At 36.0% G+C, this 71,857-nt stretch overlaps 3 protein-coding genes across 7 annotated transcripts; 1 reads left to right on the top strand and 2 right to left on the bottom strand.

Annotated features, from left to right (window-relative positions):
- Positions 1-14,618: 14,618 nt before the first annotated feature.
- On the bottom strand, positions 14,619-42,049 carry arhgef37 (Rho guanine nucleotide exchange factor 37). 4 transcript variants are annotated; one of them, XM_023328844.1, is made up of 17 exons: positions 41,961-42,049; positions 38,173-38,374; positions 37,774-37,867; positions 36,735-36,786; positions 34,940-35,430; positions 31,352-31,481; positions 30,686-30,833; positions 30,401-30,600; positions 29,695-29,825; positions 27,654-27,758; positions 26,575-26,688; positions 26,237-26,406; positions 24,806-24,953; positions 24,587-24,715; positions 23,128-23,323; positions 22,136-22,305; positions 14,619-17,688 (listed from the first exon to the last, which is right to left on the bottom strand). In XM_023328844.1, exons 5-17 carry the CDS (start codon positions 35,417-35,419, stop codon positions 17,479-17,481), a joined length of 2,331 nt encoding a protein of 776 aa, XP_023184612.1. In that variant the 5' UTR covers positions 35,420-35,430; positions 36,735-36,786; positions 37,774-37,867; positions 38,173-38,374; positions 41,961-42,049; the 3' UTR covers positions 14,619-17,478. The 4 variants fall into 4 exon arrangements, with proteins under 4 accessions (XP_023184612.1, XP_023184611.1, XP_014327839.1 ...); XM_023328843.1 differs by lacking the exon at positions 36,735-36,786; XM_014472353.2 differs by lacking the exon at positions 36,735-36,786 and having other exon boundaries at positions 38,173-38,256.
- Positions 42,050-42,786: 737 nt separating this feature from the next.
- Positions 42,787-58,300, top strand: elp1 (elongator complex protein 1). The gene is made up of 36 exons (XM_005808624.3): positions 42,787-42,880; positions 43,771-43,936; positions 44,026-44,178; positions 44,280-44,361; positions 44,780-44,860; positions 45,070-45,155; positions 45,251-45,441; positions 45,557-45,680; positions 45,777-45,870; positions 46,492-46,722; positions 46,801-46,971; positions 47,422-47,500; positions 47,600-47,755; positions 47,858-47,964; positions 48,183-48,286; positions 48,882-48,935; positions 49,024-49,129; positions 49,241-49,356; positions 49,485-49,558; positions 49,843-49,921; positions 50,265-50,344; positions 50,431-50,568; positions 50,847-50,932; positions 51,039-51,187; positions 51,899-52,022; positions 52,120-52,217; positions 52,325-52,526; positions 54,406-54,467; positions 55,274-55,336; positions 55,426-55,486; positions 55,590-55,703; positions 55,799-55,898; positions 55,991-56,118; positions 56,832-56,983; positions 57,444-57,528; positions 58,127-58,300. The coding sequence occupies exons 2-36, from the start codon at positions 43,787-43,789 to the stop codon at positions 58,192-58,194; spliced, it is 3,948 nt and encodes a 1,315-aa protein (XP_005808681.2). The 5' UTR covers positions 42,787-42,880; positions 43,771-43,786; the 3' UTR covers positions 58,195-58,300.
- A 10-nt stretch (positions 58,301-58,310) lies between these two features.
- Positions 58,311-71,469, bottom strand: LOC102226077 (probable carboxypeptidase X1). Of its 2 annotated transcripts, XM_014472351.2 has the most exons (15): positions 71,126-71,469; positions 70,127-70,285; positions 66,547-66,656; positions 66,338-66,477; positions 65,558-65,642; positions 65,304-65,463; positions 64,402-64,493; positions 63,222-63,345; positions 62,206-62,402; positions 61,941-62,120; positions 61,131-61,328; positions 60,958-61,054; positions 60,656-60,795; positions 59,455-59,557; positions 58,311-58,818 (listed from the first exon to the last, which is right to left on the bottom strand). In XM_014472351.2, exons 1-15 carry the CDS (start codon positions 71,439-71,441, stop codon positions 58,511-58,513), a joined length of 2,409 nt encoding a protein of 802 aa, XP_014327837.1. In that variant the 5' UTR covers positions 71,442-71,469; the 3' UTR covers positions 58,311-58,510. The 2 variants fall into 2 exon arrangements, with proteins under 2 accessions (XP_014327837.1, XP_023184731.1); XM_023328963.1 differs by lacking the exon at positions 70,127-70,285.
- Positions 71,470-71,857: the final 388 nt, after the last annotated feature.

Genomic DNA, 71,857 nt, shown 5'->3' with positions numbered 1-71,857 from the left:
TCCTCAGCTGTCAGCAGCTTGCTAGGCAGAGCCTCACACGTATGTTTATCTTTCAAGAAGAGCAGCAGGATTTCAGTTGTACATGAGAGCTGTCAGCAAACACGCATGTTGACACATAAAACCATATGCTCTGATGGCATCTTATTGACTTTGGTATAAATTGGTAAACCAGGAGTTGTCCACACATACGAGATGCTTTGAAGAAAAACAAACACATTAAGACATACGAAAGCATCTTTTCTTGAACATAACATTTGGTTATGCATTAATTTAATTGGAGCAGTTTTATTCTGTCATCAAATATTATTTATTTTGTAGTCACAACAGTCCAGTCGCCCATAGACTTCTGAACTTCTGCTGCGGTATCTGACACCACGCTGTAAAGGACAGATCCTTCAGTTCCTGATATCTGAGATGTGGTGCCTGCAGAAATCTGGAACTGTTTGCAAAGCACATCCCACAAATGCCATTAGCGTGCTCCTAAAACATTATTTTTGGTGTGGATCAGGGTGTAATATTTTACAAAAAGGTAATTTAATGTGCACTGATGGTATGACGGCATCATCGTTCAGGCAGGTATTGCATGTCTGACAACTACAACCCTGTCCAGAGAAAGCAATGATCAGTTTTAAGATAGATAAAGTGCTGCATGCTGGTTTATCTGTTTCATAACTTTCACTGATTGTTTAACTAACCAGTCAACCAATGATAGAGATTTGTAAGTGTAAATTAACCCACTCTTTTATAAATATTTATGGGCTCATCAACACAATGGTCACTCTGAAATATATTTTCTAAACTTTTCAAAGAGGAATTTACCTTTATTCTGTGAGTGAGGCATTCTTTACAGGCATATGTGAGAGTTGTAACAACCGATCAGAAAATACTTATTAGAAGTCCATGTCAGGAGATTGGAACATCACACACTATTTCAGTTTCTCACATTCTTGACTGACAGTAAGTACAACATTCAGTGGCATGTGTCAATCTGCTGAGGACAGAAATACATAACTATACTCAACTCCCAAAATGGTGACAACTGGGCAAAACCAATAGAAAGAACAAACTTTAAAACACATACTTCCATCAAAATTGTAAAGACTTGCTTTTTTCTCAAGCTCCCAAGGTATGTGTAGCCCCAAACAGCCTCATCAGTCTTTGTCAGTGCCCGGCACGCACACTCACTCACAACTACACAAAGAAAGAGTAGAGAGAGGACACAGCAGCTCAGCTTGCCTGTGTAGAAGACCTACCAGGCAAGGAAATGTTTGTCTTGACTCTTTCTACCATAAAAGACTGGAGAGTAGTGTAAAATATTCCTGCTGTGTTGTTTTTTAAGAACACAAATACCTCCTGGAACACAAAGCCACACATTTGACTCTGACTAAATAAAATGATATTTGCAGTAACAAAAGTAACTCTGAATGCATTTGAATTGAGATGTTCTGGTATATTTCAGTATGGTACGTCACATCAGAACAGTAAGGTCGACTTAATTGCCTTTTAAAAGTATTTCCCTTTTTCCATTAAACACATAATTCCTTGTTGCATTAAACACCTGGACTGCTTATTAAAATCTCCATCAAAGCTAAATTCCACTTAAGAGCTGTTCAACGTCTTGTTCAAAGCTACAAAAACTAGTAGCATTAAGAAATACGATTTCATGCACATGTCGTTACACTAATTGCCTGACTTATTGCCTATGCAAAGTATATGATTTTCTTGAAATAAAAAAACAGAAAGAAAACCTTTACTGAACATTATGATTTCTTAATGATTCAGCATTCAGTAGGTGAAATGATGTGGGTATATAAATGTGTCCTCTTTTAAACCTGTAATGTTGAAACTAAGAATTGAAGAGTGAGAGACTATACTTGAAGTCAGGACATGAGAAACCATCTTGTTCATTTGACGATGGTAAAAACAGCAATTACAAAGAGCGTGTCTTTGAAAAAAATTACTGAGCCATAAAGTTTTTTTAATTAATTGCCAAATGGAAAACAATAAAACGCTTTCCTTGCTGTGTTGCATTAATTACCTCTTTTGAAAAACAGATTGCACTTTGTTCCGTGTATTTTTGTTTGTGATAATAATTATATATATATATATAATATATATATAGATATATTATATATGTTATATATATATATATAGATCTATATATATATATATATATATATATAATAATATATATATATATATATATATATATATATATATATATATATATATATATATATATATATATATATATATATATATATTATATAGATATATATCTATATATATATATATATATATATATATATGTATGTATATATATATATATATATATCTATATATCTATATATATAATATATAATATATATATATATATATATATATATATATATATATATATATATATATGTATGTATATATAATCAACTTTAATAACAGGCGTTGTGCACCATGCTCAAGCTATTATTCAAACACTGGCTATTTGTTATTCTGACTTTAAAACGTAATGTTATAATAAGTCTATTCTTCTATGTACACTTTTTGTGTAATTTGTGTTCTTGCTATTGAACATTATACACATTATACACATGTAAGAATACATCAATACCCCAACAAAACACCTACTTTTCAACCTTTTTTGATATTTCATAGACTGTTTCCTGTACATCCTAGCATCCTGTATGAATGAGGCTGACGATAAGGGTTGCATATAATTCTAAGGATCATTCAAAGGACTCTGTATGTACACATCACCTCCTGTAAAATAACAAAAGGAACATGGTTGTAAGATATAAAACACATGTGGACTGTATGGATACCCAAACTCTGATGGCCTCCCATTGTAGTTGTGCATGGATAAAGATCTGGTCCACAGGACAAAACCCACTCTGATCCTCCTGGATCTAATATTCAACATCACACCCTATGGTGCTGGATTCAACATCCAGCACCATAGGGTGAACTTTCCCAGAGAGGCTGAGAAGTGTGATCTCTCAACAGTTGAAACACTATTTATAAAATAAATATTGGTTCAACATCACACTTCACTATTTTGGGAAATTGATAATCTGTGAACATTTTTCCTTTGTAAACAAGAGAAGCAAACTGTTCTAACAACATGAGATGTGTCAGTTAGTGTCACAATAAATCACTTTTTCCACTCCCATGTTTCAATGTAAACAATGAAGATGCAACATTAGTTAACATGACGTTAACCAGCTACCTTATGTGCACTTTAAGGAGCATTTCTGGGCTAACACACAATTTGTATTTTAGGTGTGAGAGAAAAATAAATGATTCAAGAACTATAAAAAGTTTGTACTTAAAAAAAAAAAAAAAACAGCGTTCTCTCATGCAGCATGAGAAAGTGGAGAACAGTATCACTTGTAGTGTTTTACGTAATTTACAACAGGTAATAATATTATTTCTAAACATTTGCTTTACACTTTCTCAAACAGCCTGCTACAAAAACTGTAAGCTGATTTATGTCCCCAATCAGTTTCAACCTGTTTTTTTCAGACATGCAATTAAGAAGAAGGGAAACACAAAGCAACACATAAAAGAAATAGGACATGAGTGTGTTGTCTCGCACAACTATGCTGCAGAACAAGAACCCGCTTTGTGCTTCGTTCAAGTGTTTAAATCAATACAAAACAGTAATCCAAAGCTAGGAGACACATTGTATTAAACTTAAAATTTTTATATTTTTCAAAAAACATTCTAATTTCAGTGAAATGTGACATTTATGTAAGTTATTTCACCTTTTTTTTTTGCAAAACTCCTACAGAAGAAAATATATTGTTCTGTGGTCTCTAAATCAAACTCACCCTTCATGCTGGGATTCAGCATTTATATTTTTAGGACATTTTTGTAGCTCAAAAAGCAAAGCTTGGCAAGTTTCCAGGGGCTTTGTTACTGATTTTGCTGATGCCAACATAAACAGACTTAGTCAGTACAACCGGGAGACGGGCTTATAAAAGGGTAAGAAGTGATGTGGAGTTCATGTTGGAGGGGTGAAGTCACAGATTTAACCGAGAGTAAAAAGAAAATCAGTTTCTCTGAAGAGGATGTTCAAGCAGAAGATAACTGCAGTACCACAAAGGCATTAAAATTAGGAAATAAACAGCTGGCTGCTAAGAATCAACTTTTTCTTCATTAAGACACCTGATGTTAGCAAGCAACACAATGTGATATGTATTTGTTTTGAACAGGTGTGTCAAAAAAAACTCAGTAGTAAAAGGTTGAGTCAGTTTCATGGTGCTGCTTCCCATGCACTCTGATTAGATCACTGTTTCCCCTACCATGCTCTGCACTGTTTGGGTTTAGGTTCAAATCCTTTATGTTGGCTGCTTACACTGTCAACATGTTTAAATGTTTGTTGATGAAGAACAACTCTGTATCACTGTTGATATGTAAGCCTTATTATAACAGAGTATAAACAATGACTAAACAGAATATGTGTGTCATCACACATCCAGGAAGTTTAATTTTGAGGAATTCTTTCTGTCATACTTCCGCAGAGTTATTATTTCTGTTTGTATATGTGTCAAAATGCCTTAAAGTCCTTGGATAAGTACTTGTGTCAACAGTCAACATTGTAGTATTGTCTGCTAGGGGTTGTACAGACAAATAGAAAAACCGGAACAATATAGCACACATGAAAAGTTAATTTAATTCAACCAGCTAAATTAGGAATATTTACTGCACAACAAGGATATACTATACTGTATATATATATATATATATATATATATATATATATATATATATATATATATATATATATATATATATAGTTTTACAGTTAATGGGGAGTGCAGAAGAACAATATTCTAGCTGTATTTCAGAGTTCTTCCACAGTCTTTAGAGTCTAAAAAAGTCTTTAAAAGTTTGGAATTTTATAGATCTTGACAAGTACTGGAAAAGCAAATAAAGTTTGAAAAATAAATAGTATTTCCAGACTTTTTATTTCCTTTCTCTTTCCATACCTAATGAATATCTGAATTTCTGAAATCAAGTGTGATTTTTCTGATTGATTTGATATAAAACTGCACATCGATGTGTTGTATCCATATTCTGACATGTTTAAATTTTAACCCAATCCTTTCCATAATGTTTTGGTTACTGTCATAAAAGCATATGGAATACAAAGTATATGGAATACCTAAAGCTCCAGTATTAATACAAAAATATATTGATCATCCATTTCTACTGTGTAAATAAATATCTTGGGTCCTCAATCTTCAAAAGCCAGAAAGTAACAAGAAAAGGCTTTTACTTTAATTCTATAAGCCACTATTTTTTTTCTATGGTTTATAAATGAGTTTAGCTTAAATGGGTAGCCTGAAACATTATATCACTGAATAAGTGCCCAATCTATTGTTCAGCAGTCTGAAACCGATCTTTTAGAGTCTCACTTATATTATGATGAAATTAAGGTTTTATTAACAGAGACCACAGCATAAGAAAGTGCTACATAAAAATATAATTTTGCTCAGCTAAGCAGCTCCTCCTGACTTGCTTCCTTTTTATTGTCAATAGTGTTGAATCAAACATTCATGTTTCTCCTTCTACGTCTGGGGCTTTTTTACTACCTAAAACCTGCACAAACATACATTTTAAACCAAAGAAAGTTATCCTGAGCTGTTAGCAGTTTTTTAGTGTCTAGTTGTTGGCCATCCTAACAATAGATGGTGAGAAGGGAAGGAAACGTAAATCACTTCTGACCTTGGTGGTCCACCCAATAAACTCGCAATCATAAAAGTATTTCCTGATCTAGGAAGAAAAGAAGGATGTTCTAAGATAACCTGATGTTGGATCACAAAGACCTCACAAGAACAATCAGGGATTTCGTGACTAATCTGCAAAAAAGAGCCCCAATAAAACAAACAATGAGGAAGAAGTCATAAACAGCACAGGGATCCAAAGCATGATATGAATGCAGATGCAGTTCCTTTGGTTCCTTCTTCCCTACATGTACTTGTATTTTACCAGCAGAGGTCAATATATGCAAAGTGTTTCATCCCCTGTGATCTTTACCTGTTTTTGTGCCATTTGCATTCTCAGTGTCTCAACTGTGTTACAAACAGAACCTTTATTTATTTATTTATTTATTTATTTATTTATTTATTTATTTTTGCTCATCTGGAAATTATTTAGATCATTTTACCCCTAAAAACTTCCATATGTAATTCACAGACTAAAACTTAGCAAACAGTGTTTCCAAAGTTTGGATCGGAAGCTGCAGCTTGCAGGATGTTAGGCCCCTGATGTGAATGACTCACTGATTCTGTTGACAATTGGCTGTTTTTAGCTGCTTCTCCGTGTCTTGTTCCTTTAGGGATGGCAGCTATTTGTGCTTGACAGTAAGCTGGCTAATTGCTACATATATGTGATGGGCTGCTTTTCTAGGAAATGTGTTTGTCAACAAGATGTTAGCAGAGGTCTGCAGTTGGGGCTCATTTTCATGTTCTTCAAGCATGGCATCGTGGTGACTGATGTTTCTGCTGACCAGTTTCTATTCCTGTATGCATTGGATTGCATACAAGATTTGTAAAATAAAAAATTAATTCCTTTGAACTTTTCACATTTTATCATATTAGAACCACAAACTTTAATGAACAGTTGAATCCAGAAGTTTACATACATTTCAAAAGGCATATTCACCTTTTTCTCAGTTTGAAGTTAAATCAAACCAAACTTCTCTTGTTTTAAGTTAGTTTGAATTCCCTTTTTCTATTTGCTAAATGACAAAACTATATGAGAGATTAATTTATCGATTTATTCAAAATCAAGTTAACATTCAGGAAGAATACTATCTGTTTAAGGAATCTGATAAAGCACAGATGATTACGTCATCGCTTTTGAATCTTCTAATAGCTTAACGGAAATATTTGAGTTATTTTGAACCACACCTGTGGATGTATTTAATGCCACACCTTGAACTTGGCTTTCTTGTTTGACACAATGGGAAAGTCATAAGAAATCAGGAAGAGTGTTGTGGAGCCGCACCAGTGTGATTCATTCTTGAGAACAATTTCCAGATGTTTGAAAGAGCCACATTCATTTCTGAGGCAAGGGGGAGAAATTCCTAAAAATGATTTTAACTTTTTAAAAGAGCAAGAGAAAAAAAGCAGAAGGCTTACATTTGGGGTAGATGTTTACCTTCCTGCAAGACAAAGACCCTAAATATACAGCCAGAGGTGTACAAAGAATCATTTAGATCAGTGGTGCCCAAAGTTGGTCCTCAAGGCCCTGTATCCTGCATGTTTTGATCTCTCTCTGGTGGAAATAACAACCTTTTCAACATGTCAGTATTCTTCTTAGGCCTTCTAATGAGCCATAATTTGATCCTGGTGCGTTAAACCAGGGAGAGAACTAAAACATGCAGGAATCCGGCCTACAAGGTCCAACTTTCGGCACCACTGATGTAGATAAAAGCATATTCGAGGCATAGAACATCACCTTAGACGTCCAGATCTAAATCCAATTGAGAATCTGTGGCAAGAGTTGAAAAGCATCATCTACATACTGTATGCTCACCATCCAATTTGACTGATCTTGAGTTATTTTGCAAATATGAATAAGCAAAAATGTCAGTCTTTAGATGTGTAAAGTTAGTGGAGACATTCTTGCACAAAATCATGATTCTAAAAGAATGACTACAAATGCAAGCCACACTTTTCAGGTAAATCATTTTCTTCCCACTTCACAATTATGAGCTATTTGCTGGTCTATCAACTAAAACCCCCAATAAAATTAATTAATAAATTTGCTGTCATTTTCCAAGAAAAAAAATTATTTGGACAGAAGTCCAGTGCAGATAACTGGAATGTTGGAATTTACCTGAATTTATGGTGGCTGTTCTTACTTTTACAGCTCTGACAGGTTAATGGTGCATCCAGCTCATTATTAGCTTCATGGTATCTTAGTTACTGATTGTACTCCTTTGAACTGAACGTTACAAGAAATCCCTCCCGGCTGGCTAAGCGGTTAATGACTGGAAGTGAAATTTGATGAGGTTGTAGTTGGTTTGAAACAGGTTGGTTGGATAAGCCTGGTAAGTTTATAATTGAAAGCTTTGGGCTGTCTGTCAGATGTTTGGGCAGTTTCTCATTGACCAGATGCTTGGTTTAATGGCTGCAGGACTCAACAGCTGGTTATGGTGCTGGAGTTACTCAGAGAAGTGATTAGTGACAGAGTGGAAGGTCATGATTCTTGGTATGTAGGTCTAGACATGTGGACACTGAAGATTACAGATGCACTGTATTCATCTGTAATTTGGAAAAACCTCCATAAATATATACCTTAAACTGCAAACAAATAACATGTTTCTGACACATTTAAAAGATGGATAACCCACATTTAGAGTTGAAATAGATTAGATTTATTGCAATTTCTGACAAAACATGTTGATTAAATTTTAACAATAAATAAAAAAGAATTTGTTTTTAACATTTATGAGTTACTGTTTCAAATTCAAATTTCAATTAATATAATTGGGTTCATGGGTATTTTGGAGGATATTAGTGATGCAGATATTGTGGAGTCTTAATTCTGTAAGAAATGGTTTACCTGCAACTTCCTGGTAAAATGCATTGCTCTGTCTGTGATTGGCTAGAAGATGAAGGTCAGTCTTGGCTGTTGTGTCTCCAAACACTGTGTGAATTGTGTCCTTTAAATAGAAACAGATACTTGCTACTCTATTTTTTGTTCTTATCCTTCAATCTGTTTTCGCCAATCCAGCAAAAATTGTAAACATTTTCACACAGAAGACAACTTTTAAGGTTAAGTGGCACATGTGACCTTTTCTTTCTCCTCTGTGATCTTGTTTTTATCTTCATCTGTTTATTTTGTTCTTCATCCAGTGAAGATCTGACTTATCTGCTTTCACACTTTCTCACTAATTCATTTTTCTCCTCCAGTTAATATACATTTTCCTCTCTTCTTAAAATTTTCTTGCTCATCTTCTTGTTAAATGTCTTCGCCTTCTCCTGTTTTACAGAAACTACTTTAATGATAATTTGATGATTAAATACGTTGGTAATCCTGTCGTAATTTATTTAAAATGTGTAGTTCTGAGAAACACACAAAACTGACCTTTGACATCCTAATTCATGCTCCCAGGAAAACACTTTACTCTGGACACAACTAGAAACATGTCTGTAGGTGACATTGTATTGAATAAAATATTTTAACTCATAGATTGTGCTTTTGAGAGTATCCAAATAACAATAACAATGAAGATTTAATAATGTTTTAAAGCTTTCTAAAAAAAATTAAAAGCAAGTGAATAAATGTCAAAAGCAATTATCATTAAGCTAATTGTGTTTTTTGTACTAAGAAAATACTGCTTCAGATGATAAAATTCTTACAGATTCTCCACATGTGAAAAGGCAAACAAAAGTTTTTCAGAAAATAAAATTGAAGAGTAAGTTTCCTTAAAAAGGTAATAAAATCAAGTACTATTAATTTTGAGACAGTTTTGTGGTTCACATTTTTTTAAGATTATGCTTGAGGGCTTTCAAAATATCAGGATGACTCAAGTTAATTATTGCAATGTTCCTAAACTAAGATACTATTTAGACTCTGTCATATATTCACTCGGCTGTCTTCCCTTTCTGAGGAATGTGAGATGCAGTGAGGCAGCTAATGAAGAACGACAGGTCAGGCTGTAAGTTGATAAGCGCATATGTTTGTAGATGAAAAGGAAACTGTATATATAAATCTGTGCAGATGCTTGCGTGAGTTAGGGAGAGTGTATCCGTTTGCTGTTGGGAGACTTCAGATCTAATGGCAACAATCACATGATATGTGTGAGAACATGAGGGTCTTCTGTCTGAATATGGCCTGCACCGCATCATCATGCCAGCAGGAATGTGTCAGGAGTGTCTGCACAAAATGTATTGTGAATCAGTTTAATGAGAACGTAAGTGAGCTATTATTTGCTGATGTTTATTTATCATGATAGCAACAGTGTTATTATGAAACAAACATCATCTGATCTGCCCAGCACGCATTTTGAAATGGAAATTCATCTGTGAGGCTGCTGTGCAGGCAATTTACTGAGCCACAAAGAGGGAGCAGTTTTAACATGCAAAATAAAAGGGAATAAGTGATAGCACTTAAACAGTCATAAAGAAAGCAGAAACCATATTTTGGAGATCAGTTTTATGAGATGACTTTGAAGGAGCATGGCATCATTACGGAAACAGATTGTAAGAAACAAGACCCCGGCAATGACCACAAACGCTTTCAGAAAGCTTTCAGAGAGATTGTCACACATTCACACACAGACTTAATTAGACCAAATTGGCACCTCAGTGGCACCCAATGCTAAGAAGATGATAGCTGTTCAGCATTTATTTTCAGCACTGAAGAGACACCACATTTGAATGAAGCTTCAACGATAAAATCCCAGGAGTGACTTTGTGTTTGTTTCTATTTTGGATTGTTTTCATGTGTATTCTTAAAGGAATTTTGAATACAACCACAAATAATAAAACTGATGTTATTTTGCCAATCTTAAAAATTTCATTAATATCAGCTCCTTTCCACCACAGCTCTTTGTTACTGTGGAGAATATTCCTGCATTTTCACAAATGAGATTCTGTAATTTGCCAAGTTTGACATTAGCAACTTGGTTGATATTTTGCTAATGTCAAAAAACACAATTTTGCAATTGCGGTGTTTTTCATTAAATAAGAAACCCAATTAAATTCACACATGAGTAAGCTTATTCATGCAATAAGTTATGAAAAAAACATGCCGGGCCTTCGTTCTCTTACCACTTCCTGTCATCTTCTTTGTCTTTTCTGCCAGTAGTAACATCTTGATCACATGACTTGTGTGATGCAAAAAAGTTAGTTTTGTCTTATTTTGAGTGTACTAAGATATTTGCACTACTAGAAGTTAGACAAAAAATACAGTCCCAGAAAATCAACACTATTTTAAAGTTCAGCTCTCAACATCAACAGTTGTTGAATACCAGCCCACAATTACAGTAAAAGATTGGAGTTGACCACAAAAATGTGGTTTCTCTGCAACTTGATCTCGAAATTTTACACAAGATTGTTGAGCCTATATGTTGAATTTTAGGCATGTGTGGATTATGAATATCCACAATGAATTACATATGTGAACATAATTCTTGTTTTGTAAAAATCCTCAGTAAACTATCAGCTCCCATCAAAAAAGAAAAATTCAAATAAAGCACTAAAAACTCAAAATGAGTACATATCTAAAAAAAAGGAAGATAATTCTAGCTTTGTTTCTTTTTTCATCCCTCTGAAACAAAATGAATAATAAATCTCATAAACGATACAACTATATAATAAACATTACATTATAAATCCAGCTCCAAAAGCCTGATCAAAACCAGAGGGCATTGCAGCAGTTCTGCTGTTGTCCTCTAGGTGCTGCAGTGAGCTGTAGATCTATTTTTAGCTCAGCCTCAGCTGGAGGACAGGGTATTTATAGCCGTGAATCTGTTCACTGCTGGGCTGTTGAGGTTCAGCCTCACACACAAACATACACACGACATGATGTGCATCCTCCCACACACACTGCAAGGCACACTTTCCAGGACCAGGACTAATTCATTAATACACTCAAACATGCAGTCATTTAAAGGCTATCAAGTGCCTGGAGGGGCTTACGTGCATCAAATGGCTGCTGATGTAAGCATTAATGGGCATGACACACATCTTCACACTGAGTTTTAAGTGGGGGTGCACATCCTGAAACACATGCAGTATGTCTAGCAAGAATGCTAACAAATAAAATATAAAGTATGGTTGTTCAGAAATGTAAATGGACCAATAAAATAGCCATGCATGCAGGAGGCTTCAAAACACTTGTGCTAGCAGCATCCATACAGAAAGAGAGGCAGCTCTTGTTCTCTAAGTGCGCCCTTAAAAGCCACAGAACCAGCTCTTCAGCTCACACTCGAGCGGCTGCTGAAGCCTGTTAATGCTCTCTATGGAGGTGGTTGGTACACACATTCGTCTGCCCGGATTCCACTGGAAGCTCTGGCCTTACAGACAAAACAGTCAAATACAGCTGGAGCTCCTGTACAAGATGTGTTTTATGGTGTTAATATGAGGAGAAAATCCCAAACTGGCAAAATCACAAGTAGAGTTTGGAAAAACCTCAAACTAAGCGGTGAAAACAATGTTGAGCTGCAATATTTATCCATCCATCATCTATACACACTTGTTATTTGCCAAGACGCTGTAATCACCTTCTACCATCATCTTTTACCAGGCTCTGGTTTATTTCTTTTGTGCCATACATCTTAAAGGTGTCCAGCCCTCGTCGGCTTAAAAGTCACACAAATGCATTCAAAGATGCAGACAGAGACCAACATCAGCATCCTTCAAACACAAAGCGTCATCTTTCGAAGGTGCCAACCTTTTAAAACATACTGAGCTAACTGAAACACATGATGCTTAAATAAGTGCTGTAGTTTATCTTCATCTCATTTATAAATAAATTTCAGTCATACCGTTCACCAATTGAAACCTTAAAGAGATTAATAACACAGATTTATGTTTTTCAAGCTTTTGTTTCTGTTAATTCTGATTATTTTTGGCTTGCAGGTAATGACTTTATTCTGACAAGCAAGTTTAATTCAACCACATTGACTTCAATATTTTAGCTACAAACTAATTGTATCCTGAAAAAGAAATGTCTGAAATCCAATGATTTTTTTCCTATTTTAGGTATAATTGCTGTCATATTTTTCTTCCTTGCTCAGCAGAAGTACATCCTTGTAGAATTTAAAAATATGATGAATAAATATTGCCGCTTTGCACCCTAAAAACAGTGACACTTTGACACAAACACTAAATCAGCCTGGATGTCCTGCTGTGGATTAAACAGCTACATGAGACTAATCATTGGTTTCAGCTCCAAGTCACACTTACACCCTTGGCATAAAAGCAAACTCATGTAATCATTGCCAATTCACTACTAAGCGATGATGAAAAGAAAAAAAAAGAAAATCACACTTTATGATTTATTTTTCAGTTTATCGTTATCATCAAACACATTAAAGAATCATCTTCAAGACAAAAGCATTTTTCCTGACCAACAACAAATTAATTATGTTGATAAACTTAATTACCAACATGACCAATGAGATTGCTGTATCTCATTGGTCATGTCAGAAAGTATCAGCAGTATGATCTTCTTGAATTAAGCTTTGGTTTTTCACAGTTTTGTAAAAAAAAAAAAAAAAAAAAATGTAACAGTACCTGCAGTTTGTTTCCTGCATATGTACTTTGACTTCCAGTTAGCATGATTCATATTTCACCTTTCTGTTGGTTTGATCAGTTCGTTAATTCCTGCCAGCTCAAGCATTTCAGTGAAAATCAATCACATTATGTCTTTTTTTTACCTTCTATTAAGTGCACCTCATCATGTTTTTTCCTCAGAGTTAGCTTTATTAAAAAATCTACTCAGCTGATTTTCGAAAAACCCATTAGGACTCCTTGTGTTTTAACACAACAAAACATGAGAAAATGGCAACCTAGAACGACCATTCACTATCCTGTGGGTACCCAGTATACTTTATGTATACAAACAGTAGGCAAAATAATTGTGAAACATTTCAGTGTATATATCTCTAATTCTTACAGCAACTTCAAATTCACACCAGATGTCGGTAACCAAACTAATCCACATAACACAATCAAAACAAAATTAGTCCACAAATGAAGTTGGGCTAATTTATTTATTCATAATAACATTTGTTGTTTTCCCCATGTAAAACAATAAGTAATGCACTTAACCACAATTAACTTGATACAATCACTGCTCAAAACTCCACTGCTAAAAGTAAAATCATACTGGAGCTATAATTTTTCTTCAGTTTAACATTTGCTGAAGATTTAGAAAAGCCAGTGAAATACTGTGAGAACATTGTCTGGTGAGGTTGAGGTTGAAGTTGAACTAATGGATGTCTGTAGGGGAAAATGGTTCAGCACATCACCCCAAAAAATACCTAGCCAAAAGTAAAGTTTGCAGATGAGCGCATCATACTGTGGGCTATCTTACAACATACAATAGACTTCATATTCTTGAAGGAAGAATGAATTAGAAAATCTTCAGGACAGTATGAAATAAGAGAGAAAAGTGGATGAACATACTACCAAATAAGAAGTAAAGTAAATTGTCAGCACTGCAGGACTCCTTAGTCCATCTTGGAGATAAAGTTTTCTGAATCCAGAAAAATGCAATAAAACAGAAACTTAATAATACAAGTGTACCACAACATTTTCAATAAAGTTCAGAAGATGTAGAGACAGCTGCTGTGCAAACAGTCTTACCAGTGAGGACAACAGACCTCCTCACTTTGCAGACTCAGAAACTGTGTTTACTCTGAAAACATTTCCAGTCAGTAACAGACTGCCACAACTGGTTTCCAACAGAGATGAAAAATATTAAGAGAAGGACTGCAGGATTTGGTGTCTATCAGAAATGTGTGGAGACAGATTACCATGGAACCCAAAACAACTCAAAGACAAACCAGGTGTTACTTCATTCTGGTTTCCGTTTGTATCGCCTCAGTAATGTTTCTGATTTCGTGCTCATGTGAAATGACATAAGCACACAAAACAGGTTTCAGCGCTGTTTTATTGAAGCCTCAAAACCAGATCACAGCTGCCCTGACACAGTGCTGCTGCACTGCAGAGACTCCCATCTGCTGTGCAAATACATGTGTGAGTGAATGAGCTCAACAGCGTAACGCCGGCAACACTTCCAAGGACTTCATGCTCCAGAATGGCCCTGCAGCAGCCAATAAGTTAAAATCACAACAGGGTTTAACATAATTACATTATAATAAATTACAAAGAGCACTGCAGTACAAATTAGAAAGCAACATTATCAGCAGGTTAATTTGTTACATTAATAGTATAAACAGAAATTACTTAATCTAGGTCATTATAGAGCTCAGGTCATGTCAGGATAAATACTGACAATGGTAATGATGTTGGTATTAAAAGCAAACAAAACTATATAACACAGTAACATGGTGTACTCAAAAAGATTAGGCACAAACAGTATCACACACTCCCTCTAGTGGTGGAAGTATGGAAAAACAACAGCCATTTCAGGTCAAAAATCTCTTTAACTCTGGTATTAACTAATCCAGTTTTTGGCAAGTGGTTTCAGATGTCAGCAGTAAATAACTTTAGGTTGCACAATGTACATGCAAAATATATGCAAAGACACAAAATACAATCTAAATTTAACACAACTTTTTTGTCATCTGCATGATTTACACAAATGTATCCAGTTTGAAGTCATTTTCTTAATAAGCATCCTTCCTCTTATGATGGCCTTTGATGAGTTAAAAGCAGCCAACATTCTCAGGGGTTGAGTGATTTCCGTGTTCATCCTGCTAACCTTAGGGACATTTGCTACCGTGGCATTTTGCGGAGTACCATTGCAGCATGCCTTTCCTGAGCCTCCTGCTGCTCTGCTCCAATCTGACATTCAAACTGATGGAGAGAGATGAGATCCAGCTGAGCAGCTCGGACTCCGCCGAGGCTCCCTCTGCTACACAGCAGCAAATGCAACTTGTCAGAAGATTTTTATGAACACAAAGTCTGGTTACCATGTTGGCTACTGAAGGCCTGTGCAAATGTCTTTCTGAAAGAAAGAAACGGTTCCAGTTTAAAGGATTATCACTGCTTTTATGTCTTTTAACCTACAAGGTGGCAAAATCCACAAGCCTGACTGTTTCTAAATTTTGAATAATCAATCCACTCAGCATAATTATTTATCCACAATATCAGCACAAGTATATATTCATATTTAAATTAAAAAAGCTACATTTATCTATATTGTTTTTACTATTTATATAGAAAATAAAGGTGAATGTTATTGTAAAATCTTTCTTTAGTTGTTATAAATTCTTTCATTTTGAGAGATTGTAAGAATCTGCTGGAATTAAATCATCTTTGGCCTCAATACCTGACATACTATATCAAACGTAATCCTGCAATATCTCAACAACTTGAAAATAAACACTACAGAGACACATGATCTACTCTGATTAAACTGTATCCATAGCAACAACCATTATCAGGTGTGTTTGAACACAGAAGTAGGTCACCTCTGTCCTGCTTGGACTGTTTTATATCCATTACATAAACCTTGTTAAGTCAAATCAGTCCAAGAAATGACGATCTTTGCTGTAACGGGGGTGAGGGAGTTTAAATAAAGATAACAAATCACCTCCTGAAACTTTTCCTGAGAATAAATCTCGTTTTCAGCTCCCTTCAACTCAGCCGCTGAGATATTTTGCATTTACATCCCATTACAACGTGTGAGATGATGAGAACGTTGTGTACCTGCCAGTCTTGATACAATGCTGCCGCTGCTTCCAGGTGAGGAGGAGGGAGAGATTCCCACACACAATCACCTGTCAGCACACTTTCACATTAGACAGGACCGCACACATCAACTGTTTGCTCTCAATGTCTGGCTGTTGTAGTTCCCTCACTGAGACAGAGAGCCTCTAATGAGAACATGCTGTCTATCTTTTTCAATTGCTATGCTCTTCTTTCCTGCTGAGGATAATGGGAAATGAGTCAAGGTTAGTCCTAATATTCTTTATTTTTCTTCAGATCAGAAGAGCTTTCCAAACCGTCCTCTGGCACTAATAAAAACCACCAGAATTTACCAGAGTTCAAGATTGTACTTCATGCTACATTCACAGTAAGCCTCTACTCTTTTTAGTGCCCATAAGCAAGGCATCCGAAACCAGTTAGCTAAGGAGCAGCAGCTTCCTTCATTTTCATCCAGTGTCATATCTGAAAACTTGAGAATCATAAAATAAACCAAAAAAAAAATCCACATTGAGGCATAACAAAAATCAAGATTTTCTATTGCACAAATTCTGGCTACTTGAGCCTGGACCTTTCTAGTTTGTTCACCCTCAAATGGCAGATTGTGAGGTTTAGCTACAGTGTATGAGATTTTGTGAGATGGCAATTTCTTAAAAAAAAAAAAAAAAAACAATAAAAAGAAAATATTTTATACATATTAAAACAAAACAGAAAAAAGCTTAAATACTGAAAATAATAGAATCTGCAAGCTCTACAATCTGCTGCACTTCTGTTGGTTACAAAAAAGACACAAAATTATGTCTAACTTGTTTGAATTTGTTTTTGATACTGCATGTAGTTAACTTTAAATGTATCCACTTACCCAGACAGTGGATAAACAAAGCCATAAAACTTTCAATTTAAATGAAATTTTCTCCTGATGTTGAAGAAAAGTGTTTTCTTTATGGAAGGCTGTGAGGAAACACCTCAGTGGACATTCATTTAAACTAATGAAAGATGCAAGATGTACAGTAGTTTAAAATTATGTTTGACACAAAATACACCTACTTAAAGTGTTTTTGAGGATGCAGCTGCAGGCTTATGACAAAATGTTGTAGTATTCACAGAACATGGTGTTTTCTTAGTGGAGTGGAGGGGCCAGTGACCCTGTGCCAACAGGCATCCTGGTGAGGTAATTGGAGGGCACATAGCCTCTCTGACCTCTGGCCTCCACCAGGCTCCACTCGGAGTTCCCTCGTTTGTCCTGCGACTCCAGGACCCGGACGGGTTCACCGGCACGGACCGATACTTCATGGTTTCCCCTCGCCATGAAGTCATAGGCAGCGACCACCTTAAAAAGAAAGTGAAATACATCAGTTTTCCAAGAATAGATGAGAAAATGTTCAATGTAACATGACTGTGTCATATTAAATTTATATTTGACCTTTTATGCTTCCTTGCTCAAACACGTCAATTACATTTTTAAACAATATCATTCTTAGATTAGATTTTACTCTGCTCAGTTGTGTCTGTTGAGCTCAAAACAGGCTGTTTTAGGGCCTCTTGTCATTCTTGTCAACTACACATGTACACTTGCACATGAAAACGGCTGCACAACAAACAAGAATGCAGCAAGTGGTTTGTGGACGGTAAGTCAACAACAAAACACTTGTGATAGAAGACATTAAAATTCATGTCTTGCTTATTAAATTATTTTGTGTTAAGTAACTTTCAATTAGAAATTTGTGACTCTGCTTGGGAAGAGACATGCTGTGTCACAGATCCCTTTATTTTAGTCATTTTTTTAATTAATAAAGACAGGATACATTACTTGAAAAGTAAGGCTGATACGTGCTAATGCTGATACATCAAGAGTTGGCAACAAGAAAATTGCTACTGGTTAATATTGACAGTTGGAGCAATAAGCTGGAACTGAACATGGACCCTAGTTCATTGTGTTACTAGAAAGCTCATTGTTAGAAAACAGAAACAGGTCACAGTCTCCATAAGTACCATTTGAAGTGATCTACATTCAAAATGTAGGCCGTGCTAGAAGAAAAGCTTTTTATCATGACATATAAAAACATGAGGAGTTTACAAAACACACTGCAAGTGTGTGCATTGTTCAAATGAAACGACAACTGTGTTTGTTGGCAATATACTTTCCAGGTGGTCAGGCATAACACAAATTATGACAATATGAAATGCACACAAAGCACGCTGCTCAGAATGGTGGATGATCTGTTATGCTTAAATAACCAGGTGGAGCCAGTAAGTGTGGAGGATGCTGTATATGTGAAAGAGATTTGAGTTTTTTAAACTGTGGAGCAAAATTTTCTGCATTTTTACACCTGTAAAAAGTTCAACTGGAATAGTTCCCTGTAAACAAAATATGGCGAGAACTGGATGGCTTGTACAGAACAGGGATATACAATAAATCAATAACAATATGTATAATGACATGATCAATCTCAGCATACATCTGACAGAATATTCAATCATTTTACTTAACTCCGATCCAGAACTGCACAGCATTTTGGGGGATTTAGGCAGAGGAAAGACTTTAGCTGCTCAACCTCTCTGAACAAGTTTGGTGGAATCAACTAACTTATTTGCTCTTTGGTTCCCTAGCAACTCACTCACTCTTTGATTACCTAGCAACAACCTGCTGAGTAACTGGTAGCAGTTTCAGGTTTCACTACCATGCCTGAAAACTGCCTAAAAATAAAGAAACAATACAATGGAGTGAAACCTGTGGATAATATAGGAAAATTCACAGTATTTCACATATTTAAAATAAAAACTAATCAATAATTATTGATATTGACTGGCATGAAATGCTTATACTGTGATACGTTTTTCACTCCAGCCCTAGAACAAAAATACTTTTTACTGCTTTTTAAGCATCTTTTTTATGTTGTGATAATTTTGTACTAAGCAGTTCTTCGCTAATTCATTTAAAACACACCTTTTCAAGCAGCTGAAAAAAAACAGTAAGCAGAAGAAAAACTGCACACTTTCTACAATTTGTCATTGTGATATTCTCTGGAAAGGTTAAGCCCACTAGTTATGTCTTGACAAATCCCAGCTCATCACCCACGCTCACACATCCACAGACCGAAGGCTTCCTAATGAGCCTCGTGTTGGTATGACAGAGCGCCCCACCAGCACTAATAGCAGAGTTTAGGTGGCTGCTCGATGTCATTAACAAACCCTTCCCCACAGCTCACCTCTGGGCTACAACATCCGTTCTGTCCCGACAGTCCACACCAATTACCATTTGATTAGAATTTTGCCTTACAGCAAAAGGAAGTAGAAAAAAAATGTGAAGGTACCATGTCTATGGACTGAAAAGATATTCACATTGAAGAGAGAGAGAGAGACAGATATCTTCTGCAGCTGAATTGCAGTACAAGAGAAAAAGTCAAGAGGATGATGGTAGGGCTAACATATACCGGTAAGTGTGGTAGTAACTAGCTTGTCTCGATTAGAAATGCCAAACATGTTGCTGCTTTTGAGTCATTTGGGATGTTTTGCAACAGTTTTTCTCTGAGATTTCTGAAATAAATTTGTAAATATAATAAATAATTGCTGTGAAGAAGTGAAGATTTGGTAATAGATCCATAACTTGATGCAAGTTTATGAGACTGACAAGCTAATCTCATAATTTTCAAGACAGATTTCTTTAATAAATGATCAAACAACACAAGGTTAATTTAAGAAGATCAGAACAAAATGTGTGGCTTTTTGAGCACTGGAACAAATATTCAAATTTTCTGAGAATTATCTATACAGACTACATCTGTGAATGTGTTTTAAACAGCTTCTGATCTTAATGTATCCCACTAATGCTGGCTGATGCATATTTCACACATACAGTAATAAGCATCAGACTGGATGCACTTTGTCAACATCTATAAAGGTCAATTATTACAATTTTGTCAATTTGCATTCTAAATACCTATTATTTCATCTATTTAAATATTCAACTTGGCAGCAAAACATTTCTTTTGTTTAAATCAGGCAGATTGTTTGAGAGGAAGAAGAGTAGAGAGACAGATCAGCTCCCAGGGATGGTCAGAGAGGTTTCAGGATAATTTTTGTTGAGTAAAAATCCTCCATGTTGCCTTAAGCTAAACTGTTAATGTTCACAGTTTGCAACATTTTAGATCCTGAGAAGTTTGTCTTGAATAGACCCTGCTCTGAGTTGCTGAAATTTCTCCAGTATTTTCAAACTCAAAATTCTTCTGATTTCCATTTATTGCAAATAATATGCTGGATGTTTATAAAATTTTCTTCCAACTCCAGTTTGAAACAAACTTTTGACACAAATAACATATTAGAACTCTCTAATGGAAGGCTGGAAATAAAATTGTTTTTCTTCTCTAACAAATTAAGCTGCAATGAACGTCAGTATTGTTGATACATCTTGCTTTTCAGGACTCCCGTTTTGCCTCAGTTTCCATACGGCATAACCTCACAATGCTGTGTGAAATCCTAAAGCTTGTGACCAGAAAACAGTGTCTGGGGATCTGTAGCATGGTCAGGGTGGAGGTGTGAAGGTTGTGTGTTATAAGCAGATTCTGGTTTATGGAGGACGCAGGAAGGCAAAAACATCAACATACCGTAGGTCACTGGAGCAATTACTCATTTTTACCAGCATGACATATCTCAGTCACATGTGCATAACTCCCTATGTCCACACACGCACACACACCCCCACACACACGCCCACACCCCAACAGGAGTCACTCATGTACACACTCCCATAAACCATCCCAAATGTAGTATCCTGACACTCCATCTCTCAGTAGCGCGGTCTCAAAAGTAAATCAATCGGACAACATGCACACATGAGGAGTGAGGAGCTTTATCTCTGCCTGCAGTTCTGCGTCGCATAAATTAACTGGCAGCCGACTTGCAAGGTTAAACAGCTAATTATGGAAGCTTCCATTAATAACACACGTGCATTCAGACAGCCACCCCTCTCTATGCAATCATTGACTTAATATCACTGATCAACTCTTAACTTAGCAGCCCTCTCTTGTGAAAAAGTGACTCAATTCTGAAGTAAAATACTAATGAAAAATAATAAAATATACTTAAGCTGATCCTCATTAAGAAGGATTTATAATGATCAAAGTGCACGTTTAATGACTGATGCTTTCATTGCAGAGAGCTGTCACAAGAGAAAGCAGAAGATCTGAGAGGATCGTTCATTTTACAAAATTAATGAAGCTTTCAAATTTTGGTGTCAGAAAATTTTAATCTCATAGACGTGACCGGAGGTCTAAGCCATAAATATCTGAACCATTTTCTTTTCATGAGCTTAAAAATTTATATAATATACATAATATAACCAGTGTCATCCTGCAGTTAGCATGTGGTTACTGTTAAATTTCAGTCTATGAAATCGTGTTTGAAAACCAAATCCTGAGCAAATAAACACTGAGCTAATGGTTCATCAAAACATGAATTTATGTATTTGAAATTTAAGCTAAACCTGTTTGTTTTTAGTAGTACATAGGCAGCAATGGCAGGTAGAGTAACACACTTCTTTCACATTTTTTATAACCTCAGGCATGCTTCAGGCTGCACATCTAAACAGCAAACATTTAGCTGTTTAGATGTGCAGCTAAATTTCCTGAAATATGCCTCTTAATATAGTAGTTATAAACAACTGAGCTATGTTATCCAAATAAAAAGTAAAGGAGCATCAGACACACAAAAACAGAAAAAAAGCACTACAAATGAGGTAAATGTGTGGAATCGGTCAAAAAAGTAAAATTGTGAATTACCTGGAATAAAGGCTGACTTGTGACGTGGATGAGTTGGGGATCCGGGATGCAGGAGTGTCTCCTGAACGCCATCATGTTTCCCGACGTAGGAAGGAATGGCGAGGGGGGCGGGTCCTCTGCTGCTTGGTGATAGCGAATGAGCTTTGATGAAGGAACATAACCTTTCTTTGCTGAAAACACACAATTTAAAATTTCATAATATTAATAATTTCTTCTATAGAGGATCTAAAACATATGTTTTACATTTATTAAGGTCTAAAGACAGTCAGATTGAAATAAATAATCAGCATTTGAGTTAACTTATAATAATAATCTTAAAAACACATTTAAAAATATCAATTTTATTCAAAATTTAAAAAGCTGACATTCTCAAATTAACAAAAGATGGCCAAATTTAACTGTTTCTCTATGTCTCTTGTAGGTGAATTAGATTTTATACAGGAAATTTATCCAGCGCACTCTTTTAATTGCTAATAATAAGAAAAAAAATACATTTTACAAGCCAAATCCATTTTAATGCAAGGCTATTCATTGATGGGATGTGCTGTGGTGGTGCAGGGGTTAAGCTCAACCCACATATGGAGGCCTTAGTCCTTGACACGGCTGTCGCAGGTTCAATTCCCGGTCTGGTGACCTTTGCCGCATGTCTTCCCTTTCTCTCATTACCCACTTTCCTGTCAATTAACTATCCAATAAAGGCCACTAGAGCCAATAAAACGTTTAAAAAAATAAAATTGTATTGTATTGTTTTGTGTCATAAAAGCAAACCATTAGTGTAATGTGTAAGGTCAACCAAAAGGTGGCAGCAGAATACTAAAATAAAAACTACAAAAAATCCCAAACAACCCTCTAAAACTTGATCACAGCAAGAAACCACTTATGACCCACTGTGCTTCTTTTCTCAATTACTTTTTTTCATCAGCTTAATTGGTTAAATTTTCTCATTTTTAAGCCAGTCAAGTTTACAAGTTCCTGATAAAAATAGTTTTTACCTCCTGAATCAACCAGCCACCTGCGTTTGTCTCCGCGGGTGTCGAACTCGCTGATAAGGGCAACAAACTCCCCCTTGGTCAGGGTCAGGTCGAAGTCCCGGGTTCCCACCACCGTGTTTGTGACCTGGAAGATCTTACCGGAGCCGTGCTTATCTGTTAGATGCTTCAGGAGCCGCTGACACGAAGGGCTCAGAGGCTGAAAGAATAGAAAAATACACACATGAATAAAAAATAAAGCAAAACATAAATTAGAAATTAAATGAATAGACCAACTGAAATTGTTTCAGGCATTTTGAAAGATTTTAATACTACTGCATGTGGTTTTTACCTTTACTGAAACAGAGCAGTCTAAAAAAGTCTGAGCAGATCAGTGAGTAATGATCACACGAGAATGGCCTAAAGCCACAGGTATCATTGTTCTGACTGTCCTGTGACCCAAATTCATTCAGCAAAACCTGTTGGACAGCAAACACTTCTTTTTAAGGTATGCTTTGTAAGCTTCAAACAAAACATGATGTGTACATTCCACTCTCTTAAAAGGTATTTTTATGCAAGTTGTTTGACTAGTTTTAATTAGTATGATGAACAAGTAGAACAGCAGGAATTGCAGCCACCTGTGACTAAGGAACAGTAAAGTATGTAATTACCACATATAAATGAGCAGTGATTTGGAGTTTTGAGCTTCCTTTGGTGCCAGATGCAAATAATCTGAAATTAAGCTTGTAGCTCCTTTTCCTGTCGCTCCATTCCCAATTATGGTCAATGTATAAAGGGAATAATTTATGCTAGCTTGGTAGCAAAAATGAAGCATCTGTCAAGTTGTGGTCAAAGGTCTGAACATTCAGTTTGTAAAACAAGTTGCTCATCTTGGAAAAACTTATTATAACTGGTTACAATAAGTTGGTAACTAGGTGTTCAGTTTGGAAAAACTACATGGCTGGACAAAATGGCTAAAAAACGTATCACCATATAAGCATTTCAGATCAGATCAATTCTGCCAAACTGGTGACTGGTTTTATTTTTAAACAGTTATGAGGCACAGTGACAAAACCTTCGGCTGCTGCTGCGCAAGTTACTCAACAGGTTGTTGCTAGGTAACCAAAGAGTGAGTGAGTTGCTAGGTAACCAAAGAGCAAGTACACCTAGCTTAGCTAGCCATGAGATTGGCTAACGTCTTTCCTCTGCCTGCATCCCCCAGAATGCTGAACGGTTCTGGATAGAAATTCAATGAATATTCTATCATATGCATTATCTATTGATACTGATCACATCTCTATTGTGATAAAGATATTGTTATGGATTTTTTTTTTGCCAGTGATAATTAGTGCAGTAAGTCCACAACATTTTATGTTTCAGCTACATTGGAAAAGTTATGTTGCTGAGCTGTATTAACATAAATATATTAGTCACCAAAAAATAAGAATTATTATCAATGAATAATAAAAAAATATATTTCAACCTGGACAACTGGAGAATTAAGGGTTTCTTGCACACTTTGGCATAAAATGTCCAAATTTCTCGCTCCTTCAAGCACAGCAGTCTCTACCCACTCCTGGAATTCCTTTGGATGGCAGGAACTGTGAGGAAGCTGCAGATAAGAACATTAGTGTGAATAAGTGTTAAAGTATCAAATATTTGCCTAGTTAACAGCATTATCATTAAGTATAGAAGCTTCTACTTGTAGTGCAAAGCCTTGAAAGAGCTGCTCCATGTCTGCAGCGAGGTCTCTGTGCAAGCAGCTGAATGTCCCCAACATTCCCCAGATCATCTGCAGAGCGAGGCCATTAAAGCAAGGAAGCTCATTGAGGAGCAATGTGTTGATTGTCCTGGAAGTGAAGAGGGAAGGGGAAGAAATGTGGAATTCAAAACTGGAAAATGGCAACAAAAAAATACCATTCTGACAGTACAGCAGAAGAAAGTGGATATTTTGTATTCAGACCTACGTTTTTGTGGATGATGAAGTATTTTTGCTATAATGTTACATTTCAAGAAAAAAGGTTGAACCTTTCAAACCTGCGAACATCATTCCAGTATAAGCAGAAACATGATGTTGTGTTGGTGTTTGCTGCAGAAGGAACTGGTGCACTTTACAAAACAAAAAGCTCCATGAGCAAAGACCATTACACTGAATTAAGCAACATCCAAAGAAATCACCCCAAAAAGATAACGTTTGGGGTAAAAATAGGTTGTACCTGTAGTGCAACTCCAAGCATAACATCACATTACTAACAGAGTGGCTCAAGCTCAATGACAACAAAATCTGTTTTTAAGTGGCTGTCGCAAAAATCTGATCTCAAATCAGTAGAAAATTTGAGAGAAGAGTTGAAAAGTGTGTGAGAAAGTTGACAGGAAAAAAGTAACCTAAATCTAAAAACTGTGAGAATTTTGTAGAAGGATATCTAAATGGCATCCATTTTAAAAGGAAGATAAACCAAGCAGTAAGGAAATGCATGTGGACTTCGGTATGTAAAGAAACTTAAAGGAAACTTTCTCAATCTTTATTCTGGCATTTAGCAAAAATAAATAATTCTTGTGATCCTAGCTCACTTAAAACAGCAAATGTTTTGCTTAATTTAAAGTCAAGCAGGGGCAAAAAAAAAAAATCTTTTTCCCCAATGTATGTAAATATCTGGTTTTAGCTGTATGTAAAGCAAAAATGACCAGCCAAAACTGGCTCCCCTCCAGGGGGTCTTTTTGTGGGCTCTAGTGTCCCTTTTTACAAAAGTAGGCTGACAGGAATGGGGAAGGAGAGGGGGAAGACATGCAGCAAATGTCGCCGGGTCCGGGAGTCGAACCCCTGACGGCCGCGTCGAGGACTCAAGGCCTCCAAATATGGGTCGTGCTAACCACTACGCCACCACTGCACGCCCCAGGAATTTTGACATGAAACATTCTAATGGTGATTTAGATGTTTTAGACTGAATCCATAATCTGCAGATTTCCTTTCCACATTGTAGCAAAAAGGCTTCTGGACGCCATATTTCTGGGAGAAAAGGTGTTCCTGCCTTTTTGTCATTATTTACAGTTTAGCTAAAACTGAATTAACTTAATTACAATATTTACAGCTATCAGCTGGTAAATTAACTCCATTTTATTTGTCTTTCATTACTTGTATGCATTGGCCACAGCCTGTTCCTCGTAGCTCAGTTTGGGTTTTCCCTCTATCACTTCATAGTCAAGCAGCTTGTGGAGTCTTTTTCTAATCAGGTTCTTTGGTCCCACCAGCATGTCCCGCAGTTCACAGAGTGGCTTGTGAATCAGGGTCCTCATCCGTTTTTCCTGAAAAAAATGGCAAGAGTAAAAGTTGATGTCAAACACTTCTTATATCATGTATCAAATATTGAGAACTTTCAGAATGGATTGTCTATTTATTTGATTTTTTTTTTTTAATTGAGGAATATTTTGAATTTTTTCTGTAGTTGCTCTAATTTCCTTGATATGACTTACAAACATTGGAAGGATCCACTGTCTGAGTGCAGTATGGATCTCCTTGTAGCAAATAGGGGCCTTTTCGCCATCCATGTCAAAGTCAAACTCTTCTGTCTTACATTCCAGGAGCCTCTGCAGACCAACACATAAACATTTAAATCTCAATTGGTGTATTCAATTATGTTTCTGTGGAAAAAAAAACATTAAAAGTTTGAGTAGTTGCTGAAGCAACAAGCTGTAAAGGAATAATTTTTTAAAAAAATCACTTTGAAAGTAATAATGGCCTTGTTATAAAATAATATTCCTGGTAAAATACATCCAAGACAGAGAATGGTGAAAAAACAGAAAAACGGATAGGAAGGAAATGTTAAACAAAAAAGACATAGGACAATAAGTAGAAAAAAAATCTACAGAGATAATAATTTTAGACCGTAAAACACTGGACTCTAGTGTTTGTCCTAAAATGAGCTCCAGGTTTTACTCAGTGTGACTCAAATGGCAGCAGGAAAATGTTTATTCATATTCAACTTCTCCAGCCACAGCTACTGGACTGGAAAGTTCCAGTATGTGAGTCAGTTGGTCCAGTTTGAGCTTCAGAAATGAACATGTGGTACTTTTTCACTTTTAACTGAAATTATTTAGATCAATGTGAATCACCTCAATCTGTTGCTGTGACATTCGACAAATTGAAGGAGCAGAAAATAGTTAAAATAGTTATAAGGAAAATGTATTTCTAAAATATTTTCAAATAATTCTCAAATGGCATGTCAGAAATTACACAAAGCAGCCTGGAGGAAGGTAAGTAGATTATGAGTTAGGAATGTGATGACCCATCAATGTGACTGTAAACAAAGAAACACGTGTTTTACATTCAGTTTCTGTCTTGCAGCTAGATTTGATCAAGGGCAAACAACAGATAATAAGGGGTTATTATGCCCAGGATCCACTGCATGAAGGGCAAAGTGTATGTCTAATATATGTTAATCTTCATTCCTCCGTGTCATGCATTATAATAATTAGCTTTACTCTTATGGAGGACATCTGATTAGAGCTGAAAATTACACATTCCTACTATTATTTGTCTATGTTAGAATTACCTGTAGGTGGAAAAGGTAAGTTTCCACATTCTCCAGAAGCACCAGGATCCCATATTCCAGAATGTTAAAGAAACCTTCGAGGGTATCAAACTCTTCATCCACCAGCTGCAAAATAACACAAGAAGAAAATACAGTAAAATGTGCATGAGTGCATGACAGCACAGTAATATTTGTTTATTGTTCATACAAGTCAAGGGTGCACAACCTTTAGAACTGAAAGACCCATTTTGTCCCCAGTCTTGCTAAATACAACTTGTTTAGAAATGCAAATGTAACACGATCTTTTGAAAAAAATACTGCTTATAATTTTTCGTCAATATCTGCGAAAGAAAATTTGTATTCATGCTTAAAGAACCATAATTTTATTTCTGTTTTTATGTTTTAAAGCACAGAAAGACAACATTTTTGCAGCACTGCAATCCAGGATGGATACATTGTCTTCTATGGGATGATGACATTCCTGAAAAATGCTATGAAAAAATCCTTATTTTATTTCCTCTGAAATGTTTTCATATATATTTAGTGTCTGTGCAATGTGAGATCTTGAAATCAAAGTCACAATTTTTGTTTGGGCACACAATTTTGCCCTACATAAAAATTATTACTGATTTTGAATGCATACAAATTTCAAACCTAATGACCAAGAAGTAGATTAAAAAAATAGTAGTAGTTCCTCGTGGAAATTTGCTGCAATTATTCACAAATTATCTATCAAAAAACGAACAAATTGATCAAACCTGATATGAAGAGCCACTAGTGGCTCAAGAGCTACAGGTTTCAGATATGATAAGGAGTTATTAAATCCACCTGTGTGCAATTCAATGCATAGATATTAATACATTAAAACAGGGTTGCAAACGATAGTTGCTTGATGTTTTAAAAAGAAGTAGTGTTGGAGCTGCAGCCAGTCTATCACTGTTGCAATACAGATGCTGAACATATTGGGGTTACTATAGCAACTGTGATTTTGCAGATGGAACTGAAAGGCCAATACGGTTTGTGGTGTCTTCCCTGATATAACCAGAGCCTTTTTCCACATTTTGTCATAAAGTAACATCACAGGATCCATCTACTTATGTTAATGGTAAGTATTCAAAAGAAGTACTTTGGATGCATAAATTTAACTCAATATTGTAAGAAGTTGGTCTTAAAATATGTACTAATCATTCATTCTTATAACAGCATGGTCAAGCTTTTATTCACAATTATAAAAGGGAATAAAAGCAAGAGTGATTTTACAAATATGTTACGAATATTTGTGAAGTCTGTTTTTATTGTCCTTCATGTAGAACTTCTGCCCTGATAATCTTTTTCTTCCTCTGAGCAGAAATTATATTTTGATTATGCAGAGAAAGATCACACAAACAAGCCATATTTACATCTATTTATCTATTTAAGTGATGGGATGTCAAAAAGGGTCCAATATTGCTAAATCTGTGTTGAATTTCTATCCAGGAGTATACTTGTAACTCTGGTGTGGAAACATATTTCCCAACATAAGTTTCCACCTACAGGGTGTGTTTCTACAAATACTGTGCTGGTGAAAACTTAAACTACCACATCCAGGGTGTTTTTCATGTTCTTTCCCTTTAAGGCTGCTCTGCAAAGTGTTACAAATAACTACAATCAAGCAATGCTCTGATGTGTTATGCTTTTTTTGTCCAAACAAACCTCAGAAACGTTATTATTATTTTAGATTCAAGTCCCATTCTGGTGGAGTAATCAGAAACTTCTTTTTCCAGATGAGAAATATTTATTTCAAAGCTTTGAACTCTGTTGGTAAAAGCTGGATTGCAGATGATTATCCAGACTTTTATTCTATAATGTTGGCTCAATAACAGGTCAGTTCATACCTTTCTCTTGTGGATCATTAACTAATGAGGCACAGCTAGAGATAAGGTGTGCACTGGTAAAGGTATTTTGCTGCTTCAAGGCTATTTGTTTTGAAATTACCCTCTCATGTGTTGCTTCATTCATCCTTGTGGGTTGGGCTGCTCTGTCTAATACCTGATGTGGTACTGGAAGTCATCTTGGTTCCTACCTTTGGTGCCATTCCAGTCTCATGTTTGATGTACTGACTGAACCTTGCAGTCTTCTTTGCGATGCTGTGTGTGCTGAGCCGGTTGATCTTGTCCATGATGGTCAGGTTTTCAGTCTTCTTGTATTTATCGGCTGTAAAACATTAGAAACATTATCTCACAGCTTCTTTTATAAATGTTTAAAATTAAACTAGATTAAATCTTTACTCTTCTCGTTTCTACAACATTACAAAAGTATCTAAAAGTACCTAGAACATCTGCATTTTGCAACAACTACAAATTTCAAATCATTTTATTGGGGTTTTTTGTCATAGTCTCAAACAAATCAGTACATCATTATGAAGTGGAAATCATTCAAAAGATGTAGTTATCATTTGTATTCAGGCCTCTTTACTCAGATACCCCTAAATAAAATCTAAATATTTGTCTAGTTTCTAGTGAAAATATTTTACTACACTTGAAATAAGACCAAACTGAACTTTAAGAGCTTGTTTTAAGCAAGAAATTCCTAAATATTGATGAAAAAGTATTCATATATGTCTTTATCCACTCTCACTGAGCTTGAGCTGTTTTGTAAAGAAGAATGAGTTAAAACCTCATAATTATGAGCTACTTTCTTTCATATAAAATCCCAATAAAATACAGTAAAAATGTGGTAGTGACAAAATACATTGCAATACTCTGATGTGTAAACAAAAACTGTCTTACCAACTTCTCTGAACCGTTTGTACTCATTGATATTACAGTTCAAGGCGATGGAGGTGTTAGCAGTCTGCTCCAGGAGGGCATACGCTGGGTGAGAGGGGTCAGTGTGCTTCTGGATGGTCTGCAGAAGGAGAGGATATCGCGCAATCCGCTGCACTGGCATTACCAAGAAGAAACTCAGAGAGGTGGCATTGACTTCAGGTCTGGGGTGGGAAAAAAACAGTAAGACTATGTAACTTTAATGACAAACAAGCTCTATTAAAGACCAGTTTGCTATTTGAAACTCACGCTGCTGACTTTACGACTTTAATAATGTCACTCCAAAGTGCCTCGTTCTGTTTGTAGTCATTCTCCACTAACGAGACATGATTGTAGTTCCACAAGTATTCTTTGTATGCTGCTTCGATTTCAGAGGAGAGGCTGAGGAATGAAGCACCTGCCAGAAAAAACAAAATGCATAAGTATGCTACGATTTAACATACAAGAATCACATAGAGGGTAAAGATACAGCTAAGATACAGCTAAGGGTAATAAGGTAATTCAACTGTTATTAACTTTTTTTAATGGTTGAGAAAAAATACATCTCGTGGGTATATGTTAATTACAGCCCTCTATAATTACTCCCACTCCTCTGTATGCTCTGACCTTAGAAATGTTGTAAGAGAAGAGGTTGCATATTGAAAAAAAAGGATTGTACATATTAAATCACCAGCATAAAGTAAATTGTGGAAGATATTTAGTTGACAAACAGAAATACATGAAAACTATCCCAGAAAGAACATTTTCAACTTTTCATCTTTCAACCTTTCAAAGTTTTATACAGTAAATCCTTGGGCACCATGTTCTCACTGAAACTGCAGTTAGTCTAGCACTTAGAATAGTCTCACTGTAATATGAACATATTTCTCTTTGAATGTTGCTTAATTGGGAACAACAAAGGTTTGGGTGACTTACAGAGATTTTCTAGAAATTCTGGGTTTTGAGGCTTGAGCTGCTTCTGCTCCAACTTGCTGAGGAGGCGGCTTGACACATTCATCACCTCCTCTGTGTACAGAAACAGACTGTCCAGGTCTGGTGGAGGAGGCTTTGGAGAATATGAGATGAAAACAACTTTAAAAAACAAATAAAACCCTGATTAACTTTTCTATGCTGCAGAAAAAGAAAAGTTTGCAAGATATATTGCATATACATATCTTGGGTGAAATATGCTAAACTATTAAAGTCATATATTATCCTCCTTATTGTAGCATGGACACAATGTATATCTTGCACTTTTTCTTTATGCACTTTTAAAAAGCTGGCTAGCATTATATTTACATAGCCATATACTTATAAAACAGAGTTATTGGCTGTAGATGTGACAAATAGAGTTTTTCTTTGTATCCCCATTTTTTTACCTTTTGACAGAAGCTCGTAACAAACTTTTGCATTTAAGAAAACCCTCAGACTAACATTCTGACGCTGAAATTTATATCAAAGTCAAAATGTAATAACTTCATATGTCAAAGACCATCTTCTGCAACATGTCCGCTGCATCTCATATATTGTAAACCGACAACAGGCTTTGTTTCAACTTGCTCAAACCTTTTCCCCAAGTCATGCAGTACATGACTAATGTGGATCTCTGCAGCTCCTCCACAACTAGACATTTTGGACACCACCTTGATTGATGCTCTTATTGTCTAACCAGACAGATGGGATGGTAGCTATGCCTTTGTAGGTTTGCAGTTGTGTGAAACTATTTTTGAATAGTGAACAATGAGAGCCTGATAAGTTGATAAGGTTAAGCTCCAAGCTTTCTCCACCTTACTGCTGTGTTCCTTGAACTATATAATACTGTTTTTCACAGCACAACTGTATGTATATCCAGTTTATATTACAGAACAAAGAACTCCATCCAGTTGGTTCCACTTTTATTAGGTGATACAGTAAACGAGACTAAATAAGACGCATGCCACAATTTTAAGATTTTTATGTGAATAAAATCTTTCTAATTTGCTTTGCTCTGTCTTAAGTCACTTTCTAAAACAGATGGAAGTAATTCAAGTAATTGTTCTTCCAAATAAGCAATTATAATTCTAAGTTTTGGTTTAGTTGTGTCTGCAGAAATCTAATTTGTCTACTTTGCTGTCCAGTTGTTGTCAAGATGAACATGACAAGTGAAGTGTACAGCAGCCACACTTCATTACACTTAATTCAGATTGTATTACTGCACAGTTTAAATCTGGTGATGTCACGCATGTTTTACAACTGTGAAGTCATATTCAGTTTTAAAAAAATAGATAGATAGGAATTAATAGCAGAAGCTGAAAAAACATGTTGTCCCTCTCCATTTCAGTCAAATGAGAGCAGAGTGGGCACAAACCCTGGCGGCAAACAGAACAATGTGCACATTTCTAGAGAAAACAGGAGACTTGTCTGTCATACAATGGCTGTATTTATGTGGCTGTTTTCTGTTTTTCAGAACCCGTCATCTCTGCTGCCTCTGCAGCCCTCTCCATCCTTTGTCCATTGTCATCTAAATGTATTTTTATGCCGTTCTCATTTCTTTCATATTTTATTCCCATAAGAAAAATCTTCACTAAAACATAATGACTCCACCAGATAATTTCATTCCTTCACTAGCACTGCAAGGTCTTTTCATTTCCTGCTCATTCTCTTTCTTCATCTTCAGGCTCATCCATCACCATATAAACCTTAATATGATTATGTTTTATGAGGCTTCATTTCATTACTGCGGGAATAATAAATTATTATTTTGCTGTAATAAGCAATTCCTCAGCGGTAATGAAAAGCTGAAAATGGCAAGTCATTAGGAAGCTGCAGCAGACCTTTGGGATTGTGAACAGCAACTTCAAAATAAAATTATTTTTGGGTTATTATAGCTTAAAATCAACTTTTTACCCACCCCGTTTGATATACTTGTACATTACTGGAATGCAAAAAATATAACTAGACTGCTGGGTCCTTAATACTCAGACACAGCATTTGCTAATCAAATAAAGTAATAAAATTAATGGATCAAGGGATAATAAAGCAGTTATGGAAAGTAATAATAAACAGTCAGTCATAAATGATCAGACCCTGGCATATATAGTAAGGTAAATCTACATTAAAACTTCTATTTAATTTGAAAACCTGTCCACTTTGGCTTGGTGGTCTTTTCACTACAATAAACAAATAATGTTTCTAGATAAATAATTATTCAGATCTATAATTTTAAGGTCTGAATAAAAAGAGGAGAGTATAAATCACTAGATATCAGGTAATTTAAGATACTTACTGGGGATGAGTACCGTAATTCAACTAATAGTTACAGAATGCAAATTCAAATTGTTTAGACAAATTGTTCACATTTGCCTGATCAGACTTATTTACAGCAAAAGTTTTTGATAAATTTAAATTGTGGATTTGGAAAAATGGAATATGAGAGAAAATATTGAATCAGTGGGTGGTCCAAAGTGTCCCAAGATGGGTCGCTTTCCTCTCCAAATATCACCTTACGTAAGCCACCTTTTCATCTGTCTTTGGTGCTTTCCAAGTGTAATATGATCCCCAGGACAGATGTTAGTGCCAGATTTGAATATGATCTAAGAGTTTGTTTTTTTTTCACATATACATTTACAATTACATAGAATGTCTAAATGTAACTAAAACTATAACACTTCCCATGACAAGAAGGAAACCTGATATAAACTGAAATAACATCTGACTGTCTTTTAACAAAATTTTACAGGAAGAAAGTTTTAATGCCGCCAAAGTGTTTGTTGGAGCTTCTTGCCTTCCCAACTATAAGTTGGTAATTATGTGAGTGGCTGGCAGTAAAATGTTCAGATTTTACAGCTTACAGAAAAAAATAATAATATTATAAACAGAGGTGGGTAGATTACAAAAATTGTACTCAAGTAAGAATAGCACTACTTCCAGATATTTTTGCTCAATTAAAAGTACAAAGTAGTCAACCAACAAATTACTCAAGTAAGAGTAAAAAAAGTATTTGGTAAACTGAGCCAAATACTGAGCAACAGATCAAAGGATCAATTATTTAGTATTTAAAAATGACAGACAGACCAAAATACAAAGTTACGAGGAAATTTTGGTATTTTAAAGACCAAAAAGAAAACCACTTTATATAAATACCCTAAGCACAAAATAAAATCAGGTAAAAGAAACCTTTTTCCAAATCAGTTTCTTTCAATAAAAAACTAATAAAACTTTAACGAAAGCTGCAGGTGTCTGTCTGTATCTGGTGAATTTTTGGTTAAAACACATTTGTTCTTCATTCAGTGAAGTTACTCACAAAGGTCAGAGTATCCAGAAATTTTACTCAAGTAAAAGCAATGATACTTCATAATAAAATTAGTAAAAATACTCCTGAAAGTACAATTTTTAAAAATAGCTACTCAAGTAAGTGTAATAAGTTACTTCCTAACTATGGCTGTGAACAACCCAAAAATGTGAATAATCTATATTCCCTAATCTTTTTGAGTATCTTTATCACTATATTTCATAAAAATGTAGTTACATGCTATTTATTCTTACCTGGAGGTTGTTTAAGCTGTTCCTGATATTTACAGTGCAGATCTGCAGCATTTTGAGGTAACTCTTCTCTGACTGGACAAGCTCTTCGATGGCCATCATCTGTCTCTGAGCTTGCCTCTCTTTTGCTGCTGTTTCCTCCTCTTCATTCTTCTTTTTGGCTTCCTCTGCCAACCTCTCCTCTGACACCAAGGTTTCCTCTGAGAAACTGTCCTCTGAGGGAAGTCTTAAACTTATTCGATGAGCACCTGCATCTGCAAGTTCTGAGGAATCAGTAGTTGGTTTAAGCACTAAATCTTCTGCTGTCTCCTCTTCAGAGCTAGCATTGTCATATTCAACTTGTTTGTCCTTCTCTTTATTTCCACTTTCCTTTGTTTGATTTTTCTTGGCAACCTTCTTCACTGCACCTGAATAGCGGAGAGGAGTAGACGCTGATTTGTGGAGTTTGAAGGGCGATGTGTTTGGTCTACCGGACACTTCCATGATGGAGATTGCTGTCAAGAAAAAACACCACAAGCTGTCTTAATCTATTTTATACACATTTTATTGTTGTCTTCAACATTTAAAAAAATAATAAAATGCTTTTACTGGAGACTTCATAATCATTAAATAGATCCAAAAAGGTGCAACTTCAAAAAGTAAATCTCATCTTTAAACAGACTGTAAAAATACCCTAAATTTATTAACGATCAGAAACCTGGATGTTCATATTCAGAACTTTGCCATGTTTTCCTGAAATTAGCAGACTTACAGAAACCCAATAGTGTCCAAATATTCAAAGCTTTAGCACAATTAAAGAAAAAATAAAATACTACCTTTTACTAAATAAGTCACTGTAGATAGCAAGTCACTTCCAAATAATAATCAAGACCTGTATTGGAAGTTGAACCAATCCCAAGAATCAGTTCAGCGTAATAATCCAAGTCTTTTTAAATGATGGGTATTATAGTTCAGAACTACACTCCTCTACCGATCACTGTTGTTGGTGTGCAGTGTTATGACCAGCTTACACAACACTGTATTATGACCATGAACATTATTTTGGTGAGCAAAAGAAAAGATTCTGAATCTACCACTATGTATCAAGAAAGAACTTTGTTACCATATCAGAACTAGGAGCTTGTCAGCATACCTCTAAATATTAAATATTACAAAATTTAAAGTAAATATTTAAAGCAGAAGAACAGCATGTTCTATAGATTTTGTAGCCACACAGTTAACTGCAACTAAACAGAAATATTTTAGAAGCCAATTTATAGAATGGTCAGATAATTCTTTAGAAGTAAAAGTTATATTGATACATTGTCACCAAGCTTTGCTGGAACAGCATATTAATGTTAATCTGCAGGAACAAACATTTCTGTAGCAGAGGGAACAAAAGTATCTCAAATACATTCTTAATCAAGTAAGTGGGGCGCAATGACAGCATTAACAAGGAACACTGATGAAATGTAGCGTGTTATTTTAGTGAACTATAAACCTACTGCGTTTTTAATTACTTTTAGCTGAAAGGTTAAGCTATAGTCGTAGAACTGGATTTGGGCTTGTATTGCAATTGAAACAGGGATAAAAAATACTCAGGCAGCACCCCTCTATCCATATGCTTTATGCTTTAATAACTCTGAATTCAAGCTGTGTGCTCACAAAAAATCTTTTATTTTTGGAGAATAGAGTGAGAGAAAATAAATATGCCACCAGAAATCAGTCAATATGTTTATCTGTTGGACAAGAAGTCTGACTCCCAAAAGTACAGAGGACTGAATATTTCTCAGAAAATCACATATGAAAGCAGCCTCACATTCTCTTCTGTGTTTTCACAGCCGTGCCGTCTCAACAGCCCACATCAAAACCTGCATATTTACAACAAAATATGAAACAGCTGTATGCATGGTCTTCATCATTTTTGCAGAGAAGAAATATTGCAACACCAACAGATTTACAGATGGGGAGGATGGCTGGACTGTGGACTTATTTTGCATTACAACATCTGTTTCACATCTACTTAATATATCACTAAGGCAGCTCTCTAGTCATAAATCCACTTTCAATCATTTAGCTACTACCTTCTGAACGTGACAAAAGAAAGAAAAGTTAATGTAATTGTAACAATTATCTAATGATTTTTTTTGCAATACAATCACAACTTATATGGATAATAATAATTCATTTGAAACAGACATTTGTTACTCAGTAACACAGCAGATGGCAAGAGATAACGGGTCATTGTTTACTGGTGACTTCCCACAAGCATACAGACAGTGGGAAGGTATTGTCATGGTTACGCTTAACTTAAGCACCACTTGCTGTGCCACTAGGAGGCTGACGAGTTGCTTAAAGGGTGATAAATGCTGCCACCAGCGTCACAGAATAGCTATTATGTGGTTCAGCTGGATGATCTGTGGTTTTGAGGGGAAAACCTGAGAGAAAATTGAGTTGACAATTGACAATTTGTTTCCGCAAGCTCTAAAGAAATGTAAAGGAAGCATGAACTGCTTGATTCATATGTAGCCAAGCAACCAACTAACGCTTTATTTAGTTTATTCTATGCTTTTGATATCATAAAGAACTCATTATTGAGTCTACAAAAATGTTTTAGAATTAAACAGGTATTTCTTTAAAAAATGTAATGTCATTCAATTTAAATCTTGAATATTGAAGTATAGGGAATTAACTATTTCTATGAAGTTACAATCTAACTCACAAGAACAAAACAGTAAATTATAAATAATAAAAAGGCCATAAGCAGCACCAATCAAAGTCACCACCATCACCTGACAATAGCATGCTGTATAACAGAGACTATTACAAATACTAAGAGGTGAGGAGGCTATCATTACCTTCTGCAAAATCCTGAATCAGCTGAAGTGAACTGAGATCTCCTCTTTTTATCCCGCTGTCCTCAGAATGCTGAGCTGCAGAGGAGAGCCGCTGCTGCATGCAAAACACAGACACACCAGTGTAACTTTCTCCAGTGACTCACACACAGCAGGCTGCTGCTGGGCCTCATGTGGCAGGAGTGTGTGAGTGTGTATTTACGACAGGGTGGGAGTTAGGGGAAAAACCTCAGAGTGCAAAAAGAGGGGGATGGGAGTGGAAAGGAGGGTGGGATGTCTATTTTGTAGAGGAAATAGAGGGGAGGGTGGCCACGCAAACACAAACACACACTCACACACACCCCTGCTGCAGAATAAGCTAAGTGACTGCAGCAGCTGTTCAGAGGAGTAAACTGCACTCACCAAAACTAACAGCGATTGGCAGATCAGTCCTCACAGGGGTCTGAAGGTCCAATCAGACGACTCGGTGAGAAGCTTTGTGGGACACTAAAAGGGGCCAATGAAGACAGAGCAGAGAAGTGATTGAAGTTTTCTTCTCACAGGAAACAAAAGCACGGTGGGAAATCCCATCCTCTTCCAATTGCAAAGGGATTGTCTGGATTTTCTGGTGGATGGAAACAAAAGAAGATTTTAGTCACTCCTATTTTTTGTCAGTAAAAATAAATTATTCAAAATATTGTTTCTAATTTATAAAAAAAAATGACGAAATTTTCAAGTAACTTTATTTTCATTAACAAGATTTCAAAAGCATAAACATAAAAAGGCTTTTCTGGGACTGATGCACATTTCTACAAGAAGAAACCTATTCAACAGTTCATCATTTTGTTTTCAGCTACTGTGAAAGCTAAGCTGCATCACATTTTGTTTAAATTTTGGCATTTTAAAGTAAAACAAACTTTAAAGGCCATATCCTCATATGGATAACAAGATGCACAACTTTACAGACTATGCTTGTTTATCTTGTGCTTAAAACAAATCAATGTGTGGATGTGCCACAACTTTCTCCAGCTGGACAGAAACAAAATAGATTTATCTTTGGACCAGCAAACAGTTTTAGTGATTACAGCTAGAAACTAGCAATCAGGTCAAAAAAAAATGGTGAAGGACACGGACCTGAACCTTCAGAAACACATAAAGACAGTTACAAAGTCTGCTTTCTATCACGTGGACAACAGTTCTAGGACAACATTCTGTTTTTATACACCACAAATCTGAAACAAACTTCCAGAAAACTGCAGAACTGCTGAAATACTTAGTTCATTTAATCAAGGATAAAAACCTGCCTGTTTAGAACTTCCTTTGATTAATAACAACGGGAATGTTGATCAATACATTTGATGATCATCATTCTTAATTAATTTGATTAATTAATTAATTCATTCATTCATTCATTCATTTTATTCGACAAAATAAAAAGTTTATTGCTTGTTTTACAATTATTGACTACATTACATTTCTATCATGTAAAACAAACTTGAAATGATAATTGATACAATGAGTCTATTAATTCTCTGGTCTTAAAATTTTGAAATAACCTTCAAAAATTACTGCAATGTTTAAGAAAAAAAATAATCATAAAATAAACACAGTCAGTCATTCCATGTGTTGCTGAGCTTTTGGAAAAAACTGGAATGTAGCAGCTCAAGAAAGGTCAGACAGAAGTGAGGCGTTCACCACAGTCAGACGCTAAGGAATGAGGAAGGATAAAAGACAGAAGCTGATCTTATTCATCAGGTCGGCATGTCTGGGAGGAATGTGGCATGACTGTATTCTCTCATGACATGACACCTGCTTATCTGGAGCAACCCAAGGTGTAGGTCCAACAAAAACTGGTTTGAAAGAAAAAAAAAAACATTCATCCTTGACTTCATAGAGACCAAACATCCTTTAGAGCCAAAACCTGCTCTTCCAAGAAAATACCTAGGAAGATAACGTTGTGCTTTAGAAACTTACAGTCTAATCACTTTATCAGGTCCAGAAATGCAAAGTAAATATGTTGTTTTGGTTGCTGGTTTCAATATGTTTCAAACACAGTAAGTGACTCATGCCATGACTAAAGAGGAAAGGTAATTACACATAATGATGAGCGAAGTTAGATGTGACCAATAATAAACCTCTAATCTTTTTATGTCAGAGTTGAGCAACCTGCTGTCATCAAGATTTACAGGATGCAGATCACAAGTAAGTGATGGAGGAAACATGTTAGGGGTGGTGTGACACTCTAAATGTAGATCAACATTGAAAAACTGTGAACAGCTTTATTTATACCTGTTCACTACAGTGGCAAAGTGTTCAATCATTTAGCAACAGTCAAACAAACTGCACATGCACAAGGTGAAAAATGCAAGATCAGATATTTTTTTTGCTAAAATAATCTTTCATTTTGGATCACAAGTTTTTCTCCAGCTGAACTTGCTAAGCTTGCTGAATTCACATTGGACTGACTCAGCTAAAAATAGTAGTGGCAATAATTGCATCTTCTTCGCCAAGTTAGCTTAAACATTGATCCTGTCAAACTTCAGTGCTGCAGCAGCCTTACCGGCAGTGAGAAGATGATAATTTCACAACTTCCTTTACCCCACAGACAAGTGTTTCAACTTGAGTCATCAGCCAAATATCAGCGGTAAAGGTTTCAACCTCATCGGAAAGAATTTATTCTTATAAGTGTCTTCACCAACTACAAACTTGTTTAATTTACACTCTTTAGTTCCTCTTTAGTTGTAGACTCAAATTCTGACACAATCTGTTGTTCAGCTTTCTTCCTGAAACTGCAATAAGAGTTTCACAAATCAAAACCAGTCTTATAGCTGGTCATTTAAGATGAAAAACTTTCTCTCCAAAACACACAAAAGCCCTTTAATATTAAGTTAATCAGCCTCAAGGTGAAAACTGTTTTTTATAACACATAAGGAAATTGTTTGCACTTGCTGTGTTGTTTCCTGCTTAGCATTTCTGGATAATGACATCTGCCAGCATGTACTCATCATAACTCCAAATAAGGTTCTTCATAGGATAATATGTTTCCTGAAAACAACATGAGAAATGTTCAAACTAAATGTGAAACTGAAGTGACTTGCAAACCTATTCATACTCCTTGAAATATTTAATTTTGTCACGTGTATTTCTGTGAGATTCTGAAATGGTGACATGTGATTTATAAGACAGCTGATTGTTCTGAAATTTGTTTAGAGGTATCAAGATGAATGATTATGAATACAAATGTCACATACTAAAATAAATAATTTCCTTCTACTTCACTATATTTCACTATTTTGTGCTGCTTCATGACATTAATTCCCAACACAAATGATGATTGTGGACTTATGATGACAAAATGTGTAAAAGATTCAAGAGCAAAGCACTAAACAACTTACATAGCCCACATTTAGAGTTTAATTATAGACAACAGAATCCACAATGACAGTAGGCACTATAATAACACATAATTACAAATATGTGTGATTAGCTTCAGATGACAATTTTCTGTCATTTTTGTTTGGCCTTGAAAACCAAGAACAATAGAAGGAAGAACTTTAGCATTTAAAGGCCTGGAGAAGAGAAACAAAAATCACAAAGGCAAAACAAATCTAATGTTTTTGTCTACAACCTGAACAACCAGAAATTGTACATTTACGAAATAATGGTAAACTGTAAAAACGAACTCAGACCATTTACGAACAAAAAGAAAAAACTATATCAGAAAAAATATCAGTTGAAATAGCTTATAAGAAAATATGTTTCGGTAACCAGCCAAAATGTACATGTTATTTCATTAGATTGTAAAGCATGTGAGCAGAAATATATATATTAACAAATTTCTTACAACCTCCTCTATTTTCGTTCTTTTTTTACTGTTATATTTCTACCACGCCGTTCACATGTCATGTATTTCACGATGCTAAGTCAACCGTTCACTTACAATTATTTAAAAATAACTTCAAATGAGAGAAGACACGAACAGGAACATTACAGTGTCGTAAAATGTCAAAGTTCTCCACTTCCACGGAGCACACACTTGTTAATGGCCCTTCAAAAATCCCCACAATAACATTAAAGCAATGAGCAAAGAGCAATAAAAAGCTCAACGTTTCGTTTCGGTGAGGGTTGAGGAACGCCACGATCCATCTGCTGCCTCACCTTCAAGTAAATGAATGCTGAAATAACAGAAAATGTGAAGAAAAGAGTTTTACCATGTTGTTATCTTTCTGTCATCGCGTATTTACTCCAGCTCAGATGTCAGAGGCTCTCCACGTTCCACCTGTTGTCAGAAGCAGCTCGTCAAAACACTAAAAGAACTGGATAAAGCTACTTCCTTTTTTCCTTGCAAAATAAGAGTCCGCACAAACCTTCACATCCTTTGTAGTTTCAGAATAAGGCTCTTCTGAATTTTGTTTGTTTTTCCCAATCAATTTGGAAACACATTGACAAAACTAAACATCTATGATAATATTTCCCTCACTTTGCTTTAAAAATCTTCTATGAAGTTTAACGTATATTGATATTAATTATTCTCTCATTTTTAATTATGTAAAAGAAATTGGTGAAATTTTCTGAAGGTGTGTAAATCGTGTCTTCCATAAAATAAATCTTAATTCAGTTAATCAAAAAAGACAACACAACACTGCAGCATTGTGTTTTCTACAAGTCTCATTTATTTTAAATCTTCTATTAAATAAGTCTAATCTTGTTTAAGAATAAACCCACAGTTAGACTACAGAGACCAGTATCAAATAGAAATCGTATTTGTCAAAAAACCATGAGCAAATTATGCATTACATATGATTTTTAGTTGATAATTTGAATCTGTTAAAACAGAGATTTTCTTATTTTCCTCTTATTTTTTCAGCTGAGGAGTATCTTGGGTGATTGTAAAATCAAAGCTTGTGTTTTTAAAGATTAAATTGCTATTTGAAACAATATTACAGAATATTATTTGTCCTGTGCCTCTCAGTGATGTAGTTTTACTCCAAGTCATTAGAGGGCGACATCACCGCAGCGTCATCAGAATGAGCCAGGGTGAAAGGGGAAGAGTTGGACAGAACCACATGTATGTTGTTGTGGTGTTGGCTGGATACCCCGGAACTTGGTTTCCTCAAGTTACATCATTTCGGTGAGATGCACACTTGTATTTCCATTTATTAAAATGCTAAAGATGTTAGTTTTTACTCGGCGAGGTTAAATTTTGTATCCAATTCTCAAGCTAACACACCAAGTTCCATTTTCGGACTCAAAGTGTTTTGCTTGTAAACTCAGTCGTTTCTGGACCCTAATACATATTTGACATATTATTTAGCTTGTTATTGTATTTATTTTATTATCGGTGATTTATGAAAAACCGCTGACAGAGCTCAGAGAGGTGTTCATTTGAAACTGCTGAGCGCTAAGCTGCTATGGGATCACTATGAGACAGAAATAAACTTTCCTCCAATCTTTTTGATTGTAGCAAATGTTTTTGTGGCTTCATTTTATGAGATTTCAGAGGCTTTCATTGAAAAAAGATTCAACATTTTCTGTGCTGTTACTGTACTGAACTGTACTATATAACTTATATATTAGAAATCAACTTCTAGTCTTTAATCTGACTCTGATTGCAACCTTTTTACAATCTGACTTAATACGTTTAAACAGATTGTTAGATCAGTAATTGTGTTTTAACTAACTAATTAACTGATTCTCATCATTTCAAACACATTACTTACGTTAAACAGATTGATGGAGAGATTTCAGAGCTCTTATTATTTCCAGATAAAACCTAATGAGATTCTATAACAATGTTTCCCAGGTAGTTTTCTTCCTATCTAGTGGTTCTTATAGGAAGAAGGTGAAGAACTTCATTATCAAAACTTTTGTTCATTTTTGTCCTGTGCAACATATGAAATTATAAACTAATGGAACAAAATAGATTCACCAAATTTTTGGATTGATGGTGTGACCAGATAACAGTAGGTTTGTCATGTCAAATGTTTCAGTTTTTAACATGTTTCACTGACGTTGTTTCAGATTGTCTTGAGGTAAAATGAGGAATCTGAAGCTGCTGAAGAGCCTTTGTAGCTCAGAGCTGCAGGGTCCTGGTTCTCCTCAGTGTTTCTCTGTGAGGTCCGACACTGGCTCACTCCTCATCGCCTCTCAGTTCTCAGTCACAGAGTACGACCCACACACAGGCAAGGTGCGGTACTCCTAATTTCTGTATATTTTAAGATGGGAGAATTTCTTTGATCAGATTGATTATTTTCCTCCCTTTTTTCTTTTTTGTAGGTTGTCAGAGAAACTTCGTTAACAGCTGATGGTTACCTGCCAGAGGATGGCAGCGGAGTGGTGGTGGGACTGCAGGACCTCGCTGAGCTTCAGTCAGCATGTTTGGCCACAGCAGGCGGAGACGTCGTTCTCTTCAACCTCAACACCAGCCAAGTGTGTTTTGTTTTTCCACCCATCTTTTTCAGACCACTACTTAATATGTTTTAGGATTATGGTTGAAGGGAAAGCAGATTAAACAGCAGTATGTTCCACAGTTGGAGTGTGTTGGCAGTGTGGACAGCGGTCTTACGTCTATGAGCTGGAGTCCTGATGAAGAACTCGTCATTCTTACAACTGGTCAGTATGTTACAGACACGTCACATGTGAATAACATAGTTTAAAATGAAATTAACACGTAGAACGATTAAAAGCTATAAAGGGACTTTCTGTCATGTAAAAGTTTGAGCTGCAAACAGGCATCTTCATTGGTTCTATGACTCTTCTATCTTTACAGTTTTTCAGTCTTAAATTTCAGTCAAGCTGGCATTTAAAGGTCTTAAAAAATCTTACATTTTACTGGTGAGACCAGCAGATATCTTGCAAGGGACTAGAAAACTTGAAAGTTTGCATAAATTGGAAAAAAAAAATTGTATTTTTAGATTCCATTGCTTATATCTAAAAGATTCATACTCACACATAAATACTTATCAGTGCTTTGAATAAATAAACAAACAAACAAACAAATAAATAAATAAACAACTGTCTTTGTCCACAGGACAGGAAACAATCATCATGATGACCAAAGATTTTGAGCCGGTTACTGAGGTTGGAATCCACCAAGATGATTTTGGTGAAGGTATCCTAGCTTCAGATTAACTCCTCTCTGAGTGTTCAGAGATTAACTGTGCTAAAAAACTGCCTGGATTTAAGTTAGTATCATTAATCATTAGTGTGTATGATTTGTTTTCTTTTGTTTGTTTTTTTAGTGATGACTTGTCTTGTGTATTATGTTTGATTTGAATATTTCTAATTGAAAACTGTACATCTATATGGTTTGTTTTATAGGGAAGTTTATCACAGTGGGTTGGGGGAAGAAGGAGACTCAGTTTCATGGCTCAGAGGGAAAACAGGCAGCACAGAAGAAGATTCAGGTTGTTGATGATTCACTCAAACTTCAGACCTGCTTTAAAGATGAGATTTGATTGAACAAATGTTAAGTCTGTCTCATTTACATGTTTTATCGCAGGATGTGCAGCCAGCCGTGGCATGGGACGACCGCAGACCCAGAGTCACGTGGCGGGGAGATGGTCAGCTGTTTGCCGTCAGCGCCATCTGTCCCCAGACTGGAGCAAGGAAGGTCCGAGTCTGGAACAGAGAGGGCGTTCTGCAGGCCACCAGCGAGCCTATCAACGGCCTTGAGCAGGCACTGTGCTGGAAGTGAGAACTCCTTAAAATTCACAATCTACAGTTCTGTAAAAATAAAAAAACTGTATTTCTTCTCCTTGAATATCAAAGCTGTACATCAGTTTTACAGCTTCATGTGTCGTTTCAGACCTTCAGGTAGCCTGATTGCCAGCTCTCAGAGACATCCCAACAAACACAGCGTTGTGTTCATGGAGAAGAACGGACTGCTTCACGGAGACTTCACACTACCATTTAGCAAAGACCAAGCCAAGGCATGTTCTGATTAAGTAAATTAATAACTTTTGATTAATAAATATTTGAGCTGACAACATTATTAGATTATTATTATAATGTGTGTGTGTCTTTAGGTGAAGGAGCTGGTGTGGAACAGCGACTCCACCGTTTTGGCTGTTTGGTTGGAAGACTTTACTGCTGGAGAGGATGGAAAAGTCAAGAGTTACAGTAAGCACAACACAGACATAAAAAATGACATTTTTCAAATAACTACATATATCTCTACATTTAGTATTAAGAGAGATGGAATTAACCAATTGAGTTTGATTGACTTCAGCCAGGCTGAGAAAAGGCTTTTAGATTGAAATCTTTCTATTGAGCAGAAAAAACAGGAGACTTTTGTCACATTCGAATGCAGCTGCCACTCGCTGTAATGTCACTACTGTCCCAGATTTTTGTCTTTTGTAGATATCTGTCTTCACGGTGAATTTTTTTTTTCCATTCTTCCCCTGAGTGATACCTTTACAATTAGTGCTTTGTGATGTTTCTGTAAACTATGGCTTTTAGGGCTGAAATGATTAATTCTGCTGAATCGATTATTGAAATAATTGTAACTAATTTAGTAATTGACTAATCAATAACTAGAGTATACAAACTAAAAGAGTCCATTTACTGAAAGAACAACACACTCAGAGCAGTAATTACATCAAAATTGTACAAAAATATACACATTTTGTATTTGAGATTAAAAAATACTTTTGTCTGTAAATTTGTTTGATCTTGTGGTAGTTTTAGCTTCACCTACTTCAAATTCAATAAAACAAATCTCTCTGTTTCTTCTTGCTGCAGTCCAGCTGTGGACGGTGGGAAACTACCACTGGTACCTGAAGCAGAGCCTGGACTTCGATGGAGACCCTCAGAAAGCTCCTGTCTGCTTCTGCTGGGACCCAGAACGCCCCCTACGCCTCCATGTTGTGACCCACAGCTGGACGAGCGTCGCCTACGACTGGGGCTGGACAACAGAGCGAAGCCGTGGACTCGACGTGACTGATGACGCCAGCGTGGCGGTGATCGATGGAGGTGAATACAAAGAAAAGATTTTATTCTTTACCTTGTTGTTTCTATAACACGAGTTTAATGTTCTACTCATTTTTTCAGAGAAAGTTCTGGTGACGACCTTCAGGCAGAGTGTGGTTCCTCCTCCCATGTGTTCGTTCGAGCTCCAGCTGAAGTCACCAGTGAACCAGGTGACTTTCCTCTGTCAGACTGAACGGACCAATCAGATTGCTGTGTTCACCTCCAATGGACAGATCTCGGTGTTTGGAAAAGGTAAGCTGCAAAACTGTGGACTACTTTACAGTTTTCATATCATATTCAGTGTTTCATAAGTGGCTCTCTAATGAATTATGCTGTTTATTAAAATGCTCCAGCAATGTCTGTTTGCAGCAGCAGACATTTCTGTAACTGCCAGCCTGAAACAAATTAAACAGAATTAAGAAAATAAAAGCGGATTTTAAATCTTAATCAACCTGTGAGCTCAAATAACTGATTATTAGAAAACATTTTTGTATCTTATGATAATGAGAAAATTAAATTATGATGAGATGATGACTTTATTCCAAAACATGAGATGATATTCCCTTTTTCTTAAAAACCACTGAAAATATATTTATAGAATGACTTCTATACCGAAATACATTTTGTTTTAGTTATTTATTTTTTAGGGTTTTTTTTCTAGCTGATGTTTTATATGTACGTCATGTTTTTATGTAAATCCAGTTTCAAAGGAAGATTTGGACAAAACTGCAGATGGGTTCAGCATTTTGTCCCGTCCTCTTGTCCTCCAGAAATCCTTCAGGTAATTTAAAAAAAACTGGTTGTTCTGACACATTTCTGCTCCTCATTCTTTCTTGGAAAAAAGAAGTCAACTCTTGTTTTGACTTGACATGTCCTTCAGATTGACGGCTCCTCAGGACAATCCCCTTGCCCTGCGGCAGCTGCTGTGGCTACAGGAGGAAATGTTTTTTGTCGTCACTTCTGGTGTTGTGCCCAACACCTCCACCCTGTTGATGCTTCGTCCTGCGCAGGACGCCTCTGACACACTGGCTGTTCGGTCTGCAGACTTTGAATTCTCCTTCAATATTGTTTAAAAATATTCATAATGAATTTTCAAATTACTTTCTTTTTTCCTTTTCATGCTGGTTTTCATCCTCAGGTCTCAGGTGGAGGTTGAAGGTGTTGTGATCAGTACGGTTCACTGCTCTCAGTCTGGGACTGTGGCTCTGCAGCTGGAGGACGGACAAATATGGAAACTCCTCTGGGGTGAGAAAACCAAACATAATCTGCTTCTTCTGATTTTTATGCTTTTATTCCACTGATACTTATAGCTTATGGAGAAACTACATCTGTAACTTGTGTTTTCTTATCTATTCATTACTGTGGATTTTTATGAGATTCACTGAAACATGTATGGAAGCATATATTAGAGACGCATAAAATGTATTTTCTGTAAAATATTTTCTTTTGTATTTTTTTTGCAGATTGTCCTGAGATGTCAGTGGAAGAGTGGCGTGACTCCAGCGGCTGCAGCATTAACTTTCCTATTTTCTGCATCCAAACGGCTCTCTGCTGCATAAGTGGAACGGTACAAACATAACTACACAACACAGGCTGCTTTACTTTTTTAATATTCATTTAGGATTTATTAATATTTATCAATGATGGCACTCTTTGCAAGAATAAGTTAAGAGTATTTCTAATAAAACCTGGAAAATTCTTCAAGTTTTTGATATGTATGGAAAAATTAAATGGAAAATATTTTTAGACTTTTTTTTGTTTGTTTTTTTCCCATCCTATTTTACAAAAGTTACATTCAAAACGGACAAATACTAATTACTATTACTAATTAATATTTACTAATGAAAAACCTAAATATATTGTTAGTATATTTATATTTAAAAGCAATTGGTTATTTATGGCCTTAACCAAAGTTATAAAGACCCATTGTGGAGGATTCAGAGAGCCGCAGGTTGCAGACCCCTAATATATATTCTCTTCCTTGTCTGTAATCACAATCTGAATAGTTTAGAAACATAAACACCATAAATTCACTGTAATGTGAATTTTTATTTCTCTTTCAAAACCTGGCTAGAATTGTGAGAAATTTGAAAAGTTTTGAACTTTGGTCTGAAAACTGTGCAGGTCTTAATGTTTCTGCTTTCTTTGCTTGATGTTTGTAGGAATACCTGCTTGGCCTCACAGACAGATCCCACCTGTACGCTGGAGACACAGAGGTGCAAAGTCAATGTGGTTTATTTGTGTTCAGTTACTGTTTTTTCTTTTTTAGCATTAACATTTTTATAAAATCTTCTTTGTCCTCAGCTTGCGTCCAACGTTAGCTCCTTTGCCGTTTGTGACGATTTCCTGCTCATCACCACTCACTCTCACACCTGCCGCTGCCTCCAGCTGAGCACACTCACCCTCAAAGGTGCGACAGAAACAAGTAAAATGCTCTGAGACACCAGAAGTGATCGTCATCCACTAAATGGTGATTTTTTTTCCCCTCATGAAATTAAAAGTAAAAATCATCTTCCTGCAGGTCTGCAGGTGGCTTTGTCCTCTGATGGAGGTCAGAACGATGAGACGCATCGGCGAGTGGAGCGAGGCTCCAGGATCGTGACTGTGGTCCCTCAGGACACCAGAGTGATTCTACAGGTCAGCTTAGTTTATATTTACAGAATACTCCGAATTTCCTCCAAATGCGCCTTTCTGAGAGGTTTTTCCAAAATCTCTAATTAAAAAAACTTTTAAAAATGTGATTCATGGGTTTATTGTGTTTTCAGATGCCTCGGGGAAATCTGGAGACCATTCATCACAGAGCGCTGGTTCTGGCTCAGTTAAGGAAGTGGTTAGATGGGTAAGTTTAATATCCTTCCAGTTACATTTACATAGATTTGTTGCATATTGCTTAACTGAATCTTTTTGTAGACCAAAAGATTTCCACTCAAGGAACATTTTCCAGGATCAAGGATAGATTTCTGCACCCATACTTTTCATGTCTTGTTTTGCTTCATGTTTAAAACCTAATAACATTGTTAAAATGTTGATTTCAACAGCGGGCACTCCCGTCCATCATCATTTTAGCATTTAATTTTCAAGAGTGACTTTTTTTTATTAATCTAGCTGTTGTTTTTTTCACAGCTTCAGATTCAGAGAAGCATTTGAGTGTATGAGGAAGTTAAGGATCAACCTAAACCTTATTTATGACCACAATCCAAAGGTATGTATGGATGCTATAGAGAAGTGTCTCTAAAAATACTAGGGAAACAAAAGTTATGTATATTTTGTGGAACATCTTGAATTACATGAGAAATTAAAAGCTCTTTTGGGTGATTTTAATGGGATTATCCAGCTTCAGGCCAAAGATCTTTCAGTGGTTTCCTGTTTATAACAGTTTTACCCTGAACATCAATATATAGATATATAGAGACGAAAATGAAATGGTTTAAGGTTGCTGGCAGCTTTTGGTCATAATGGGGTATAACCTAAGAAGAAAATTAAAAGACGTATATTTTTAAAACTATTAATAATATGTCCTAATTTTTTGATTGTTTCTTCTCCAGGTTTTTTTGGAAAACGTCGAAACCTTCATTACACAACTCAACTCCATTAACCACATTAACCTCTTCCTCACTGAGCTCAAGTAAGATGTTTATAAAGAGAAGCTTGTCACTTTGAGGAAAAATCTTCTCTTTTATGACAGATATTTTTCTTTCCTGTTGTGCATAGAGAAGAAGATACGACCTGCACCATGTACCCCAGCCCAGAGAGCAGCCCACTGCAGAGCCAGGTTGTGTCAGGCCAGAAAAAGGTTGACGTTGTTTGTGATGCTTTACGGAAAGCCATGGAGGCAATGGATGCAAACAAGTCAGTGATGTTTCAGTTTTTTGGTAATTTGTTGACTGTTACTGTTAGAAGAGCTAACAGTAGGAGGGCAATTGAGCAAATCAATACGGAAAGTAAAAAATATTAATTTATTATTAGTTACTTTTCAACAAGTATGTTTTTAAAATGTGTCAATATTGTAAAAATATTTCATATTTTCATGGTTAAAAAAGCAAATGTTACATTAAAGTAATTAGTATGTGTAAAGAAACGCATAAGATATATTTTTTGCTTCATGTTCAAATTTTTCCTCTTTAAAGGTTCTGTCTGTCCATATTGACTTCTCACGTGAAGAAGACCGTTCCTGAGCTCGAGATCGCTCTGCAGAAAGTGCATGAGCTGCGAGGTGAGCTGTACTTACTGATAATCTGCAGGATATGAGTTATGTGTAAATGTGCATTCGTTGTTTTTCGGTTATTTCACTATGAAAAGATGTGTTTGTGTACTTTTAGAAAAGCCACCTGAAGCTCCGGGAGCTGTAAGCGCTGAAGAGGCCCTAAAGTACCTCCTCTTCCTCGTCAACGTCAACGATCTGTACGAACACTCACTCGGGACGTACGACTTTGACCTTGTTCTCATGGTGGCTGAAAAATCACAGAAGGTACGAGACGTCACTGGAAATATTATTCTTAATACAACTGAAAGATGATCCGTGTCCATATGAATCATAATTGTTTTTCTAATATAGTTTATAATTAAGATAACTGACCTTTGTTGTGTTTTTTTTAAGACAAGTAGCTTTCAAATATTTTCAAATAAACAACTTTGTTGTGAGAATTTATTTTAGATAATAATGATGCAATAACTTAATAATCTCTTAAGTTCCCTTGAACAAGTTAGGATAGGGCTATGGGCTATACAAATCATGTCTGCTGCATTTTTTTTGCATAAATTCATTCTTAAATAATGAGATTTTAGCTGTTTGAAGGCCTCTTGTCACTTTAAATCCAAATAAGCTGATAGGTAACACCACTAATCAGTGCCTACTGATTTGTGACGTTATATTGCAAATGTTTTTGAAACAGCTCGTTTTTCAGATGTCAAAATACAAGAACTTATTGCCAAAATCTGCCTGGATGTTTTTTTTAAAGCACTTTGTGTGTTTTTAGAGAAACCAAATGAAGGTGCAAAAATGCTCATAATGTGAATTTTGCATAATAGGTCTCTTTTAATCTACTTCACCAGGCTAAGCAAAAACAAACATATTAATTAATCTAGAAAGTTTTTTTGTTTTTTTAACCAATAAAATAATGTAAAGAAAAACTTTTTAAGGTTCTTATTTGATAAAATCTTTTCTTCTCAATCTTTTCAGGACCCAAAAGAGTATATTCCTTTCCTGAACATGCTGAAGAGCCTGGAGCCAAACTACCAACGCTATACCATCGACAAACACCTAAAACGCTACAGGAAGGCTTTGGTGCATCTCAGCAAGTCTGGTCAGTCAGCTTCTACTGGACAGTCTGATTTAATTTGTAAACATGTTTGGGGGTTATGATGGTTATTTCTGGCCTGGATATTGTTTGTTTGACTCAGGAAAGGAACATTTCATTGAAGTTCTGCAGCTGGTGAAGGAGCAGAAACTCTACAGTGAAGCTCTGCGGTTGTACACAGCAGATAGTCCTCAGTACAAGGTGAGCTGTTATGAATTAAATCCCATCATTAGTCCACATTTCTCAACAGTTTTGATATCTAACTAGAGCAAGTCAATCCTGAGTGATTTGAGTCTTTTTACCTTCAGCTTGTGAGCTCTGCATATGCTGAGCACCTGGTGGAGCAGCAACAGGCCGAGCAGGCCGGCTTGTTGCTGTGGCGATGCGGCGAGCCAGCCAGGGCGCTGCAGGCTTTCACCAGCTGCTCCAGTTGGAGAAACGCCATCTGTGTGGCACAGCAGATACCGCTACCGCCGGACCAGTTAGCTCTGCTGGCCAGAGACTTGGCAGGTAACCATGACAACATGTAGTCTGACTGATGGAGAGAAATGCAGTGCCACTCAGAAGTTGGTAAACAAATATAATAAAAATGAATTTCATGTGACTTATACTTGTAATGACTAGTTTGAAGTGTTCTTTTTTTCTGAACAGAATAATTATACAGCTTGCTTTTGAAAAGAAGAACTAGTCAAAATTATACATTCAGACCAAAATATGCTTTTATTTGGTTGCAGAGAAAACATACAATTGTTAATGACGTCACATCAATAAGCTTTTGTAATAATTCTGGCTGGATTTTTTGATTGCATAATTATTCTTGAGAATTGGGGATATTGTGTTATATTTTTGTAACTTTTATTCTTATTTTCCAACTCATAACTTCCACAGATTCTGTGCTGATGGACTGTGAGATTAAGATCACGGTCACTAGAATTCATGTCAGATCAGATAGAGAACCATGAAAGTTCTCTGTCTATTGACTATCAGAGTTTTCATTCATGGCACCTGAAACATTCTTAATAATGGATCCATGCAGTTGTTTGATGTTGTGTTCAGTTCTAGTTCCTTGGCACAAAATGGTTCTAGTGAAGGATTTGTTGTTAGACAATGTTATCCATTCCAAAACCAGTTTTAATGTGTGTGTTGTCATTTTTCTTCTGCTGGGACAACTGGTTCTGTCCAAGTTTCAACCATCTCTGACAACCCAAACTCTGACTTTAAGAGGAAAAAAAATGGTTAGCGTGACCAGAAACATATGGGGAAATGTCAGTATCACTTAGGGCTGTTGTAAACGAATATTTTAGTAATTGAGTAATCTATTGATTATTCTTACAATTAATCGAATAATTGGATAAAAAAAATTATAAAATAAAATATTGGTAAATCTGGCATAACACCGGTGTTACTATCAGATATCAATATCAGTCCAATTTTTCATTTTTGAGCTTCCCTACCAGTTACTTTTTTGTATTTTAGAAAACTAACCTGTAACAATAATAGATCACTTTCTAAGTTAACCTGAAGAAAAGTTATACAAAGATCTGAAATTATATTCAATTTAATAATAAAGAGGCAGGCTCACAAATACGCTTATAAAAAATGTCTATGATCCAGCTTTTAGTTTATGTATTCATCTTCAGTTAGTTTAATAGATGAACTCTCACCTTGCCCTATACCTGTCAAGCTTTGGGTTTGAGAATACAGGAAATGTCGCCTGGAGTTGGGGGTTTGGGGTGGTGGTGGTGGGGGTGGGGGCAGGCGAGCGAACGAACCTAAGTCCGGGGACCGGTAGAGCAGGGCACGAAAGTAAGAACGGGGGTCATTTTACCCTTAACCCTAACGCCAGTCATTTTAAGGATGTCTATTGGTCCCCAAAAGAACGATGCAAACCTGAGCATTATCATGAATCAATAAAATCCCCACTGGCCGAACTTGAAAATTGGACGTTATGCCGCTAACACTTAGCTTTCGACAACAATTCAGAGGCGGAAGACAGAGCTCCGCGCAACGCATATAATGTTCCGGCCGGAACACGGTGCACTAAATAATAAAACATAGATTAACTGAACTTCGAGGCAGGTAAATTTTCCTCGAGGAATTTTAATAATCGAGGTACTCGAATCATTCGAGGAATCGTTTCAGCCCTAGTATCACTGTACAGAATGATACAGGGTCTGTTTTACTGACAGTGGCTCTCCTGCATCATAGAAACTGAGTGAAAGAGTGAAGATGGAGTTCTACGTTAAAATTTCTCTTAAAACTAAAAACTAGGTGGTTGAAACTTGGACAATAATCCCAAACTTACATTCAGACTAGTTTGGTAATCTTTGAACCACAGAAATTTGGCTTCATGAAATTCTGATGAAGTTTTTTCTTCCTTCTGTCACAGAGAAGCTGACCGAGCAGAGGCGGTGCTCAGAAGCTGCTCTGCTTTTGGACCAGTACGCCAAAGTAAGATTTCACTTAACTAGGCTAGAAAAATTTGCATTTCCTGTGAAGATGCAGTGTGAATGCATCTTCACTAAAATATTTTTAGTGAAAATTACAGAAGCATTTGAGGTCCACTGTAGAAGACTTGCAGACATTTAAGAAATAGACAGAAGCAGCCAAATAAAGCATAATCTAAACTGAGCTAAAAAGCTGTAATACTAATTACAGCCTATAGGTTAGGACTAGCATCTTGACCTACAGTATTATACTAAGGGTTGGATTAGGGTTAGATTGGGAACCTTCAGAGTTAGTGGGCCAGTGTTTTTTTTTTTTTTGTTTTGTTTTGTTTTTCTGAAGACTGAGGATAATGCAAGCAAAATCTTGAAGAGGGATTTTATGAAATATATAAAAGACATGAAAAGCTCAAATAAACAAAAGTAGTTGAAGGATATGACTACATTCTAAACTTTGAAATTTGTTTCTAGCTGAAAATACGTGGAAGTAGTGAGCTGTGAAAGAGCACAAAGATTTTAGCAGAACTTTTCATGTTGTATTAATTTCAATGGGGCCAAAAACGGTCACAAAAAGCTGACTATTTCCTAAACCGTAATAGATGTCAATACCAAAGGACATAACCGTAATGTCCCGAATGAGCAAAATATGGTATAAGTTGAATGGTTGAAGTAGCGGCACAATGTAGTTAAGTGGTGAAAAGTGAACGATAAACAGTGGAGGACTCTTCTAACAAAGTAAAATGACTTCTCAACCAGCAACAGAGGTTGCTTTATGGTCTCATTATAAACATTTTTATTTTTTGTTTCAAACAGGATTGTGAGGAAGCCATCTTGGCTCTAATCACTGGTGCAGTCTGGGAGGAGGCGCTCAGACTGGTCTGTAAACAAACTCATCTTCTTTGTCAAAGTGATTTTTTTTCTTTTTGTGTTGTGTGGCATTAACATATATTTTTTTATTACTGAAGATTTATGTGCACAACAGACAGGATATCACTGAAACCAACCTGAAACCGGCTCTGTTAGAAGGTAAGATGAAAGACAGTACAGTGATTGTCTTGTGTTGTTTAAAAAGGTTTATGAACCATGCTGAGGATAGTTGGAGAAAATGTTTTATTTTTGTTCTCCACAGCTGTGAACTCTCAAACAGGGTTCTTGGAGGCTCAGGTTGTAACATTTACCCGGCACCGGAGCCGTTTGGCTGTGGTTCGAGAGCAGAAAGAAAAGGCCAGACTGGATATGCTTGGTGAGAAAAACTCTGATAAATCCATTTCATTCCATCAAAATGTGTTTAAACATTTGAATCTAGTTGTGTTTTAAACCATTTATGTTCCTTGTTAGATGAAGAAGGTCCAGACTGCCCTGATGCTGAGCTTTACTCTGAAGCTAGCAGTGTGTTGACCGCGTCTAAATACTCCCAGAGTAACTCCCGGATCTCCTCGTAAGGGGCACACACCTAAAAAAAAACATTACCGGTAAGTTAATATAATATTTATATTGTTTTTGGTTTCAGTGTTTGGATTTCTCTTGCAGAAGGTCGTCAAAGAACCGCCGGAAAGCGGAGAGGAAGAAGCTGAGTCTGAAGGAAGGAAGCCCAATGGAGGACAGAGCCCTAATGCACGCCCTGAGTGAAATCATCACTACTGTAGACAAGATGAGAGGTACAAACAAGTCTTTATTTTACGTGTTGTCCTCCTTCAAATGCAGCCTGCTTAGGTGCAGATTTTTGTGTCTAATACAAAACCAGGGACAGTCATGCTGTCTAAAAGCTTTTGTACTGATCAGGCTTTTTAGGTCAGGATTAAACATAATTTTTTGTTTCAATGAAATGCCATACATATTTCTAATTAAAACAGTTGTGCTGTAGATTTCTCATTACAGGTTCCGAATCTAACAAAATATGTGGAGATTAAATGCATTAAAACATGAATGCTAATTTCAATAAAATTCAATCTAAAATGTATCAAACATACGCTGCTCTGTTTTGGGTTTTGTTGTTTGATGCTTTTCCAGACCAAAACAAAAGTGTGAATCTTCCATTTTGATGCATTTTATAAATGAGGAAGAAAACAAATGTTTCATATTAGTGGCTTGGGGAAAAATTGGATGATTTTGGAGCTGAAAAACAACATCTTAAGTTTACAAAGTATAATTTAACTGGCTTGAGTTAATATTAAGTAAAGTAAAAAGGTAAGTAAGTTGATAGTATCCCTAAATTAATTTTTATAGGGTAAGTCTCAAATTTAACCTACTGAAACATCGAGAAACTTGAAAAAGACAGTAGTGGTGCTGCAGTCTGCATTGGACATGCTGCAGTAAATAAAGCAGTAAGAAGTTCTGGTGAAAGATAAATCTGTCCCTTCATCTTCCACAGAGGAGATCCACAGCCTCCTTAAGGCCTTAGTGCTGTTCCAGTTTGATAAACAGGCTGGGAAACTGCAGCTGGCCTATGAAGAAGCCCTGCAGACGATGGAGAGAGCTGTTCCTGAGGTGTGGCCTGAAGGCCTGCTGAGCAGCAACGCTCCGGTAAATATAACACCCTCTTCAAAATCCTTCACTCATAATATGTTCTTTTTATATTTCTGTTAGACACCAACATTGTAAAGTTTATTAAAGGTTTTATCTAAATGACTGGATTCAAGATCCTAAATAATTTGCCTACAAAAGCAACAAAGATGGTTGTATTAAATTCTTCATCTCATCTGTTTTTTCCATTTGCATCCATGTCTACAAAATCTGTTAATCATGTATTAATTTGCTGCTGTGATACCTGAATTTCCACACTGTGGGACAATAAGGGATATTTCTATTATATTTCTGTACTTATTTTTGGTTAAAGGTAAAACATCAAAGCAGTTGATACTGCTAAAATGTGATGTTGATTGAGTGAACTATAATCAATATTAATGACAAATAAGAAGGCAGAACTGTCTGCACAAATTTTCTAAACATAAATTTTGCTTTTTGACATTTTTTAACTCTAAAGGTAACTGGTCCAAACTCCACAGCAAACAGCATCATGGCTTCTTTCCAGCAGCAGCAGCAGCAGAAACCTGCAGCATCACAACTAGGTCGGTACAGTTTGTGGTGTTAAGATTTGTGTTTTTTATTTTTTTATCTCCACCTCTTAACTCCTGTTGTCTTCAAAGTAATGCTCAAACCCCATTCCATATTTTATTTTTGTATTTGTTTAAGGATAGCATAGTGAATTTAAATTTTTTAAATTTTAATGATGATCATTTATTTCTGGTTTGTCACATCAGAAGTTGATGTAAAAAACTTAAACTTAAAAACTAGGCCCAAAGTTCTTGGTTTAGCTTAGATGAGATGCCAAACAAAGTATTGAAATTCTTTCCTTTTGAATAATTAAAAATCATGGTATAACTGATCATCTTGTGAAAAACTGCCAGAATATTCTCTAATCCAACTCTTGAGATATCTAGATATTGTTGAAATATAAACAGGACTTTGCTATGTGAGCAAACATTTAGAAACACTTTTTTAGAGAGATGTGTGCCAGATCTGCAGATTGGAGAAGTGCTTATATATATATATATATATATATATATATATATATATATATATATATATATATATATATATATATATATATATATATATATATATATATATATATATATTTTTTTTTTTTTTTTTTTTTTTTTTCAGATCCTGAGATCCCAACAGCACCAAAGATGAGAAACGGTGTCAAGTGGAAGCTCATTGTTCTTAAATAAACAAATAACGTACTATTGTTTGATTTTGTTTTTTTACTTTACAACAGCTGTTGTAAATTACACAGTTTCACTTGTATAATAAAGATTCATTTAACATCTTCTGATACTGAATCGGTTTTCTTTTTTTATAGAAATAAAACAAATATCAGTGATTTATCTCCATTCCTAGAGTTATAGATATGCTGCTCCACAGCAGATCATAAAAAAAGTAGATTGTTGCCCACCTGCTCTGCCCAGATAAATATATTTTCAAACATAGAATCTAATGCTAAATCCAGTGAGTTTTGGTGTCTCTGAACCAAGCCCTGCTTTGCTCTCAGACCCGTTTTGCTCGTTTGCCAGCGGCCGCAGCACGCCGCTGGTTGATGGCCTTGGTGGTGACGCGGAGTTTCCTCATTCGTAGCTGCCGCAGCCTCAGCTGCAGGTCTTTGGGAAGTTTCCCCCCCTTTGCCAGAATGTCCTTTGCTCTCCGTCTGGGTGTCTTGGTGAGGTTGAAGTCGCAGATTGTAGGGAAGTGGTCGTACATGACGTAACATGTACGGGAGGAAGGGAAGTAGCCTTCAGCGCTGACCGTCAGGCGGTACTCACCTGGATTCAGCAAGCGCCAGTAGTCGCCATCAACCACTGCAGCAGGGAAGACCAGGCATAAAGCTCAGAATGATAAAAGCAAAGAATAAAAAAACTGCTGCAAGAAAAAAATATTATTTAAACCTTAATCACTTCCGTATACACTAGAAAAGCACAATATTTTACTAAGTATTTGTATCTAGTTTCTAGTGCAAATATCTTAAAACACTTAAAATTTCAGCAGAATAGGAGCTTGTTTCAAGTCAACAATTCCTTAATATTGATGAAAAGTAGTTGTTGCACTGACGGATTATCTCAACATGGGAAAATGTCTTGTTATAAAGTAAATAATGTCAGTGGAACTAGTTCTTCAGATTTATCTAATGAAGATATAAGATGAACATAAATGCCGACATTCTGCTTTTGGTCAAATACAGTAATTGTAACCCAACTCTAAAAATAATAAAGAAGTTGCAACACACATAAAAAAAACAATAAGAAAAAAAAAGTGATTTTGTTGAACAAAAATTAGAACCCAATAATCTGAGTCTGAAGTAGAGAGATCATCTCAAAATGGAAGGTAAAAGGTGCCTGTCTCTGTAAAGCTCCAGTTATGTTTAATGTCATTATTGACAGCAGGAGTACCAAATGTTCTAACTCTAGAGGGCGCTATGTATAAAAAATAAATTGAACCTGATCTGATGTGATGATCGATGTCCTCGACTTTGATGATGGCGTCTGCTATTCCCACCCCAGTGTCTTTGTCCCGTATCACACCCTTAATTCCACGATGGATCTGAAATGAGAAATTTACAGTTTTCTGTAGGCTAAAGTCCTAAAGCATTGCACCGTTACACAGATTATGTTATACAGTCAATATACAAATCTCAAGAAGATGTGGAGAGCAAATCAGGTCAGAGCATTCTAGGTCAAGTCAAAAATTGCTGCTTTCAGTCTGGCTTGAAAAAGAAAAATCTTGATTTTTGTTTAGGAAAGTGGATTCTTGTCATTATTCTTAAAAAAAAAGTTCTATCAGTGCCTTTTTTATGTTTACATCATAACTATTAAATCCAACTCATTAACTTCTTATTCTGAGTTTCTATTTGTTCCACATGACCAGATACAGATTAGTCAAAACCAATTGTTAAGATAAAAAAAGTGCGGTAACTATGTGTCCCATCAGCATGACCTGGTTTTACTGAGCAGATTCGTGAGGAAATTATGACTCATCAGCTGGATTATAAATAACTTCAGACATTTTTTGTTCCCTTTAAAAAGAAATGCCTTCTGTTTTCCTGAGACTTTAAGGTTTAGTCTATAAAAACAGATTTCAGTACCAAAAGTCTCTTAGGTACAGTATTAACAACCTTCATGAAGCTTCTTCTTCGAATAACTGCTGTTTTGTTTTTTTTAGAAATTATCTTAACAATTGATTAGGTAAGACGTACAGAGACATTTGACTATGGGCCACCACAACTACAGCTCAGTCATAAATGTTTGTTAGTGACATGTGAGTAAATATGTTGAGATGACCCAGGTATGGAGTCTGAGAAGGGCAAAAATTATGCTCAATTAAAAAAAATTAAAGGCCAATTTGATTTTATTTACATTTCTTAATTTGTATAAAGTTTCTTTACACCCATATACTGTATATATATATGCCTTTTTAAGTTTCAAATGAAAAAACTTTGCAGTTCTTAGGCTCCATATGAAAGTTATTGATACAAACATGCAGTAAAGTTATAAGACACTGTTGAACATGCAATGCAGATTGTAGTGGCATTGTAATAACTCCCTTTTTAAATTTACAGTTTGCAGTTAAGGAATATCCTGGAAAAGACAAATAGGAAGAAAAATAATGACCAAAAGCAACAAAAATGACAAGACTTCTGACCTGCTCCATGTAAACCAGCAGAGACTCTCTGTTGTTCTCCCACTCGATGGGAAGTTCGCTGGCGTGAGGAAACTTATCGCAGGACAACTCCACGGTTACCTCGAAGCAGTTGGTGTGCAGGTAGCTGAAATCATTCATGCCTGCAAGAACAGAAAATATCATCTCCAAGTGTCAGAATAAGTTATTTCAGTTTCAGCTACAAAGAGATATATTGATAAGGATTTAGAATTATTGTCAAAATTATTGTTGCATTATATTAAATTGTATATTCAACTAAAATCCAACTAAACATGGGTTCTTACTTCCAGGTACGTTGTGCCAGTCGGCCCCATTGATGATGTTGTTGTATCTGAGGAAGTCCTTGTTGTGGCATGGCCTTCGGTCTGGGTTGGACATCACCTGGTTTGATCAGACAACAACTTTCCTCAGTCACTTCCCAGAGGGGGAAGTTTGAGCAGGGAAAAGTGAGAGAGACCTGATTGGTGCTGGCATAAGCTGCAGCCAGCCAGCGGAAGAAGCTCTCATCAGGGGTGGGGGTGTGTTCGCGCGGTGCCCAGTCCCGGGTCATGTCGTACGGGTAGGTGACGACCAGTTCTCCTCCATGGAGGTTTGCACCCAGAGCAAACGGGATGTTCTGCATCCAGTTGATCACAGCTCGAGTTTCAGGTGCAACCTATTAAAGAAAAAAAATATCATTCATGCTAGCTAACTGTGCAAGCAAGAACTGCTGCTTTGCAACAACACATTCCTGAGTTCAAATACCTTTCTTCAATGGCGTACTTGATAGAAAAAACAAAAAAGAAGTAAATTACAGCCAAAATCTATCAGAAATTTTCTAAAACTTGGACATTTCTGAGCAAGAAAACTCAGAAATTTTTAGATTAATCACAGAATTATAAACTTGAAATTAAAAAAAAAAGATTAATATAAACATTTCCTTGTTTTTTTTTACTCAAAAGGTTTTTTGTCAGAAATGTACTCTTGTATTTTATTTTATTTTATTTTTTATCTAGAATCTATACGAATGTGAAGAAAAACTTTCGACAAATGGTATAATAGAAGCTTGACGAGTTGATGCTAAAACACCGCAGATTTATAGAAATGCTTTACATCAACAAGTTCTGAAGAAAGTTTTGAAGTTTTAAATTTAAGTCAAGAGCATTGGCTTAATCTTACTCAGTTCATTTTCACATAAAATTGAAGTTGATGTACAAGTTTTGGCAAGTTTGTTCAGGCAAACTGGATGAAGTCTTTGAAACAAAAACAAGATGTCTACATTTCTTACAAAAGCCTCTTCAGAGGTGTATTGTTCAGGGATGGGGAAATAGTGGTTGATGAGTTTGGACTGGTCTGTCTCCAGCTCGATGGCGGTCCACATCACTGAGTTGAGATCAGCAAAGTTGTGGTTCATGTCGATGCCTTCGTAGCTGTAACGTCCCAGAGCCCAGCCGACCAGCTCGGAGCCCTGAGGACGAAAGGAGAAGGATTACGTTCTGTTTGAAGCTCTTTTTAAGCTCAGAGTGAGAACATTAAGTCAGGTTTTCTGGCACCTTCTTAAAGGCCATCTCGTATCCATCGGGGTTCATGGAGGGCAAAAGGTGAATGCGAGTCTCTTTGACCAGATGGACGATCCGCTGGTTTCCTCGTTTGTACTCTCGACACATGTACTGCATCAGGTTGAGCAGAAGCTCCCGACCCAGCACCTCATTCCCATGCATCCCTGCAACGTACCGAAACTCTGGTTCTCCTGCAACGAGCGCCAAAACATTCATGCAAAATTAAGAACAATGCTCTTTGCTTTTCCCTTAAGAAACTCTAATCCACTGTGGCAATTTTTTTCCTCTATTTTCTGTCTGAGTATTTAATCAGCCTCCCTCAGCTCGACATTGATTGCTTCTCTGGAGTATTTTTTTTTAATTTTTTTTAATGGGAAAATCTCTCCCAACCTAAATGGGCCAAAGAAAACATTTGTACATCTCAGAGCAAACATAGAGAAACTCCAGGCAGAGCAGCTATAGGTTTACCACTGTGCTTGACTTGACTGTGGAGATACAACATCAGTATATTTTAAATGTTTGTCCATGATTAATTTAATCTGGTCAGGAAGGAGCTGCAGGGCTCTGACTTAAAAAAAACAAACTTTCTGCAGGTTTCGCCAACTCAAATTTAAGGCTTTTTAAGACCATTATCAAAGGTATATATATCTCCACAGAAATCTATAAACTGTGTCCAGGCAAGCAGCAACAGGTTTGTACTTGGCCATGAAACAAAACAGTTAGCTAGCTAGCAAAGGTATCTTAGCAGTGAGATTCTGTAGACTTGAGTCACAGAACGCAATTAAGATTTCTGCGAGCGTCTCGGCAAGACAGAAAAATCCCGAAAAAAACAATACAAAGCATTTACAAAATTAAATAGTCCTGCCAAGCCAAAATTTATGACCAATTTACTTTTTTAAATTAATCTGAAATCTGTTTGACTTTAGCCGACAAAATCCCCAACCAGGTTTGACTGATTTTAGAGAATCTGGACCATATTTTGGAAAAACGTTTGCAACCCATAAGCTCACCCAGTTCATGTTTTCCAGGATTGTCTGAGATCTCCATGACGTAAAGCTTCAGATCCTTGTAGCTTTTCCCGATGCTGTAAATACGTGTGATGTTGGGGCATTCGTCATGCACAGACTTCATCAACTGGAAAAGAAAATAATTGTACATTTAACCACATACTGTCTGAGAGAGACAGAAAATTTAATTATAAAAGCATGAAAAGGGCAGTAAGTCAGGAAAAAATACCTAAATGCAACATGGAAGTTGAAAAATGGGAAATTCTTGAAATAATTTCCCAAGGTCAGCTCCTTGAGGAAAAGTTTGGTCAGGTGGGTTAAAATGATGAATTAGAAAAAGTGGGATGTTGTAACGTGTTTGATAGGAAGCAATTTATAAAAAAAAAAATCATGCAGTGGACCTGGAGGTGTGTGACCATTACCCCTGAACAAAGAGAGGCAGCATTTATAATAGAAGCAATCAATTTTTGTCCTCAGTCCTGCTAAATAAAACTTGGTTTTAGCTGCAAACCTTATGTGACCCTTTGAAACAAAAAGAGATAACAATTTTTGATAAATATCTACAATAGGACATCAATCTCTACACTATGTTTCTCTTATAGGACTGCCAGACTAAAAGCTGCATCTAAACCCATTGTTTGAGTCTCGCTCCAAAAACTCTTTCAGAGCTTTATTGTGCGTTTCTTCAACTTTATCCCTCTTGTTACTACAACTCTGTTCATCCTTTTTGTTCTTGAAAACCGGCAAGAGCACATTCCTCCTCCAAACATGTGGCAACTTCATGTTTCAAAGATCTGATTTTGGTTTTTGGTTTTTTCGTTTCACAGAAACCCAAAAAATAAAAAATATACATATGAAGCATCAAATGAGTAAAATGACCATCACTGAACAGGAAGAAAACACTTTCAAACAGCTGGACCCAATTTTCCTCACGCCAATTTGTTTTTTGTGTGTGTGTGTAGATTACATGAGTTTTGTAATAATTAAAGAGATGTGGATCCAATTTATTCCCAGTTTCAGATTCAGGAAAAGGGTCTTCAAGCAGAGACTTTTATAAACATACATAAGTTTTCTATAGTACTAAACAATAAGAAAGAACATTAGCAGACAGCAGGGTGGAGTTGACGGAACAATGTTTTTACTGTAAATATAATTTCTAGACAGATTTTTGTGTTCCATCTACCTTTCTCATCTCCTTATAGTTGTGGTGCTTGAAGTCCAGTTTGTCTCTGGACTCCGTTGGTTCTGTCTGCCATGCATAGACATTACTGGGATCTGTGGAAAAGGAAAGAAGACAGTTAATGTTTTTCAACCATTTTAGATTTTGTGAAATTACCTAACTGAAATGGCCCAACTGTTTTCGGTTTTATATGGTGTCAACCTCCCCTCTTACTCAAATAGCCCGAAATAAAACCCAATACAACTATTGGCCAGAACATACAATTTACCGGCTTAAATAAGGTCTAGAAAATGCTATCAATAGTCATTTAATTTGTAAATAAAGTACACATTTTTGTAATTTATGATTAGCAGACAGATAAGGGATGAATTTCTGCAAAAATGTTTAACAGGTTTTTAGTTTATAAACAATATTAAAGTTTTGAACATCTCACAGAGTTCTGCTCCACTCATTTGAAATTGGAAAAAGGAAGACTAGACTAAGTTGATGGAAAGATGTATGGAGATAAATACAGGATAATCCTGGAGAGAAACCTGCTGGAGGCTGCAAGATTAGAAAATAGCCTTGATGTAAATACGAGTGAGAATATTAGGGTTGTAAAAGATTTATTGGATTAATCATGATTAATTAATTATTAAAATAATTGTCAACTTATTCATTTATCAATCAATTATTACTTGGCATATACAGACTCAAAAATAGACAATATTCTGATGGATCAACATACTCTGGAAAATATTTTTTATAAAAATCATAAATCATTTTGAAATGCACTGATGTTTGACGCTGACATTGCTAAAGAGTTAGTACTTTTGAATACAAATGAATACTTTAGCATGCTACTGCTTTACAACCAAACAGGCATATAAAAAATAAAATGTTTCCTGCTGTTTCTTTTCTCGTACCAGGAAGTTTGCATCCCAACACTTCTGCCCTGAGGCAAATGTCTCCCTCTGTCCCGTTCTGATACCACGTCTGAGGGTTGATCCGAATGTAACGTGCCACTGTGGGACTGTCGAACAGGGAGAGGATGGGAGTTTCTGTGTCTTGGTTTCCTTCAAATATCTGCAGCAGAAGGAGGTGTGCTGATTGTTGGTGATACTAATGGTACATGTAGAAGGTGGAAAAACGGTTTTCAGAAAATCAGATGCTAACTCACAGCCTCTTTGCTCCCGTTCATGCAGGGCTTCCAGAGCAGCGTGTCATTACTGAACTGAACCTTGTACGTTTGGACCATGTCCCAACTGCATGCAAGTGAAACAAATATGTAAAGAAAAGAAGAGAAAAAACAAAAGAAAAGAGCATGTGTGACAGATGCAGAAACTGCCTCTTCCATCCTCTTGGAGGGAACCTCCAAATATTTTCATACTTGGAGGTTCATATTTTATATACCGGTATGTATATTTGGAGGTTCCATCCAGTGTTATGAAAATATAAAATGCTTTGTTTTTTTACAGAACTTTATGTTTTTAAAATGTTCAACATGTACCCCAACATAGCAGTAAAAACTCCCTTATTGCCACAAGTTAATGGAGTATTCAAAAATTGTATTCAAGTAAGAGTAGCACTACTTCAACATATTTTACCCAAGTAAAAGTAAAAAGTAGCTGTCTAAGAAATGACTCAAGTAAGATAAAAAAGTATTTGGCAAAACATCAGTGAGTAATTGATCAAAACATTAATCATTTAATATTTAAAAATGACAAAATCAGATGGACCAAATTATAAAGTTATGTAGAAATTTTGTTATTTTAAAGATAAAACTGAAAATATTTTAGATAAACAGCATAGTTTCAAAAAAGGAAAATCAGACAAAGGAAAGATTTTTCCAAACCGGCTTCTTTCAATATAATTTTTTTTTACAAAAACTGCAGATGTGTGTCTAAGTCCGGTGAGTGTTTTGGTTTTAAACACGCTTTTTGTTTCCACCAGCACTGACCTCCAGATGGAGTTGCGCCCCTGCAGGATGACCCCAGTAAACTGGATCAGCCTTTGGGCATCAACTTCCAGCCATTGGTTCTTGTCTTTGTACCGAGCGCACCAGGCCCCATCATAGATATCCCCATCGTCTATTCCAGACTGTAGCAAAAGAACAGCGGTAAAATGTAAGCCACGGTTGAATCTGTAGATAGAAGATGTGATGTGTACCTGGATGTTGAGTCGGCCGCGGTGAGGACCCAGGCCTCGTCGCTTGTAGGATGAAGCCCTCAGATGAGCGTCTTTCACCCTCAGTGACTCCAGACCCAGAGGAGGACATTCTGACAGTCAACAGATCTTTATGAATCATTTAAATATGAAATTTGTTTTCTTAGATCTAATTTTGAACAGGCAGTGTTTGGATATGTGCAAAGGCTTTAATAAAATTATTATAAAAGTTGTGTAAGGTATGACTACGCTGCAGAAACATAAAATATTACCAAGTATTTATTTAGTTTCTATTGCAAAGATTTTAGTTCACTTGAAATAAAACAAAACTGACAAGTAACTGTTCAATACAATACAGGAGCTTGTTTTAAGTCTATAATTCCTTAATAGTGATGAAAATTTTAATAATTTGCCAGAGGAACAAGACGTTTAAACTTATAATATGGGAAAAATGTCTTGTTCCTCTGGCAGATTATTTAACTAATAACTAGTTCTTTTTTTAATACTTGGTAAGATTTTGTGTTTTTGCAGTGTAAGTAAAAGCAATATAATCATGTAGTGTTTACAAAATCTGAAATGGCAGCAGGTCAACTTTGGTTGGTAGTTTGAATAGGATTACTTTTTGAACATATTCTCTTTAAACAAACTGAATAGTTATTGTGTACTGTATTAATATCCAGTAAGACAGATTTGTTTCTTAAGCCTACAATAGAAAGTTGTGATATTGCACTGCTGCCTGATATCTGCCTGTAGTATCCATCACCATTCAGAACACACTGAAAACTCTAAGGTAAAACCTGAATTAAAAATTTTGGAATATATACTTTATATAAATTGTATGATACAAACACTGACACATAACTATATTATAGAATATATAAACAAACAGTAAATTGCTGAGAATCAGTGGATTAGCTCTGGAAAGCCTGCAAAATGCAAAAAGGATGGAAAGAAATTTGCTTAGATGGCTGAATTAGTAATAGTACAGCAAAAAGTACAGTACATGCTTTTTATACTCATAGTTTTATGTCGCATAGTACAAAAGAACAAATAAAACTTAAAAGAGCTTCTTCAACATGCTGCCATTCTGGAATTCACAAACAGAAAATGTTCAGCTGTTATTTTTCATACTGAATTCATCCCAAAAATCTCCAATCTCCTGTGTCAAATAGACTCAAGAATAAATGCATCGCGTACATGAGAAGTAGAATCTCTCAAGTTAAAATAAATGTTTTGTGAAATATATCTGTTGAGCTTATTTAATGAAATCCAGATTAGGGAGGAAAAAAAGAAAGAAAGCAGAACAATCTCAGATCTGATTTTTATGCCATCCCAGCATCTTTTGCTGTTGCACTGAAGCCTCAGACTTAGACAGACATTTCATTGTCTGCAGTATTCAAACATTGCCTCTTCCTGCCAGGAAGATCCCCTAGCTGCTAAAAAGTGTCAGACTTTAGAGCTGAAACTGTGGAAGTGACTGCGAAAACCCTGTCTCCATTTTGCCCTGTAGTCCTGAGGGATCCCTCCAGTTTCTTGTGACTAAAAGTGGCTGTTTGGTGTTGCTGACCTCTGGAGTCCAGCCAAACCACAAATATCTCCTGAAACCACTGAGGCTGAGCTGGAGAAACTTGGCAGAAAACACAAGAATCATCAGCTTAAGCAGCTGATTAACTCGATAAATATAGAAAAATCCAAAATAAATCAGCAATATTGTGTTTATAGTAAGATTGTTTGAATATCAGAAAGGAAGAAAATGTATTTCCCTTTTCCCTTAACATTTTTTATAGTAAAACAAATAGCATGATTTTCAACTTCCTAAACAACTGAAACAGATTTTGTCTTTCTCACATCGTAGTTTCACATTAACTATTTCTTTCATTTATTAACACAAAATACAAAGGTGATATATGAAAGGGAAATCAGAACATATGCATCTAAAAAGTGATGCCAACTTTGGAAATAAAAAACAGCAAAAATCTGGCACATGAAAGAGAGAAACATCGTTCAGCTGATTTATCTACTTTGTGCCAAGTTTTTATTCTGATAATCAGCTTTTAAGTTGATGTTTCTGCCAGAATAATACAGCAGGTTTAGTCTAAACAATTATATGATCAGCTTACAATATACAGTATGTCTCACATCAGCTCTGCGGTAAGAGTGAAAGTCACTATTATTGTGTAAAGAGCAAATATCATCATATTTCAGAGTCGTTTAGAGCATTAAAGCAGATAAATAATGTTAAATTTGCTTTTCTGATAAAAAAAGCCCTTTTCTGTCACGCCTGTTAAAACTTAGCGGCTAATGGTAAAGTCTGGAAACCTTTCTCTGCAATGACAATACTGATAGTTTTCATTACTAAAAATCTATATTTTTATTGGAGATATGCCAAGCAGAAGCCTGGCCGCTTATTGGCGACGCGGAAAAATGATGGAGCAGAGTCAACAGTCAGACCACCAAGGCGACTGTGAAAATTGTCTAATCCGTTCAATTCAGTTACATTTTTTTTAGATACCACCAATTCGAATGTCATCTCAAAAAATTTCACAAGAGAAACAGATCAAATTAATCTACAGAAACAATCGAATAAATCAAATCACATTGTCAATTTTTTTTCACAAAGTCATCATAAGTTCTTTACTTGAACAATAATTAGTTGTAGCAGCATTATTTTTTCTACTGTGTCTGAGCCAAATGGAGGCAAAAACGTTTCACTGCAGATGCCTCCTGACGAGACATTTTTCCATATTCCAGATCTGCATTTTAACCCTCATTAGTAAAGCACAGACTAATTCTGTAGAGAAAGATAAATTATGCACAATAACTCCACGTTTCTAATGCAAAATATTCTGACGACAGTGGTTAGGAAAAATTTGAGTGTCGGCAGAAATTATAACGTCCATAATTTCATGACAGTTTTTGCTACTGGGAGTCCTTTGCTACTTTAGTGAATTACAAACAGACTGGACTCACCATACTCCCTGTATAGGGTGCCAGTTAGTTAGATCTCCACAGGTCTCCTGACTTTCTTTGTCTCCTTACTCATTAAAATCTTCACTCTACAAACTGAAATGAAAAATTACTGGAAGTTTTCTTTGTGTACTTCTACTCTGTTTATATTATTTACTTTGGTTTTGGGGGATTGTTCTTTTATGCATGACTCAGGTTTTCAGCAATTTTCTGCAGTGTACTCAGCTGCCATTTTTTCTTTTGTGCTTTTATACATTCCTCAGTTTGAATGATTAATTGAATGAAGCAGAATATAAATAAGATATAAGCCTAAACATAGCTGGAAATAAGAGAAAATGATAATATATGCCCTTAAAGAAATTAGTCATTTCAGAATTTCTTCAACAAAAAGCTCGTTTGCTGTTTTCTTGTTGGATTTGCTGATAATTTTGAGACCAGATCAGTTTGATGTTCAGTAGATACACACAGTTTTATTACATAAACTATCCATGACTTGATCTTAATTGACAACAAAGCAAAACCCATTTCAGAAAAGCAGCAAAACATAATCAGCATTAAAATTTGGTCCTTGTCTGATTGTCATACTGTATATTTCAGAGCCTTTCTAAATACATACGTGAGGCAGTTTTTGTGGCGGCTGACTGGTGATGAGTGACCTTTCTGATCTCTGGTTTTGGTGTTTTAGTGACCTTTGGCTTCCTAGGAATGACTTTTGGTTTCTTCAGGACATTTTTGAGCTTCTTTGCTACCGTAAGGCTTCTTGTGGATCTTTTTGCTATAAAAAAGGCAAAACACCTTTTAACAAGACTTTATTAGATTACATTAGAATACAAGACCATACACCCTAGAAAGTATACACATGAAATGAGACTAAGATACAGATTTTTGAAAGGTCCTGTGGATAAACATATGGAGAAGCAGCTGCCCATCATTAAGCATGGATGGGCAGCAGATAATGGGTGATCTGTGATGTTGTGGGCCTTTGAAATACTAACACTTTGTATTAAAATATGCTGTGCTCAGTCTGAAAATGGATCATCATTGGGTTTTGGGAAACATTTGACCAAATCAAAAGAGAAACTGTTCAGCAGACACTAGTTTTCTTTCATTTACATCTCAGACCCCAAAGACTGGGAGGAAAAGAGCAATTTTTCCCTGTTTACTTAGACTCAGTCATTACAAAGCCCATCTGGGTTTCATCAGCATAAAACGTGACCTACCTCCAACACTCGGACACTGATTACAGAAATGCAAATAGGACCTGCTTTCCATACTCCTTTGCAGCTACTTAAGCTTTAAGTACAAATCAGTGACTCTATTTTTATAATGGATCTTTTTCCTGAATCTGTTCCGTTCTGAGCTTGTCTAAGATTGTTGCATCCAAGTTTAAGATTAAAAGCATGCTAAACTTTAGTTACTGTCATGCATTTTCTTCACATTCAGAGCAATAACATTTATTACCACAGTGGTATATACAATGCATGCATATTTAATATAGACATTTTGCAAAGAAATAATAAACACATGGACATTAGCAGTCACTTTAAATTTGAAGACTTGATTCAAATGCAATAAAAAAAGTTTCCTCAGATAAAATTGTCTGATAAGGCCTCACCCAATTCCATGGGACCTTCATCTTCTTCTTTTTCCATTTTCAGGACTTTCCTCACTGGTTTCTGACCTTCCTTCCCAGTCGGGCGCTCTGTAGTGGTTTCAGCTGTTGACTTTCTGTAACTGGTTGTGAATTCTGTGGTGGGAACCTCTGAAGCATTGGAAGTCCCTGCAGAAAAAAGACTCTTTGTGGCAAGACCTACACCTGAAACCACACTGGGATTAACTGGTAATGTGAAATCTGTCAAGTGGCCACAAACAAAGACAAAGAATCCACAAGGTGAAAATAAAAGCAGAGAGATGGGAAGAAATGCTGCCATAGTAAGCCTTTCCAATGGAAACCCCTCACACACTGAAGACTCATTCAACCTCCCTGACCTGGAGCTCTGCCTCTCTGTCAAGCTGCTACCAGTGGAAACTGTTTCCTTTTACACACAAGCCAGAAAAATCCTCATGAGAGGGATATTAGTTGTAATAAAATTGCTTTCAAGGGAAATAAAGCAATGTGACCAACTTTGTTATTTTCTACCATAGTAAAAAATAAAATTTAAAAAATATATTTATTTTTGTAGTGAAAAAATACGTATTATCAGAAAGTAAAGCCTAGACTGGCTAAAAGCTAGCCTAATGCTCTGCGCTGTTCTTTTTTTTTTTTAATACAACGGATGCGCGCGCAACTTGACTGCGGAAACAACACTGGCCTTTAAACTGTCACTGGTTGCCGTGGTTACCCGCA

The sequence above is a fragment of the Xiphophorus maculatus genome, chromosome 23 (assembly GCF_002775205.1).
Source record: "Xiphophorus maculatus strain JP 163 A chromosome 23, X_maculatus-5.0-male, whole genome shotgun sequence".
In the NCBI taxonomy this organism is placed as follows: domain Eukaryota; kingdom Metazoa; phylum Chordata; class Actinopteri; order Cyprinodontiformes; family Poeciliidae; genus Xiphophorus; species Xiphophorus maculatus.
Note: the sequence above shows the minus strand (reverse complement) of the source record. Positions and strands in the feature narration are given on the sequence as shown.

What these genes read in the sequence shown, in the direction of transcription:
- arhgef37 (XM_023328842.1), bottom strand. Translation starts at nt 37,873, where the DNA reads ATGCAGCAGCGGCTCTCCTCTGCAGCTCAGCATTCTGAGGACAGCGGG. An exon ending in ACAGCTTAAACAACCTCCAG is followed by an intron (nt 31,482 to 34,939) that starts GTAAGAATAAAT and finishes TATTCTCCAAAG; the next exon opens with CCTCCTCCACCAGACCTGGA. An exon ending in CAAACGGTTCAGAGAAGTTG is followed by an intron (nt 29,826 to 30,400) that starts GTAAGACAGTTT and finishes AATGTTTTACAG; the next exon opens with CCGATAAATACAAGAAGACT.
- elp1 (XM_005808624.3), top strand. Translation starts at nt 43,787, where the DNA reads ATGAGGAATCTGAAGCTGCTGAAGAGCCTTTGTAGCTCAGAGCTGCAG. An exon ending in CAGATAGTCCTCAGTACAAG is followed by an intron (nt 52,218 to 52,324) that starts GTGAGCTGTTAT and finishes TTTTACCTTCAG; the next exon opens with CTTGTGAGCTCTGCATATGC. An exon ending in GCTGGCCAGAGACTTGGCAG is followed by an intron (nt 52,527 to 54,405) that starts GTAACCATGACA and finishes CTTCTGTCACAG; the next exon opens with AGAAGCTGACCGAGCAGAGG.
- LOC102226077 (XM_014472351.2), bottom strand. Translation starts at nt 71,441, where the DNA reads ATGGCAGCATTTCTTCCCATCTCTCTGCTTTTATTTTCACCTTGTGGA. An exon ending in GCGGCCGACTCAACATCCAG is followed by an intron (nt 66,478 to 66,546) that starts GTACACATCACA and finishes CTTTTGCTACAG; the next exon opens with TCTGGAATAGACGATGGGGA. An exon ending in ACACCTCTGAAGAGGCTTTT is followed by an intron (nt 61,329 to 61,940) that starts GTAAGAAATGTA and finishes TTTCTTTAATAG; the next exon opens with GTTGCACCTGAAACTCGAGC.